The sequence below is a fragment of the Boleophthalmus pectinirostris genome, unplaced genomic scaffold (assembly GCF_026225935.1).
Source record: "Boleophthalmus pectinirostris isolate CB_2022bp ecotype Guang Dong unplaced genomic scaffold, ASM2622593v1 HiC_scaffold_21, whole genome shotgun sequence".
Lineage (NCBI taxonomy): Eukaryota > Metazoa > Chordata > Actinopteri > Gobiiformes > Gobiidae > Boleophthalmus > Boleophthalmus pectinirostris.
Window position 1 is genome coordinate 14,881,947 of NW_026571175.1, and position 72,089 is coordinate 14,954,035.

At 37.9% G+C, this 72,089-nt stretch overlaps 5 protein-coding genes across 5 annotated transcripts; 3 read left to right on the top strand and 2 right to left on the bottom strand.

Moving 5' to 3' along the window:
* Positions 1-8,389: 8,389 nt before the first annotated feature.
* On the top strand, positions 8,390-19,412 carry kpna6 (karyopherin alpha 6 (importin alpha 7)). The gene is made up of 14 exons (XM_020932545.2): positions 8,390-8,520; positions 9,864-9,997; positions 10,120-10,212; positions 10,288-10,387; positions 10,910-11,004; positions 11,084-11,215; positions 11,297-11,385; positions 11,928-12,027; positions 12,119-12,282; positions 14,293-14,371; positions 14,610-14,735; positions 14,832-14,959; positions 15,297-15,481; positions 15,579-19,412. Exons 1-14 carry the CDS (start codon positions 8,517-8,519, stop codon positions 15,764-15,766), a joined length of 1,617 nt encoding a protein of 538 aa, XP_020788204.2. The 5' UTR covers positions 8,390-8,516; the 3' UTR covers positions 15,767-19,412.
* Positions 19,413-19,799: 387 nt separating this feature from the next.
* txlna (taxilin alpha) lies at positions 19,800-24,650 on the top strand. The gene is made up of 11 exons (XM_055157466.1): positions 19,800-19,915; positions 20,523-20,703; positions 20,925-21,170; positions 21,243-21,334; positions 21,832-22,002; positions 22,313-22,507; positions 22,582-22,701; positions 22,788-22,862; positions 22,947-23,039; positions 23,123-23,218; positions 23,457-24,650. Exons 2-11 carry the CDS (start codon positions 20,523-20,525, stop codon positions 23,754-23,756), a joined length of 1,569 nt encoding a protein of 522 aa, XP_055013441.1. The 5' UTR covers positions 19,800-19,915; the 3' UTR covers positions 23,757-24,650.
* A 43-nt stretch (positions 24,651-24,693) lies between these two features.
* eif3i (eukaryotic translation initiation factor 3, subunit I) lies at positions 24,694-27,305 on the top strand. Its single transcript, XM_020932686.2, has 11 exons — positions 24,694-24,839; positions 25,106-25,198; positions 25,274-25,361; positions 25,456-25,521; positions 25,612-25,761; positions 25,942-26,069; positions 26,142-26,252; positions 26,329-26,418; positions 26,495-26,568; positions 26,650-26,742; positions 26,891-27,305. Exons 1-11 carry the CDS (start codon positions 24,711-24,713, stop codon positions 26,970-26,972), a joined length of 1,104 nt encoding a protein of 367 aa, XP_020788345.2. The 5' UTR covers positions 24,694-24,710; the 3' UTR covers positions 26,973-27,305.
* A 244-nt stretch (positions 27,306-27,549) lies between these two features.
* hdac1 (histone deacetylase 1) lies at positions 27,550-31,324 on the bottom strand. The gene is made up of 12 exons (XM_020932491.2): positions 31,167-31,324; positions 30,496-30,608; positions 30,290-30,407; positions 30,139-30,213; positions 29,898-30,036; positions 29,658-29,799; positions 29,482-29,574; positions 29,284-29,392; positions 28,689-29,069; positions 28,458-28,613; positions 28,333-28,378; positions 27,550-28,146 (listed from the first exon to the last, which is right to left on the bottom strand). Exons 1-12 carry the CDS (start codon positions 31,213-31,215, stop codon positions 28,119-28,121), a joined length of 1,449 nt encoding a protein of 482 aa, XP_020788150.1. The 5' UTR covers positions 31,216-31,324; the 3' UTR covers positions 27,550-28,118.
* A 1,545-nt stretch (positions 31,325-32,869) lies between these two features.
* marcksl1b (MARCKS-like 1b) lies at positions 32,870-35,742 on the bottom strand. Its single transcript, XM_020932741.2, has 2 exons — positions 35,147-35,742; positions 32,870-34,227 (listed from the first exon to the last, which is right to left on the bottom strand). The coding sequence occupies exons 1-2, from the start codon at positions 35,231-35,233 to the stop codon at positions 33,703-33,705; spliced, it is 612 nt and encodes a 203-aa protein (XP_020788400.1). The 5' UTR covers positions 35,234-35,742; the 3' UTR covers positions 32,870-33,702.
* Positions 35,743-72,089: the final 36,347 nt, after the last annotated feature.

Sequence of the window (72,089 nt, forward strand, 5' to 3'; positions counted from 1 at the left end):
GCCTAATAAGTAAACAAAGTAGCAACATGTTTGTAGATTCATCCTCCATTACATCATTATTATCTGATGTTGGTAGAAGAGGCCAAAGGAGCAGCTGTGGTGGTGAACCTCAACAGATGTAATCACCATTTCCTCTGAACATATCATTGTACTACATATTGGCCTTATTTGTAAACTATTTAATGATGCTTAACATTAATTGAGCAGAACCACCAAGCACACTGTTTTCTAACATAACCGTCAACCTCTTCATAATAATTGCCTAATTTTGTTTTGACTAATGGCTCAAATCTGTTGCCTCTGAATATGTAAAAGGAACATTCTCTCAGTCTGAAACCTGTTGTGGAGAGTTTAATGAGCTGTGCTATACAGGTAACAACTATTTCACACTCGAGCACACATCTGCGCACACATCCTGGGTTTGCATGCTTCTCGGGAACATTACATTTACTTACATTAAAGGTCCTATATTACCCAAAATAGATTTTTGTGAACTTTAAGCCATGTTATAATGTTGTTACCTCATCAAAAACATGCATACAAACATTAGTGTGTTTTTAATGGCTTAGTGTTGGGTGTTGGCCACACCCCACACTAAACCTAATAACCATAAACCCCAACCACGACTCTAACCCCCAGTCCCAACCCTGATGCTAGGCCTAACCCTAAGCGTAACCCTAAGCTTAAACCTATCCATTGCCCTTAGCCTAACCCTAACTCCTAACCTAACCCTGCCATTTTTCTAAATTTTTGCACATTTTATTAAAAAAACAAACAAAAAACAAAAAAAAAGATAACCAAGATAACCCTTAAACCTAACCCTAATCCTCCAACTGTAACCCTAACCCTAAGTCTATAACCTTAACCCTAACACTAACCCTAACCCTCTAAGGTTAACCCTAAGTATATAACACTTACGCTAACGCTAACCCTAACCCTCCAATGGTAACCCTAACCCTCTAACACTAACCCGAACCCCCTAGGGATAATCCTAACCCTAAATCTATAATGCTTATCCTAACTCTATAATGATAACCCTATCCCCAACACAATAACACTAACCCTAACCCTAACCCTCTAACACTAATCCTAACCCTAACTCTATAACTCTAACCCTAACCCTAAGTCTATAATGCTTACCCTAGCACTAACCATAACCCTACCCTTCTAACCCTTACCCTAATCCTAACCCTAACCATAACCCTAACCCTATCCTAACACTAACCCTTAGTCTAACTCTATAATGCTAACCCTAACCTTCTAACGCTAACCCTACCCTTACCCTAACCCTAAACCCTAAGTCTATTATGCTTACCCTAGCACTGACCATAACCCTAGCCCTCTAACCCTCACCCTAACCCTCCAACGGTAACCCCAACCCTAATCCTAACTCTATAACCATAACCTTAACCCTCTAAGGCTAACCCTAACCCTAACTCTATAACACTAGCCCTCTAACACTAACCCTCACTCTAACTCTATAACGTTAACCCTAATCTTTCTGATGCGAGAACAATGTTTTGCTTTTTTGGCTAACAAACTATACATTTTTAGAGACCTCTGGGGCATTGCTACATCATGGCAAGAGTTCCTGGGGTTAATAGGTCCTTCGTCAGCCTCTGGTGCTCCGGCCTAACTGTAGTCACTATTGCATCACCTTACCCTAAACCTTAACCTACATGAGCTTGAAACCGCCAGATGTTTGTCCTCATGAGGGAGACAGTTCCCCTTTAAGAGAGTGTATACAGATTTTATTGTCTCCACAATGTGATAAATACCTGTCTCTTCACATATTGGATTTAAATGTCAAATTACAGCATTTCAATAACTTACATTTATTTAGTTACTAACAATAGTTACTACTTGCCTAACCTTTGCCTATTTTAACTGTTTAACTTGATCATGTTGAAAATCTAGTGCGTGCCATCAGCCCCTCAGATCCCACCAACAAGTACACACAAAACTCATGCATACTAGGCAGAGAGGAGTGCCTTGCCTAAAGAAACAACAACAGTTTATACTATAGAACCACAGCTGCCTCACTGTGGTACCAGCGGTCTTCCAACATCCAACTCTGCTTTTCCTCCAAGATCCTCACAAGGGAGGCAGATCCCCATGAGTGTACACATTTTAGACCCCATTATGTGATAAACACCCGCCCACATTGTACAGTAAATAGGCTATTCTGAGTGTAATTCAATTGTAATTAGCTGCCATAGTTGCTTTTGTTCTATTCAAACTATTATGCAGCGTGTATGGAAGCATCCAATTAACATCATCTGTGGATTAAATTTTTCATTAAATTACTAACGATGCAACATGGAAAAGGTCAACAAAGGTCGGTTGCAGTTGGCTAAATAAAAAGACAACATATCTGCAAAAAACAGGGTGCTAATTTTCTACTATGATTACAGCATTTTCCTCTCAATTGTCTGAAGCGTCAATTATAATCCACTAGCAAAACAAATCAAGTGGAGCCTAGAGCAACATGGAGTACACCCAGCTAAGTGACACGTTGTCAGGAATAATTTAGCCCTTGAATTTTGAAGTTAACTTAAAAGCCATTTACCCTGCCTCGACTGGACCAAATTGTTTTTCGGGAGCATCCATTCCGTGGATCGCACACATTTGAAAACAACAATTAATATAGCAGAAAAGATGGTGGAGGGTAAAAAGAGTTTGTTGGTTTAATTTCGTGTTTTGTCACATGCTATTACGGAGCAGAGAGCAGGGGATATGGGATTGACTGGAGAGTGGGGTTTTTCGGTTAATTAGATAGATTTAGTGGTTGAAGGTGGTTGCGAGATGATCAGAGCGCTCTCGGGGTCAGTGTTGATGTTATTTACGGAGCTGCGTGTGTGTGTGTGTATGTGAGTGTGTGTCATTTCTTCACAGTTCCAATCACACAGAGATTTATGGCTACTACAAAGAGCGGACAAAAACCTCTACCAAGCCACTTAGGTCCTCCAAAGTCATCACCTGCTTGGCCACTACTGTCCTCCTCCAATATATTGCGTGAGAGGTAATGGAATTGGTTTCATTATGGTTTTCAGAACAATGGGGAAATAGGGCCGTTGCCATAGCGATTAACAATTAGAAATAAAATACTCTATCTTTTTAATGGGGGAAAAGTTCTCAAACTGTTTCCTGTAACAAGAAGCTGAAACCCATTGCATTCATATTTCTTGAACCATCCACAATAAGGATAAGTTGTACTCTTGACCATATACACATAAAACAAGACATGGAGGTCATGGGCTGCGATGATTCTTCGAGGATATGTCAAATGCAGTACAATTTCCTTACATAAAAGTATGTTAATAATATACATTTACGTGATTGGTTTTAATCTCAGTGCTCCAAAAACAACTATCCACCCATCATGATGTGCAGACAGGCTCCTATTTCTATTTCCCTATGACACTTCCCTCTTTCCCAGGGCTCTTTTTGATTTGAGGTCATTTTTGAATTATGAGGAGCATTGACTCTACTCCAAGCTCCCCCAAGAGGCAGCTCCAAGATGTGGCCCTTTGGTATCCTGTAAAAGAGGTGATCTTAAGTGCTGCCAGGACATACTACAAACAATTTTCAATTACAGTAATAGAGAGGCATTAAGACTTAGACTTAGACAAACTTTATTGATCTACAAGGGAAATTATTTCTTATTATTTAATTTAATTATTTATTATTAAGGAACACCCAGTTAAATTATTCAACATAAAATATGAGAGCTAAAGGGCAAGCATAAATAGACATAACTGTGATCAAGGATATGAAGAGTTATATTCTTGTGCTCATTATAAAGATTACAATCCTGCATGGCCCTGACCTTACTGGGGCGAAATAAAAGCACTTTGTTTTGATAGTGCTTATTGAGTCTTTTCTATTGGGCAGAAATTGGCTCCAGCTCCAGAGGAAGTCCTCTCCAGCCACATGTTCATCAATTACTCTGGGCTCCCAATAATTGTATTGATCTCATTCTCTACCTTTTTGCTGCCACACACAGCCTGACCACCAGTGTCCAGCCTGCGGGATCCCGATAGGCTACAGTCTAGACTAATGATGCACACTATAGGGAAATAACACAAAAAATAACTTTGTCCAAATTTCAACTGTAACAGACACAATAATAATGTAAAAGGAAAAGCAATGACAGATGACAAGTGCCCTTTAAAGCTACTATCCATTATTTGATTTTTGTACCTCGCTGCCAAAGCACATAATATTACATTGCACGCCCATTCACTCACTTGCCTGACCAGCCAATCCCTTCTACATTCTGTTCAAAAAGAAAGGACATGAACCGGACCCTAAAACCTGAAAAACTCCACACTTGAAACAATCCAGCCACCCCTAATTTGTAGTACGTATCCCTCAAATGTGGAAGACATCTCCTCTCCAAAATCCTCATAACATTCAGAACAAAATATATAACTTCTTTTACCTGAGATAATAGGTTGTTTCTTTGATTGTTGATTCTGTAAAAATCTGTGTTGTTTCTCAGTCCTTAATGTTTTTTTTTTTGTTTTTTTTGTTTTGTTTTTTTACATGTAAGCAGTTTTATTTGTTTTGACACAAACAGAGCATGCATCTCTCTGATTGGTTAATCTGCTTGTCAATCACATTCTATGAAATCAGGGAGATAAGATACGGCTCCCGATCCATTCTTCTTTGTAAAGTTTTGTCAAAGTGTGTGAATCTGGCTGGTCAGGTAATTCAGTAATATGGCTGGATGCAGCAAGAAGGGTGCCCAGTGTAAAACCAATTGAAAACCAGAATTCTGATCTTTGCAAACTATTTGCAGTATTGAACCATGACCATGAAACAACCGTCTGGGATAGTCCAGTTGCTTACATATAATTCTCACCAAATACTGTCTTCTTTCTTTCTTATGGTTCTCATGTTAAAATTACTTGTATTAGCAATATCATTCAGCCATTTCTTTCCCACAAATAGCTACATTTACAACACATTTTAATGGTGCTTAGTGTTTCCCTGAACTACTCTGGTACAGAGGCCCTTTAATTCTATGTTTAACTACAAAACAAAACATTAGTAGAAAACATTAGGGATGTTTCTAGTTTAATTCAATTTCCAGTTGTCAAACATATCTCCATTCTGATTTGTCTGTTCACATTTGGCTGGCTTAAACTGCCCCATAATTCAATTACATCTGATATGATAATAGAGCTAGACTAGTTGAAATGAGAGATATCTTCATGCTGCCTGGGAAAGCCAACTGCAGGAAGGCTGTTTGCTTTGTGTGGTAATCATAAAGATAGCGCCATAGGGAAGAGGAAAGAGATAGCCATTTGAATGGAGATACATGTTGGTATTTTATAGTGCTAAAATATCATTCAGTACAGGCTATTACTTACTTTTGTGTTGCGGTGTTTTCTTTTTGTTTTTTTTAACACAGCTGTGTTCTGACAGCAGGTGGTGAAACAGACAATGGTTGTTTTCAAATGGATCATTGGGTTTGGCTATTTTTTGTGCATGAGAGAATTATGAAATATGAAACATTTTACAGTTTTTGAATAAAGTTATGTTTCTAGGACCTATTGTTTCTAGGTCTTTTGCAAATTTATTTTTTTAAGTTATACCCATTAGTAGTGGCTCTTTAGTGACATCTGGTGGTAAAGGTGCATTGTTTAAAAAAAAAAAAAAAAATATATATATATATATATATATATATATATATATATATATATATATATATATATATATATATATATATATATATATATATATCTTTCAATTTTTTTTATCTATACTTATATTTAATAACTAATAGCAACATTTTCTTTTTGTTTAACCTGCAGCACCTTGATTTTGCATGTAGTATTTATTAAGCCTCAAATGTACTCAAATGTAAGAATAAAGTTTACTGAAAGGTGCATTTTGTAACTTTTCTGGTGAAGGGTCTGTCACCTGTTTGTTTCTATGTGACATTGCTTTGTCTGAAATGTTCCACAGTATGACATTATGCAGCTCTACCTTATATTTATTCAATTATAGGTGATTTTATAGCTCAAAAATACCTTAAAAAATAATAACAATTAAAAAAAATCAGGTGAGCGGGTTTGCCTCTCCACAGATCTGAGGTGTGATTTGGTCTCCTTGAAGATAGGTTTAATGACATACTGTGAAACATTCCAAACAAAGCAATGCAAAAAAGAAAAAAAGAAAGAAAGAAGAATATCGAGAGAATAACTTGCAAGAGTAACTGGATGTCCGGATGTAGTAGGCTACCCTATTTGCATTATATTTTATATTTGAGGTTAATGTAATCGGAAGGACAAAATGTTCAATAATAAATACTGTTTGATATTAAAATAACACAATAATATTGAAATATGGTCAACGTAAAGTGTTTGCCTCAGTGGGAAAATGCAAACAAAACTTGTGTCTGGTACTGGTACACTGTAAAATATGTAATGTAAAAGTTGAAGTGAAATAGTGTCATATGATAAGTAGGCCTACAATTTTATGAAGAAAAAACATTCAGTAAATATAACTGTACTACTAGCAGTAAGGTTGAATTGAAGTAAAATTGTATTTGCTCATTGTCATTACCATTCTGTATGATAATGGTGATACCTGGTGTCTTGTAGAGTGGAGTCACAAATGAATGTTCAGCCTCATATACCACTTCTAACCCTTAATTTAAAGTAACCACTTTGGATTGATAACACTATAAAGCCTAACCCCAAGTAACAACTACTTATTGAAGGTACAGTTTATCTCTGTGTGTTATTAAATAAGCTTGTTTGATTAATAATTACACTTACAGAGTACATCCTGTTTGCTCTAGCAATTTGAAATTCCACATTCTCACACTATATTTTCTCCAGCCAAGAAATCGTAATGATTGGAGCTAAAATATTTTCCACAAGTTGACATGACCCCACAAGCCTTCTAATGGTAGAAAAGGAGACAGCCTGACGGTACTGGATGGCCGTGTAAGTATCATTTGATCTGTACAATATTGCCCCCTAGAGTTCAAGTGGTGCATCTGTACACTTTGGATCCCTTGAGGCGACGTGTCAGAGGACAATGCTGCAATGCAATATAGTAGTGTAATTTACCACCGGGCCTTCCCAGCAAATTGACCACGGATGCACCCCACTGTATTACTCTGTCACTTTCAATTTGAGCAAGGCACTTGGGTGTTCAAACACACAGTTCTATAGGCCTACCTAAAGGGCCATGTAGTCAAACAGTCATGTCACTGTAAATAGACACCTGTGTATTAAAATGCATAGGATTCTTGGCCTCTTGGCATTATTTTCTGATCTTTCTCATCACAAACATATCTGAAGTTGTGTTTTTTTTTTGTTTTTGTTTTTTTTTTTTTTTTGTTTGTTTGTTTGTTTGTTTTTTTCATTCACACATGTTTAACACACAAATAATGCATCTTTGGGCCAACTTCTTCTCTTAAACGGAAAACATTTTGTTCCACATTGTGATGCCCTGTGCTACAGGAAATGCTCCACTGCTGTTTTTAAAAGTATATACCTTCACAGCGATCTCTTGGATAATATCAGCAATGGAATTTCCTGTCTTTACTGAACAAATGTTAAAAGGTAGATGTTAACTTGTAAACTACAGCTTCATTACATCACAAGATAGAACAGAGCATTTTCAGGTTTAGAGATGTAGACAATAAGGATTAACCTACTCAAACATGTGTGAATGAAACAACTCCAGGTATATTTTTGATGAGGTAACAACATTCTAACTAAAAGGGCACAAGAGTCAGTTTTGCACAATATAGGACCATTAACAGCAATAGGACGACTACACAAATGGTATTCTGTTAGTGATTATTTAGCCTTTTATTTTTTCAAGAGGGATAAATGTCATAATTAGGTCTATTACTGCACAGTTCAATTGTATTTTGTCAGCACTGTATCGCATTTGCAATACTGATAATTCCACATTTTCAGTAAGCTATTGATGAATTACAGATTGCTCTACTGTCACAATTGCAGAAGACACATAAAGGGAAATCCAAAGCCGAATTCCTATGTATAATTTGATGTTATTTAAGTTAAAGAGAAGTAGAATAGTACTAGTAGGCTATTAGCACTCTGAGCCTACTACTTCTATTCCTCTTACTCAAATTAACATTACTCCTGCTGGTCTGAGGGCTACTTTTGGCCCCCAGACTGTAGTGTGGACACCCTGGTTATATATCTATAGATTGTTGTGATGGGAAGTATGTGTCTAACCCAGTCTTGTAATAAAAAAAAAAAAAACATTATAATCCTGCAAACGCACAAATATTACAGATCATGAACATGAACATACAGTCTGGTCATGAATCAGAGTTTAAATATGTGCTATCCTCGAGCGCCCCCTTGAGTCCGGCAAGTCATAAGTCACATGTTGACGTTTCCGGCAGGAGCAGACATATTGCTTACAAGAGCAATTTCTGGAAAGCTACACTAGAGAGCGGATTTATAAGTCCTATATTTGTTCCTCTTAGAAACTCTTCAGTCACACAGAAGACCATGGGTAAGATGTCCTCTGAGTGCGTTTCAAAAGATCAGTGAATGACATCGGTGTGTTGTGGCGTCGTTAGAGGGATAATGATTACGAAATCTGGGCTGTCAGTGTTTAGCTAACGCATGCTGCTAACTTAGCTATAAAGCTAAGTTGCTTATATACGCCTTTAAGCACATTTTATTACCCACATAGGCTAAGTTTACATTGGGATAAATGTGTATGGCACCTGAGTATATAGGAAAAATATGTAAAGTTGTATGTAGCCATTCGATCTGTGATGTTAAAGCCATTTGAAGAAAACAATTTGTTAGCATGCTCAGCCTAAATATATTTAGGATTACTCAGTCAGCTGTAACCAAAATGATTCTCTGACCCCAGAGCTTAGGACTGATATGTGACCTCCTAATTTTAGCTTCTCTGTGGTTATTGCAGAATTGTCTTTAAATGTACTATCCAACGTTATGTCTCTTATTCAGATGTCTGTGTTGTAGAAATAATAATTTCTTATGAGTACACATCCTGACCATAAATGAATCTATGCCATATTATTACAATAGTGTTTGCAGTGCAGTATTTTTATGAAAATTATTTCAAGTTATGCACCACCTTGTCCTCAAGCCACGCTATCTTATGTAAGGTGGAATTTCTAATTTAAGTGAACAGTTTTGTACTGTGGGGTGACTTAAGACTCTTTAAAACATGAAATACCCCAACAATACAATTAGACAATACATTAGACAATACATACCTCACAATTATTGAGGCCATTATATTCAGTAATCCCTTAGTCATTATGTTGTTAATCGGTCGTTGAAGTCTTTTTTTTTCTATTTGTTGACAAATTATTCCATAGGATTATATAATTTGTATGAGGGAGTGAGTTAGCTGGAGTTTTGGGAGTGAGTGGATATTGTCTTAACTCCATGTTAAGAAGAGTATTTCTGTAGTATGTAACTTACCTGTGCATTTAAATCTAAAGTTGCCTTATACATTCATAATTTGGTGGCCCTTATTTTAATATTTTAACAGGAAAGCTTAATTTTGCTGAAATCTCCAATGTTTTCCTTCTTCAAATCAGAGTGGCACTCCATGTGGTCAGTATTGTGTTGCTCCAGTGCTATGATTGCACAAAATGTAAGGCATCAGATTATGCCCACACAGCACCTGTAGGTCCAGTGACTCAAAACTATACATGTGTATGGGTGCTTGATGATGACACTTGTGTTGCTTAAAAAGTGTTTACGTTTTGTCTTCATAGTTTCAGTACTCATATTAGAAGTGCTGAATTTCAGGAAATACTGGGTTTGGTCTGATTTGTATTCATCAGCATTGTTTTTTTTATCATCCCATAGAGCCGTCAGCCAGTCCGGCCAAGGATAACTGCAGGATGAACCGCTACAAAAACAAAGCACTGAACCCCGAGGAGATGAGGCGCAGGAGAGAGGAGGAGGGCATCCAGCTTAGGAAACAGAAACGGGAACAACAGGTTTGGCCACAGTTATGTAAACACACAAATAATACAAATGCGGACTGGGTGATATGGGGATATGATACGATGTGATATGATGTTTATTATTATTATTATTAATAATAATAATATCATCATAGCTTTTCAAAAGGCGAAATGTTGATATTGTCAATGAAGATGAAGCCATGTTTGAAAGTCCACTGGTGGATGCCTACCTCACCTCCCCAGTAACAGTGAGTAGTGAATACATTCCACACTGAGGATGCGTCGAGATGCTTGCTCTTGAATGATCACATATTTCTTTTCAGGAAGGAGTTATAACAAAAGAGATGGTAGAGATGCTTTTCTCTGAGGACCCAGAGCTTCAACTTGCCACAACACAAAAGTTTAGGAAACTTCTGTCCAAAGGTATTCACTTAACCTCCCTCACAAACTGTGTCTTAAAGGGCCCACCATTTTTTTATTTATGTCATAATGTTTCAGCAAAAATAATTTTCAGCAAAAACATACCTGGTGTTGTGTTTTGTTTCATTCACACATTTGTAACACAGAACTCCTACATGTCTAGACTGTTCTTCTCTCAAACAGAAAACACTCTGTTCCACCTTGTGATATCATATGGCAATATAGGAAGTGTTCCATACACCTTCACTAGAATGATTTGGATAATTTCAGTCCTCTACTGAACAAAACATAAAAGGTAGCTCTTAACTTCAAAACACCACTTCACGGGTTCTCAAGGTGGAACAGATCATTTTGAGCTTTGGAGATGAAGACAAGCTACTAATCCAGGATTGCTCAAACATGTGTGAATGAAACATAACTCTGGTTATGTTTTTGATAAAGTTTTGATGAGGTAACGGCATTCTAATATGGTTTAAAGCTCAATTTTGTCTAATATAGGACCTGTGTCTGCATTTCACATTTCAGAGCCTAATCCCCCTATTGATGAAGTTATAAATACACCTGGCGTTGTGGAGAGATTTGTGGAATTTCTAAAGAAGGGTGACAACAGCACTCTACAGGTACAGCTAGAAAACAGTTGTATTTTAATAAATTTTAAATGATGAATTAAGAATGATTTGTTTACAATATATCTTTCAGTTTGAAGCTGCGTGGGCTCTCACAAACATTGCATCGGGCACTTCAATGCAGACAAAGACCGTGATTGAGGCCGGTGCAGTGCCAGTCTTTAAAGAGCTCCTTAACTCAGACTTTGAAGACGTCCAAGAGCAGGTAAAACCCGATTCCTACTTTGAAATGCCCCTTTAATGCAAAGTTATGTTGATCTTTTTTTTGTTGTTGTTTTGTTTGTAGGCTGTATGGGCCTTGGGTAACATTGCAGGAGACAGTGCAGTATGCAGAGACTATGTGCTGAACTGCCAAATCCTTCCACCTTTATTATTGTATGTATATGTTTTTATTAACATGGTTTTGGAAAAGAGTTGTGATTAGATTTACAAGTCATGTTTTAAAATCTAGATTCAGTTCAAAGTGCACACTTTTGACTTTTGACTTACACTCTTAGAAAACATATTATCCTATTATTTTTTACCAACTTTAAAAGGTTTTTAACTATGTTAGAATTGCTTCGCTTCACATTTACCTATTCAGTTTTTTATTTGAAGTGATTCATGCATGTTTGAGTAACCTTAACTCTCCTGAAGTCATTATGCCATTGCTATGAAAATTCCCTACCCACCATACATGCCCACTGCTCTTTATTTACTCTAATTTATGATTATTATTTCAAATACACATAGGAATCATTCAGCAGTGTTGTATAGCCATTTTGGCACAAGTGAAGAAATACCATACACTGCTGTACCTTCCCATAAGTGGGGTCAGCATGGTCTGGCACCTATGTAGAAGACAAAAGCATAATAAGCATAATCTCTTATATTAAAATCAGTTGTGCTGATTGCTTTTTATTTGTATTTGTTTCCAGGCTTTTGACCAAATCCACTAGATTGACCATGACTAGAAATGCAGTTTGGGCTTTATCCAATCTCTGTAGGGGAAAGAACCCTCCACCAGCTTTTGAAAAGGTCTTAACACACAAAGACATTTACATGTTACATGTTTTACAAATTGAACCGCGCTAACCTCACTCCGCTGTGTACTCTATTCTCCCCCCAGGTTTCCCCCTGTCTGCCTGTGCTCTCCAGGCTTTTATTCAGCAGTGACCCGGACCTACTGGCCGATGCCTGCTGGGCCCTATCTTACCTCTCAGACGGCCCCAATGACAAGATCCAGGCTGTGATCGACTCCGGGGTCTGTAGGAGACTCGTGGAACTGCTCATGTAAGGCACACTCAGAAATTATGATCATATTTAGGATAATAGTTGGCCTAATTCTGTTCCGTATGTTGCATTCATGTGAGAACAACATCAGAACATTCAGGAATTACTGCAGTTTTAAAATGGATGGAGGGAAGGTCAAAATTATATGGTGGAATTTGCTATTTAACTATATCAAATTACAGATTTTTGACCTGCTTTATCAGGTAAGGTACACTATTTAGTCTCTGTAGGGATATTTGTCCTCTACATTTGACCCATCCTTCAGTGCTGATGAGGCAACATGTCAAGAGCAGGTTATGGTCAATATATGATCTACATGAACACAAACTGATACCCAGTTCAGCTACATCTTGTCTGTTGAAATAATTTCCTTGGATTAATTAACACTGTTAACATTAAACAACCCAATCTTACATTTATTAAATTAATGGTGGTTTTATACCTCAATACCTAGAAAAAAAAAACAATCATTCTGTCTGTGCGTGGGGTTGCCTCTCCACAGATGTGACTTGTAACCTGCTTTGTTCTCAGTGAAGACAGAAAGGATTAATACCATACTGTGAAACATTCCAGAAGAAGCAATAACATCTCCATGGAAAAAAGTATTTGACGGGCTTTTCACCAGAAAGGTTACACAATGCACCTTAAAGCTATCATAATAGCTTCAGGAAAAGTTGCTATCCCTAACTGCTTGTTGCTAATTGACAGGACTTACCATATTTTCTGGGCTATTAGGCGCTCTGGATTATAAGACGCACTGTCATTAAATGGTCTGTTTTCACACTTTATTCACAAATAAACCGCATCAGACTTTAAACGAAACACAGCAGTTAGATGGGTCAGTCGGACTTTGTTTGGTGCGTTAACAGTGACTCTGAGCTTTGTTCAGTTGTGGTGCATAGGGAGGGTGCTGTCTGGGACCGGATTGGAGGCGTGTTCGCAGTGACTTAGTTGTACAGTTGTGCCTCAGAGTGGCACATTGCATGCGCTTTTTCGGTCCGTTCCTTGTCCTCGTCCGCGTGGAGTGATGAGTGTGGCTGCGGGTGTGTTTTGCTGCGGTCGCTCTCTGCTCCGTGCGTGTTTGCGTGCGCTGCGGGTGGTGCGGCTTTATAGTTTATTAAAGTCATGCTGGGACACCAGAGTGCATTCATGTATAGGGCGCTCTGGATTGCAGGGTGCACAATTGTTTTTTGATGGGGTTGAAGGCTTAAGAATGTGTCTAATAGCCCGGAAAATACGGTAATAGTCAAAAACTGTGAATTTCCCATAGTGTTATATAGGCCTAACCTTGCTCATGCCTGATTAATAAGTGTTCACTGTGAATTGAGTTCTACACATTATCGATCTGTAATGGCTCTTGCTGAAAGTGTTTAAAAAAGCAGGAAAAGGAGGGTCTTGCAGCAGAATTTCTGAAATTTGTTGTACCTGGCTCAAACAAAGAAAGAAAGAAAGAAAGAAAAATAAGAATGCTTCGAGCAAACCCATCAATTTCTTTTTAGCCAATCACAGCAAACCTGTCAAAATAATGTATCCAACTTGCGCCAGTTAAAACCAAAACAAGTGTCATGTTGGGGAGGGAAGATGTTGATAAATGAATGCCATTTTGCAGTACAAATTTGTGCATTAAGGGCGTTATAAGCCACCATCAATGTCCGCCAGTGCCGACATGTTTGTTTTGGTCTGTGTAGGCCAAGTGCTTGGGGGTGTCATCATGTTACCTGAAACTCCTCCCCTGCACATAAAAGCCCTGTGACTGGGTTGACTACTGGCGAGGGTCGAATTTAAACCATACAGCGGGAGCACCTCAAGATGGATTCTCATGACTCTGTGAACTCACAAATATCATGAGAATCCATCTTGCTGTGCAAAATTAATATAGGCACCCTATCTGAAATTATGACATCAGATTCTATTATGTGAAACCTACCTCTTCTGAAGAGCTGAGGAGATAGCTTGTCAAGACAAAATCTGGATGCAACCACAATTTAAAAACTGCCATGTCTTCTCTAGGCACACTGACTATAAGGTGGCATCCCCTGCTTTGAGAGCTGTGGGCAACATTGTCACAGGAGATGACATTCAGACACAGGTATAGTTATATTTCATTACAACAAAAAGAACTAAACGTAATAAATGTTCTGTTCAATGCAGTATATATTGCAAGGAAAATATGTGTAAATTTTCTATCCTATTTTCTATATTTTTTCAGTTTTCCCAAGTCGTCCTTGCATTATTATGATGTGTTTTCTTTAAGAATGATAAATCTGGCTTGTGGTGACTTGAAAATTACAAATCTAAACAAACCAGAGCTACTTTCTTGTCCGTAGGTTGTGTTGAACTGCTCTGCCCTCCCCTGCCTCCTGCACCTCCTCAGCAGTGCCAAGGAATCCATCCGAAAAGAGGCCTGCTGGACCATTTCAAACATCACCGCTGGAAACCGGGCTCAGATACAAGTGAGCATCTCCCTGCACAGCAACACTACTATACAATATACGTGCATACTGTCTGAGGTTTTGACCTTTTTTTTTTTTTTTTCGGCAACCTTGCAGAAAGTAATAGATGCCAACATTTTCCCAGTGCTAATTGACATTCTACAGAAAGCAGAGTTCAGAACCAGGAAAGAGGCTGCCTGGGCTATCACCAATGCAACTTCGGGGGGTACACCAGAACAAATAAGGTCTGTTAACTGTTACGCTTAATGATTTTGATTACTTAAATGCAATGATTAATTGGAATTATTAATGTCAATGTACAATACATGTAATTGTTTGACTTGGTGACACACAGGAAAAAGTCTACTAATAAAATCATTAATTCCAGCCTACTAAAGGCTTTTCCATCCCCCACTGTATTTGGGATTTATGTTACGTTAGATTGATTTTGAGGTTTTGCATGGAGAGTTAAATAATTTTTGGTGAAGATGAAAAAATAGCTAGTGTATGCTGTCAAAACTGATATTTTGTGTCAAGGACTGTGGACTCTTTCTAAGCGGACTTTGCATACTTCTCCTATAGATACTTGGTGAACCTGGGCTGCATAAAGCCTCTGTGTGACCTGCTCACTGTCATGGATTCCAAGATTGTGCAGGTGGCTTTGAATGGACTGGAGAACATCCTGAGGCTGGGTGAACAAGAGGCCAAGCAGGACAACAATGGCACTGGAGTCAACCCTTACTGCGCTCACATTGAAGAAGCTTATGGTACTGATTCATCAGACTCACTGCAATGTCATCTTTATTTAGTCTACAGTGGATTTACTTCTGGTATAAACTGGTCATGTGCTTCTTTTGTTTTCAGGTCTAGACAAGATTGAGTTTCTTCAAAGCCATGACAACCAGGAGATCTACCAGAAGGCGTTTGAGTTGATCGAGCACTACTTCGGAGGAGAGGATGTGGACAGTAATCTGGCTCCACAAGTGGACCAGGCCAATCAGCAGTACCTGTTTCCCCAACAGGAGGCTCCCATGGAGGGCTTCCAGCTATAGGTTCCTAACCTCTTCAAAACCACCCCTCAAACCCCTTCTATATCCCCAACCCCCGACTCAAGGCTCCCAGTCCCTGTTACCTGTAGCGCCAGAGTCTTACTGGAGAATTCCTCTAATGTTGATTTCCTACCCCTAAATCCCCCACACCCCTGCTCTCTTCAGCCAACGGACTGTCACTTAACAGGGCAGACTAGTGTGGTACCTAGGACTAACCTGTTGCTTTAAATCAAGCCCTGGCTTTAGCGCACATACAGTACCTTCTGCCATGTGATGGCTTCTATTCCTTCTGTGGTGGTAATGATTAGCTCTTGATCTACACTTTCTTATTTCTTTTATTAATTGGACATTCCATTTAGAGAAATGCTGAGGCATCTTCCTAAAGGGATGCTGTGGGAATTATTCCCAGTTTTCTTTGTCAATCTGACATCATGCAATTGAAAGAATTGTATACCCTTATCCCCATTTTTGCTTTAGATTTATTTAACCCCAACCCTAATTTATCTTTTTAAGTGTTTTTTTCTCCTTGATTTCTGTTGATGAAATATGGTACTTGGAGACTCTTTTAGTCTTGGTGCCATGCTCAACATATCTACAAATGGAACTAGTCCACAAAAAGAGGGAAGAGGCTGCTATATGAATGAGAGTAAAGTCAGATCTTTTCCTTGTGATAAATACATCTATGGTGGGGGGTAAAAACAAAATGGTAAAAAGGGCTGAAATTATATATTTGATATAGGTTCGGGTTTTGATGACAAAAAAAAATCTTGTGGGTGGTATAGCTAGAGATCCAATGTTCGTCGTGTGCCGTGTAATTAATAATGATTTGAATTATGAAGTGATCTAACCTATGAAATAATGGCATAGCTGTGGGGATAGAACATAGGGCAGTAAAGGCTTATGTTTAGGGAAAAATATGCAGAGGCAAAAATGTTATTTGTTAAAAGATGACATTTTTAGCATTTGCTTTTCAATCTTTTTTTCTTAAGCTTGCCGCAAGTCGCCGCTCTATCCCCCAGTAGTCGCAGTAGGTGTTTTGCATGGTGTTCTAATGCCCTGCCTACTGTCACACAATATCCCTGGTCAAACGCACTGTAGGCCGAATGACAGAGAGGTCGCAGGAAGTGACGAGAAATGCTACTAATCACGTTTGGACTGAACAGTAAATTTAGCGTTTATTGTTAAGCAGTGATTGTGAAGTAACATTGGTGATGTATTGTATAGTGGTAGAGCTGATATGTAATCCATAACATGTATCACTATATTCAGTGCTTGGGAATGAAGCCGTAAAGATTTGCATGGGTCTATTGTGGTGTAGAATATGTATAGTCAATTTTGAAACTGACTAGAAAAAGTATCCTCCTTCTTTATTCGTGTACAGCTGGAAAATTTGGCCAGGGATATGCATCAAACTAGTGACAAGCCTAACTGCAGCTGAAATTCAAGTAGAGACTTGGATTTTCTATAATAATTCTATATAATTGCACACAGATCATGCACACTTACATACAACACCAGCCTACACTGTATACGCACGACACCTCACACAGATTAGTGGACAGCAGACAGCTATGAGTTTCCGGATGACAGGTAAAGAGTTCTGTTTAGTTTAAAGAAGCTGAAAGGGCGTTTGGTGTGCGCTTTTTTTTTTTTTTTTTTTTTTTTTTAATGAAGAATTTTTGTTTTATCCTTTTTGAAAAAGATGTAAATTAGACTGTCTCTGAAAACTCCTGGTTGACTGTTGGACACGTGACGTATGATTTGGTCGAAGTCTTGTGGCGCCTGATGATTCAGAGGTTAGTATAGCATCTTACGGAGCTGTCCCTGGATCAGTGTTGGGCTTTGTGGAAGGAGCTGAGCTGTGATTGTGTGATGTTTGACTGACGGGCACTGTGTGAGGAAGAGCTGTGACTCCGACTGTCCCCATCTGAGCATAGGAGCTCCTGTTCTGTGGATTTCACCACTAAATTATTGCATTACATGCAATTGAAGCTATTGTGTTGAGAACTGAGTTTGAGTATAAGCAAGAGCTTTCAAGCACATACTTGTAAAGGATCTGTATTCATATTTCTAAATGATATCCACTGAGCTGAGCTCTTCTGGCTGGCATAAAAGGTCAAACAATGTAATAGTCAATAATAATTTGTCTCTACATAAGGTTTCTGTAGAGTCTTCGATCATGACCACCTCTGTGTGGACACCACTATTGCCAGAAGAGATGCTAAAATCTTAGTTTCTAGTGAAAATGCACGCCTATTCACTAAAGTGCCAATCCGACCAACAAAGACTGGAGGTTCTTGTGTATCTGTCTTTAGATTCTTTTCTTTTGATCTTTATTTACTTGAATGTGCACACATTTTGTGCAAAATATTGCTGCTCTATTTTCTTCTATAAAGTTACATTATTTGCCACTGTTTTATTGTAAGTGGCACATTTTACTGTGGGCACCTATAAAAGGAGTACAAGACATAAGAAATATTGGCTAAAAATAGTCCCCTCATTTTCGTAATGGCTTTCACTGTGTTCAGCTAAGCTGTAGTCATATCTGATTATTTGACTCTTCTCTTATCTCATGCAGGTACTTGCCTTGTTTTCAGAGGTGGTTTACCAAAGTTGATCACCTTAAATGCTGATCGTAAAATACTTGATTTCCCATATGAGTAGTACACAAGTAATCTGCATGTGCTGACCCAGTTGGTTCAACTGTGATTTTGAATCAGGTCATTTGAAGTGGCTTCTTTTGATTAGAAGCCGTAATGGATCAGTCATTTTCTTAGCACATTTATTTTTGTGAATCTTACAAAGTCTTGCAATAACTACAACTCTAAATCTGACTCAAACCCTCCATGAACTGCTGTCACGGGTGACACTCCTTACACTGGGTGCAGCTAGCAGAAATTACTTGACATTTTCTAATATAATCTGGGATTCAGAAATTGTGCAGTGATTTACATTAAAAGTATTTAAGTTAAATTATATGTATGTTCTGATACATTGACAGGGATTCAAATGCAATTCTGATCACTTCTGAGAAGTGGAAAAGCCTCACTAGAACATGGTTTCACAGGAAAGTTCAAGTAAAAGCCTTTTTTCCTGATCCAGTTATCCTGGACTATTTTTGTGCATCATTTTCTTTAGACTAAGTTTGTCCTAGTCTCTGCATGATCAGGAACATTTAAGGTATTGAAAAGGCAATTCAAATATCTCCAATCTGTCTTCCGTCCTAGAAGCTGTTTGTCTTTACTGAAACCTACAGTCATACTTGGCTCTGTCAAGTAATGTCTACACTACAAATGTTTACAATCCCACATGTTTGTAAAAAATACTTTTCATATGCCATTACTGACTATTGTCCTAATGTAAATTCTCCTCTGGTCCTTGCATTTCTTTTACATGTATTTATTTTCTCTTTTTCTGTTTTTGACTTTTGCTTTGCTCAAAAATGACCTATTATACTGTGACTTGACTGGACCGACGGTATGAATGAGTGACGAGAAACAAATACACTTCCACTGAACATGACACACAAACATGAACATGGAAAAGTACATTCTGCTACAATATGAAAACTGTAAAAAAAAAAAAAAAAGTATATTGAAATTGTCCAGTGCAAATACTGTACAAATAAAGTTATGTTGCAAATTTAAAATGCTTTGTGTGGATTTGTTTTTAATATTGCAAACTTTTATCTGAGTAAATCAGTTTTCAATAAAACAAAACTTACATATATATATTATATATATATATATATATATATATATATATATATATATATATATATATATATATATATATATATATATATATATATATATATATATATATATATATAATACTATATTTATAATATATATATATACATATATATATATATATATACTATATATATATATATATATATACTATATATATATATATATATATACTATATATATATATATTTTAAATGTCAAAGTTGAAAAAAAAAAAAAAGTTAAAAGATAATACATGTTAAGTATGTTGCCTAAAGTCCAGTAGATGGCGCCTATCCTCAGCATTACAGTGCAGGACTCCGGAGAGAGGAAGAATCAAGTTATTTCCGGAAGTGTTTTTCTCACGCTGTCGAAAACCCTGCTGCTGTCGTACTAAGCTCTATTTCCATTGATTTTAACGGTAAAGACTTTATTTTAATCTAGAAATTGTGTATATGTGTATATGTGAATAGCTTTGTTCATATGTATTCGTAGTTATGACGAAACACATATAAACATTGTGGCTGATTTAGCTAAAACAGCACTGGCTTACGTTAGCCTGTGTAGCTAAGGTAAATCCACTAACAATATATGATCGATACATAGTTTTATATAATATATGAGGTTTTAGTGTGTGTGTGTGTTTAATCAGATCACGCTAATCGTTTAGCTGAGATTTTTATTGGTTAAGTGATTTAATTCTTTGTGGCTATAAGGGTCTTTCATATACTTTAGAGCATCCCAGATTAGAGACAGAACTAACACTTTATTGCATTACCTTTCCCTTAATGGCTACTTAGACCCCTGTTATTTTTGTCTAACAGTAACATGCAAACTGTAGTGAAAGACCACACATAATGATTTTTTATGTTTGATGGTTGACTTTTTTGGCCAAATGATATCTTATCTTGCTCACCAAACTCGAAATGGCACAGAATGTACAATGTAGTACTGTATCTGATAAAAACACTATGCGGAAAGGCATAACATTAACATATTTTTAACGTGTTTTCAATCCCCTCCCCTAGATGAAGAAGCAGGACACAGAGGAGGCGCTGGCTACACAGGAAACTGAGGACTCTCCAGTGTCAGCAGCAGAGATTGAGACACCTGTAAAAGACAGTGTGGACAGCACCAGCCCCAAAGAATCTGAAGCACCAACCCCACAGACAGACAGCCCTCCACAGGCCGAGGATGCTCCTGCAGAAGGTAACTACAGACAAGTCAAACTGATGCTTACTGCCATATATTTTATTTTTTTATCTGTATTATACAGAATTAACTCTTGTGAGCTTAGGCCATGTTATGAAAGCAAAGTGCTAAAATGCCATTAAGGTGCTTTACAGCTACACTTTGTTAGTGTTAAAAAAGCCTGTCAATTAGTGTTAGATATCAGACTTCCATTTTTTAACTTGTGTTTGTAACTCTAGTGTCAAATGCAGCCTTGTCCCAGTGTGACATGGCGGAGGAGCTTAGTCGGCAGCTGGAGGACATCCTCAGCACGTACTGCAGAGAGAGTGTTTCTGACGACAGCGCAGTGGCCAATGGACAGTCACACAGCCCTGAATTCAACGGGCTCAGCAATGACAAGGACGACAAGCAAGGTGGTAAAGTCAACCGGGAAGGGGACAAAGAGCAGAAGAAGTCCCAGGATAAGAAGAAAGTCAAGGGCCTGGGTAAGAGACTACTACTTCTGCTATGCCATGGTTTTTATTCATCTGTAAAGCATCTTTATTTCATTATTCAAGGCAAAGAAATCACACTTTTAATGCAGACCTTAAACACACTGAGTACACCCGAGGAGAAGCTTGCAGGACTCTGTAAGAAGTATGCTGAACTAGTAAGTTGTGTTTTTTTATTATCAGAGGGTTATAAGATTGAAATGCTCTATTAAGAGCTGTAACATCTGGTCATTTGCTCTAAAATCTTATACTACTGAAACACCTGATTATAGTGAGAGCCATTTTAGGTTAAAGGAAATTGGTTTTAGTTCTATTATTTGGCTGCCTAAGGTGACATAATTCTTCTTTCTGATTGGAGAAATGTCTTGAGAACTAAAAGACAAATGTACATCATGTGCATTGTGAATAAATCACCTTAAAAATTGCCATTTGTAAAGCCAAGATTAATTTAGAACGTGTTTACTTTATATCTTGAGGTAATCGTGGGTCACGTCACTTTTGTGAAATATTAAAAAAAAAATCCCACATATACCAACCACCTTTTAATTATAGGTGATTCATTTATACAATTTCTAGCAAATTTGTATTTATTTTTTTCTAAACTGTATTCAGACCCTAATGCATATGTGCATATGTGTAAATGTGTGTCCCCCAGTTGGAGGAGCATCGTAACACGGAGAAACAAATGAAGGTGCTGCAGAAGAAGCAGACTCAGCTGGTGCAGGAAAAGGACAACCTGAGGAACGAGCACAGCAAGGCTATCTTAGCCCGCAGTAAACTGGAGAGTCTGTGCCGAGAACTGCAGAGGCACAACCGCACTCTTAAGGTACATGTGTTTTGTGTAGCAAGGATTTGAAATGGCTGCAAATTATCAAGGTAGACTACTGATCAAAAGATTGGACCAACATTTAAATGTATTTTTATTTTTTATTTCCATGATTATTTGCATTGTAAATTCTGACTGAAGGCATCAAAGTCACATGAATATACCAAACAAAAAATAACAAAAAATTACTAAATAATTATTTAGATGAAATTGCCCACAGCCCTGCAAATTGAAACACTTTTTAGAGATTTTGGGAATACAGTAGATCCAAGTGTCAGTTTTTAAATGCTTGGTTGTGCTGTGTTTGCAGGAGGAGGGCATAAAGAGAACACGTTTGGAAGAGGAGAAAAGGAAAGAAGTGACATCGCACTTCCAGGTGACTCTGTACGATATCCAGGCCCAGATGGAACAGCACGATGAACGCAACGCCAGCTTGCGACAGGAGAACAGTGAACTGGCAGAGAAGCTCAAGAAACTCTATGAGCAGTACAAACTAAGAGAGGAGGTATGTGGGATTACTTAAGAATAAATCAGACCAGTCACAATGTAAAATACTTACAAACTGTTATCTTTCCCTAGCACATAGACAAGGTGGTGAAGCACAAGGACCTTCAACAGCAGCTGGTGGATGCCAAACTTCACCAGGCTCAGCAGCTCCTCACAGAATCAGAGGAAAGACACGAAAGAGAGAAAGAGTTTGTAAGGACAGAAATACAAAACATGAATGAATAGCAACATTTGAAATAGGGCATATTTTAACATTGTAACTGACTTTACTTCTCTAGCTATTGAAAGAAGCAATGGAGTCTCAAAGAATGTGTGAACTTATGAAGCAACAAGAAGTGCATCTCAAACAACAGGTTTGCAGTATATTTACTTATAAATTATTGAAATGATTTGTTATGTTATTATTTTACAAACTATTTATATTATTTCTTCTGTAGCTGTCACTGTACACTGAGAAATTTGAGGAGTTTCAAACAACATTGTCCAAAAGCAATGAGGTTTTTACCACTTTTAAACAGGAGATGGAGAAGGTGAAATGTTTTTTGCCATGTGTATACTAAAAACTATATCAGGGAAGATCTGTTGCTAAATATGTTGCTTTGATATTGTATAGATGACTAAAAAGATCAAGAAGCTGGAGAAGGAGACCGCCATGTATAGGTCCAGATGGGAGAGCAGCAATAAGGCACTACTAGAAATGGCTGAGGAGGTAATATTTTTGTTTACAATTCACAGGTCATTTTTACTACATTTTTATAATTTGATCAAAGTAGAATTTAATCTTGATTTTGCATGAAATAAGAAGAGGCTAAGGTAAGAACAGTAAACTTAATTGTCCCAAAGGAAAATTAATAATGGACAATATAATTGTCTTCACAGATTCATGCAAAATAATAATGTTGTCTTTCCACTGTCAATAAAATCATTTTTGTTTTAAACCCCTTCAGAAATCAGTCAGAGATCGTGACTTCGAGGCACTTCAGGGCAAAGTGCAGAGACTGGAGAAGTTAAGAAAGGCCCTGAAAGTTGAGCGCAACGAGCTTAACAAGAAGGTCCAAACTTTGAGTGGAGAGCCGTGCGGAGACCCAGAGGCCGATTCCCCCTCCCCTCCACCCACAGACTGTCTGCTCGAGTCAGGCCTGGAAGACCCTGGCTCCTGCTCACACTCTTGCCACTGTGAACACCCCTCCAGCACAGACGCCCCGCTGCCAGACACAAGCACTGAACCACTTACTACACAAGAATAAGAACAAGCGCTCTCACATACCATTTAATAAGCCCACCAGCCTGCAATGTGCACTCCTAAATAGTGTATAGTGAGGCAGAGGCATGCCTAAATACATACTGTTCAGTACATGTTTTCTCTCTGCTGTTAAATAAGTTGCCTCTGAAATGTTTTCTAATTGTTTTGTCAGTACGCTAAGAATATCTTTATGTGATACTGATGTTTAGGTAACTTGAAATTCTCCAGCACAATTTCTTTTTTATTATTTTATATACATATAGACATTGCTTCCTTTAAATATTGTATGGCTTATTGTGCATTGTTTAATTTGCACATTTGTTATCTTCAAACCAAATTATCAAATATGGTTCCTGACATTCCTGGTATTTTTACACAATGCTTAATGCTATGTGTAGACCACTCAGAAGATTGTCTCCCACACTTAATACTTACTAAGTTGTAATTTCACTGCAAAAGAATGTTACCAGATCTCTATGCAAAAAATGCCTTTTGATTTTATTTGGCAGTACTCTAAACAGACAAGCACTTAACTTGTGAATGTATATTCATATCTTGCATGGATGTTCTGTATCATCACATATCCCACCACAAATTGAGCTTCTCTTGGAATTTAATGGTCATTTGAATGTGTGATTAAGATGTACCGTAGAATGGCTTATTTCCATAACAATTACTAGAACACCAATTTTTTTGTCTTTAATGAGCAGATCGTGTCCATTATGACCACCTGGGCCATGAATGGAAAAAACAAAACTCTCTTTCCTCCATACTCAGTAGGATTGTGGAAGTTTGCTGGTCGTGAAAAGGAACCAAAGATGTGTCCTCTTTTTGATATCAGTTTTACTTTTATCTGACTATCTGTATATTTTGTTGATAAATAAAGAAGTCAACTGTGTGGCGTGTCTAATGACAAATAACTGTTACCGGCCGCTTGAGGGCGTGTTTGCTGTTCTGCATGCCGGAAGTCTGCACTTTCCTTTTCCGCTCTAACCCGGCGCCTGAAACACGAGTGTGCATCTTTTCTCGTATTACGGGGGATTTTTACGTTTTACTGAGCCTATTGGTGGAATTTAACAGAAGAATGGTTGGTATTCTCTGTTCGGAAAGACAATCGTGTGTTTTAACCAGCCAGACTCTAGGACAGAAGAACCAAACTCTGATATGGCTAAACCCATAAGCTAATTTAGCTGAAGATAATAAAGTGCACTGTAAAGATGTTAGGACAGGTTTAATTGACACCATTAATTAAGCTGTATGAGCACAATTGGCAGCCTGAATAGTGACTAAATTCTTTAAAATACTTTATTTCTATACAACAGTAGACTATGAGCTAATTTCTATTGTCCACAGAAACCCATCCTGCTTCAGGGCCACGAGAGGTCCATCACTCAAATCAAGTACAACCGAGAAGGAGACCTCCTGTTCTCTGTAGCTAAAGATACAGTAAGTGTCACCCTCCCATGTGCACATGAAGGTGTGCGCATCATCTGTAACATGGTTGTGTAACTGTGTTTGTAGGTAGCTAATGTGTGGTACTCTGTCAATGGTGAACGGCTTGGGACATATAATGGACACACTGGAGCCGTGTGGTGTGTGGACTGCGACTGTATCCTTTCATACTGAAGTTCATTTATGCTCGCTGTGCATTGATGGTCACTTGTTATCTTCTCGGAAATGTTCCTTAACATGGCTTTTCAAAGGGGACACTAAAAGTGTGTTGACAGGATCAGCAGACAACAGCTGCAGACTGTGGGACTGTGAAACTGGTAGGTTCAATCATCATTTTCATCCAGCCACAACAAATCGGTTATTTTGTGTTTATGGGTAAGTTCACCTGCGTCCACCTGCGCTTTCAGGTAAACAGATGGCTTTGCTCCACACCAACTCTGCTGTCAGGACCTGTGGCTTTGACTTCAGCGGAAACATAATCATGTTCTCCACAGACAAGCAGATGGGTTACCAGTGCTTCCTCAATTTCTATGACCTGAGGGATCCCCAACAAATTGGTACATAAAGGACATTTATATATGCCTTTTGTTTAGAATTTTGACTTATTAAAACTGAATTCTGTATAGTTTATTTTCAGTGACTAAAGAAGTTTATTTTGTTGTATTTTCAATGACCAAAGAAGTTTCTTTATACGTTAAAGGTAGTTTGGTTTATGAAATCTATGTTGCTTTGTTTAGATGACAACCAGCCATACCTTAGCCTTCCCTGCAATGACACAAAAGTCACCAGTGCAGCATGGGGCCCGCTGGGAGAGTTTGTAATTGCCGGCCATGAGAATGGAGAGATCAACCAGTACAGTGCAAAAGTAAGATTCATAACAAAGATTAAAAAAGTGTAGCTTTATACATTATAACTAAACTTATTCTTTTGTGAACAGTCTGGGGAGGTCCTGAAGAAGGCTAAGGAACACAGCAGACAAATCAATGACCTGCAGCTTTCTGTCGACCTCACAATGTTCATCAGTGCCTCCAAAGACTGCACTGCAAAGGTGAGGTGCATCAGTGTGCTTATATTTGAACTTTACAAAATGAAAATTTTACATAAAATGAAATACTTGATTTCAGCTGTTTGACTCTATGTCACTGGATCACATAAAAACCTTCAAGACAGAGAGACCTGTCAACTCCGCTGCAATTTCCCCCATCATGGATCACGTAAGGCAGATTCTGTTCTGCATGTACTTGGATTTTCACAGATTTTACCTTCTCACTTATTTGTTTGCTAATGCAGGTGGTGATGGGTGGTGGTCAAGAAGCCATGGATGTCACAACAACATCTACTAGGATTGGAAAGTTCGAGGCCAGGTAATTTTCTAATAAAATGTTTAAGTTTGTAGCCAACACTTGCCCAGGTTGAGCGTGTACTGAGAATATTTTCTACTCTAGGTTTTTCCATGCAGCCTATGAAGAGGAGTTTGGCAGGGTGAAGGGTCATTTTGGTCCCATTAACTGTGTGGCATTCCATCCAGATGGAAAGAGGTAATTAAACTTTGCAATGCTCACTTAATCTATTGCTGTAACTACCTTATTATTTACAGTTTCATATTGCTACAAATTCATGTTGGGAATAAGTGGCAAATTAAAAAGTGATCAAGTGCTTATTTATTTGTCTGTCTTTTGTCAACAGTTACAGCAGTGGTGGAGAGGATGGTTATGTCAGAATTCATTACTTCGACCCACAGTACTTTGACTTTGAGCTGGAAGCGTAAAACCAGGCCAATCCCACACAACCTTACAGCTTCAGCTAATACTGGACTGAACTCTGAATAAGAAACATCCCCAGACAAGAATACATTTAAAGTCGACTTGTGGACATTTGGAGCAGTGGAGCTACTCTTATCTTGTGGTGGTTTGCATTAAATTTCACATTGAATTTTTTGTCCTTTGAGTCACCAGGATTAATTGATTTGACAGGATTTTAAACCCTCTATCCATTTCATATAATTTAATACTAAAACATGGAAAAAATGCTATTTTGTGATGTCATTCCACCTCTACACAACATAAATAATAATAAAAAGTATAATTGCTTATACAAATAATTGCTTTTCTGTCATTTGATAAAGGACCGGTAAATTTGAAGGGATATCCCGTTTTAAAATGTGCATGGTTAGGGGCTGTTAAGTCAATATTGTGTGTAGTAATTGCCATACCTCACTTTTTTTGTTTTTTTAAACAAAGAAATGGCCAGAATGGTAAGGTTAGTGTTCTCACCAACATAGATGTCATTGCTAAATGGTGTTCACAAGCCAATGTGGTTTAATCTATTGAAAATAACACATGACAATGATTTTAATTTTTTATTAAAAATTTAGAATCCACATTTCACAAAGACAACCCTGAACAACACGTGGAGGCTTAGCAGCTCTCATTAGGTTTAATGGTACAAAATATCTAAAATATCTCACCTGGTGCCCAACAGAAGGCTTTCATTCACCCATACATCAGGAGTAAACAAGAGGAACACTGACCGCATACAGGAAGACTCAATAGTCACACTTTGATTCTAAAATAAGTTAGAAGAAAAGGAAACTCAGGTCTGCCTCTGCAAAGCAAATAGAATATGTACATGCTAGAGGCGACATTATTTTCAACATGCATTCACTTTTGAAAACTTGAGAGCTGCAGGTTGAAGGGCTGAATGACTGTACATACAGGTTTATCCATAACAGGAACAATATTGGTTTGGGCAATACTGTCTGCAAGAGCATTCCAGGTTTATTTTTGAAACATTTAGGTTATTTACCCACACGTCCATATATAAGCAAATAAAACTGAGTGAAAGTTTACCATTAAGAACACATGATGTAACAAAAGCAATAGAGAATGAATGGGACAGGACACTGCAGCTGGCTTCAAGTAGTCTTCACCTCCTCTTTTGGTCTGAAAGACAATTCATGAATCTTGAGTGAGGTGTGAAATACAGTGTAACAACAAAACAGAAAATATGAATTTATTATAGTATATCAAAATATAAATCTGTTGATTTCTTAACCCTTTCCATGTGTTTATTTAAGCCATCTGATGTATGATACCCATTGCTTAATCCTCATCATCATCATAACTTACCCAGATGTATCCATCTTTTCTTCCTCCTTCTCTTCCTCTTTTACTTCTATAAGATATAGATAAGAACAAATGTGAACCACAACTCTATCACAAGGATACAAAAAAGTATTTAGATGATGCCTAACCTTTCTTTTCCTCTCCTTCCTTCTCTTCCTCCTTCTTTACCCGTTTGGCCTTCTTGTGGTTGGCTGCATTTCTACGACCACCTCCCTGTCCCTCTGCTTCATCTTCAGAGTCAGAGAACTCCTCTTCACAAGCTATCCTCTTGTCGTGGGCACGGACTGAAATACAAATATTCATCTGTAAGTTTTGAGAAAACTGTATTGATGTTTTAAAGTACACTATAGACCGCTTACTGGAAACCCGTTTGTCAGGGTCATCTTCCTCCTCATCCCCGCTGTCTGGGTGCGGGGCGTCCTCTGGGATGGCTTGCATCTGGACACCTGGGGCGTGGGGAAGCATGCGCAGGTTTTCAAAGAGACGCTGCTTGATCTTCTCCAGGTATTCGTTGGTGTTCTGGTTGGTCATGTTGGACGGGCTGATGTGCAGTTTGAAGTCAGGCCCAAAGTATTCAAAGTAGTCGTTGTAGGGCAACTCATTAGGAATGGAGGAGTCCAGGGCAACTGCCGTTTCATAAGTCCAACAGCGCGCCACATTACGGATGGTATAGCCACCTCCACCCAGCATCAACAGAGGGAGGTTGAAACTTTTGATGTATTCCACACATTTGGCATGACCTACAAAGACAAATTATGACAGACTTCACATTTAAAGATCATGATTTCAATTCTATTATGATTTCAATTATTTAATAATTTATTATTTTTTTACTTCTTTATATTTTATTTAAGTGGTAAATGGAGATATCTGTATGTGTTTCATCACAGAGCTGTATTAAATAAAGAAACATTAATCTGACAATAGATATAGGTCATAGAATAATAATCCCACCTTTGATAGTCAAATTGAAACAACCCAGTCTGTCTCCAGAGAGGGAATCTGCTCCACACTGAAGAACTACAGCGCTTGGCTGGTACATCTCCATCACTTTGGCCATGATCTAGTGACATAATATAGTTAATGCATGAAGAAAAAAAAAGTATGTGATACAATAGATCACTATAAATATGGTCTTTTTTTTTAACTTACTGGTTTGAAGATGGCTTCATAGGACTCATCATCAATGCCATCCCTGAGAGGATAATTTACTGCATAATACTTCCCTTTTCCAGCTCCAATATCCTTGATAAAAATTTAAAAGGGGTATTTTAATTAGTATAGATATTAGAACAAAAACACATTAAGACATTAAAATAGCAACTAACCCTCAAGTCACCAGTCCCAGGGAAGTACTCCCCGTATTTGTGGAAAGACACAGTCATGACCCGGTCTGTAGTGTAGAAGGCCTCCTCCACTCCATCACCGTGATGAATATCGATGTCTATGTACAACACTCTCTGATGGTACCTACAGATACCATACATTTATCAGGAACCATGTTCTGATCTGAGGCTAATTCATTTATTAGTAAAACATTTTTAAAAGATTTAAAGAGCACATCTTACTTTAATAGCTCCAGAATGGCCAGGACGATATCATTGACATAGCAAAAGCCAGAGGCTTCAGATTTCTTGGCGTGATGAAGTCCACCAGCCCAGTTAATGGCAATGTCTGTCTGTTGCTTGTTCAATTTCACGGCCCCAGCTTTTAATTAGAATAACCACAATCAATACACTGGATGTATAAGGAAAGCTCCTCGTGTAGGTTATGTCTAATGAGATTATTGTGCCATGAATGTTAACATACCAACAGAGCCACCCGTTGAGAGCTGGCAGAACTCAAAAAGTCCATCAAACACTGGACAATCCTCTCCAACATTAACTTAAGAGGGTAAAAACACATAATTCACTGGCTTCATTGTGTTAAGAAATGTTGATATTAAACCTGAAGTGCTCACATCTCTGCATCTGTTTGCTGTATTCAGACATGTTGTCCGGTCGGATGGACCTGAGGAACTTTATGTAGTCATCACTGTGGTATTTGGTCATCTCCTCCCCACTGGCTTTGTGTGGTCTCTGCAAACATATCAGTTTTCATTTTAAACTAGTTGAAGTTTATAATGTAAAAAACAATATTAGTCCAAAATTGAGAATGGTGACTCACATAGATCTCCATTTTCCTGTACAGTCCATAGTTTAGCAGAAGGTTGTGTGTCATGCGGATTCTGTGTGGCTTCATAGGATGGCCTTGGCCGTAATAATAGTTTCCCACATCACCTAAATATACAGATTCATTTAATACTGAACACAAATAGACCATACATACAAATATATATATATTTATTTTTAATCTCATATATTGTCTTCTCGTGATGATCTGCTAATGATAACAAATGTTACAGTATAATAACCACATGCCGAATGTTGTCATTATAGTTTACAGTGGAGGATACACACTGGACATGTGGCTCGAGACGGTCGCATTTGGGATTGGTGACCCCTGCATCAGCTTCACTTTCTCGGAAGTTGTTAGCAAGTTCGGAGGATTCCCAGAGACGAAACTGGATTTTCAGCTTACTGTAACGCTGATTTGACGACCAAACAACAGCTGCACATGTATGTGTTAATTTACAAAAAGAATATATTTAAATCTGTCACGCATTTTCAAAGCTAACAGCCTTGCGGCTACATAAGTCAGTCAAGCAAGCTAAGATTAGCCTGCTATACCGGTTAGCTTGGTCCCACAACTCAAGCCGTGTATTTGAGACCCGCCTCATTAGGCCTTTTTATCAGTCACACACAGCTCATTACCACGTATACAAAAGCCATGCTTACCGTCATAGTAATAGCAAACTTTTTTCTTTGTTCCTTGAGACAGCGCCATTTTACACTATTCCCACTGTTTCGTGCCCAGTGCCCCCGGTTTGTCTCCGCTGCAGCCGCACTCAGCGCACTCTGCCGCCTCCGCCAATCACACAATTCGCACCGCCCGGCTGGGAGGAGCCGGGACACAAACCGAGGACCACTGAGGCGCATCCAGAGACTGGACCGTAGACGGACTGGACCCTCATCAGACGTCTAGACTGAAGCGCACAAGCCAGAGGTTTTATTCTTTTAACAACCCCCCCAATTGTCAACATCCATCTTATCAGTTAGGCTGGAACAGTAACTCAGGTGGTAGAGTGGACTGACATTCAGTTGTGGTTAATGGCTAGCTCAGACTGCTGTTGTGTCCTTGCGCAAGACTTTTTCCTACCTTGCTTACACGATGCAGCGTTTATGTGAAAAGAGATTATTAAGGGATTAAGTACAGAAAAATAAATGCTGGTGGGTATAAAAACAGATGTTGTGACACTCCAATCTCCAAAGAAAATAAGTCACAATAAGTTGTATATTAATGCTGATACAATAAATTACACAAATTAATTTAATTCACACTCATATTCTTCATCGCAGACTAATCGTGCAACTTTATCTTTAGTAGCAGTATCTTGAATGGACACCAGATGTCAGTCTGCACTCATATTTTCATCCCTCTAACGTCCAAATCTGAGTGTGCTTGTCAAATTATTGAATGAGCAATGCTGCAACACCGAAATGATTAATGCCAGACTTGGAGCAAAGTACTGTGTTCACTTGAATATAACAGCTTTCTATTTTACTATCTCTGTGTCATTAGTTCAAGTGGACCAAGTGCTGACATTTCTATCCCCACTGTGTATGCCATAGGGGATCTGGCCTGCCAACAGTCTCTTAATGCAAGGATAATGTAGTGTTTAAGGTTACCAAATGCATAGGCCTGCAGAGTCAATGAGCCATTCCAATATGTAGCTGCAGCTCCCCTTTAATAATTGATATTAGAATGAAGGCTGGTTCCAAAAGTAGCTCAGATCTCTGCTCATCATATCAGCATGTGAACTAGGTCAGTCCGCTCATGGCATTGCTTCTGTGTTAGTTGTAAGGGGCCTTAAGATACAGAAAATATTGTAGTAAGGGAATTGTGGGTTAACAGAATTGGTGCTGATCCCAGTGTTAGGACACTTAATATAGGGTTAGGGGTCAGTGGGGCTGGAAGTGTACTATTAGGGCCTGCAGTTATCACACAGTTTGTCAGCAATATACATGGATAACTGAAGGATTACACAGACAGTAGTAGCCTAATACTGCAACTCTCCAATGTGTCTGCATGAATAACAATGTCTTAGAAGCTATTGGGTTCAATACTTTTGCTGCTATTGACTTAAGTAAGATAGTGGTACAAGCTAAGCTACAGTTAATACTCTGGCAGTAGTAAAAATACTAGAGGTAACAGCAAACCTATTTTGGCAATCCAAATTATAGAGCTTGCACATAAAATTTCACAGTACATTCACAGTACATTTACTCAGATATTTTGCCTTTTTCTTTTACTTACTCAGTTCTATCTAAACAATTAAGCTATTACCTAGTGGCTCTAACGTAATTATTTGACCTAATTGTCTGTTTGTTTTTTAGGTCCTGACTACAATTTGATAATACCAATAACCAGAGACGTAAAGTGGCAGGTAACCAACATTTATTTACCATTATCAACTTTACAATAAAACCAGTAACATCTGTCAACATTAGCAAAATAAAGAACAGAAATCAATCCAATGTATTTACAGAGACAAAGCAGATTCAGGCTCACACACGACAGATAAACAACTCTGCTTCATATCAAACCGCAACAGTGAACATAGCAAGCTTAAGTGTTCTTCTTTTATAGTAAGGTAAAAATCAAATATTTTTTTTTACTTTAAACAAACAAGACATAGCTTCTCTGAATCTTTAAGATGGTCCTCTATAATACACCACAAAATACTTCAAATTTGGGTTAAAATATAGGAATGTAAAAAGTTGGCAAGTCTCTTAATTTCTGATTTCATTTTTCGTTATTTAACAGTCATTCAAGTGGTGGTGTCCTACTATCATGGTAAGCTTCATTCCTTCAGCACGGAGCATCTTAGTCACAGATTTTAAGAAAAAGATGCTCTGATTTGTGTCAACATCCTTCAGCCTCTTTCAAACTTCATGGTGTCAGTATCTCGCATTCCAGCCTTTAAAATCCATTCTCCAGAGCGACCATCCCACAGCCTAAACTCAGCCAGGTCCAGATGTCGGCAGTAACCAGGGAAGTGATCTAGTGAATCTAGTCTGTCGTCTTGTTATCATGACGAAAAGTGGCACGTCGAAGGAGTCTCTCACATACATGTGTATATATTTACATATACATATATCCATATACATATGTATACATATACACATATATATAAATATATATATACTCTTAAATTTTCTCTCTCTCTCTTGAAAAACAGTTCACTCAGTTCATAGTGAGCTGAAGGTACAATCACTCTTTCTTTTCAGAGGGAGCAGGGGTCGAGCTGCTCTCCTCTGTGGGTTTTGTGGGCTCGGCGGCAGGAGCAGCTACCTCTTTGGGCTCCTCTTTAGGAGCCTCCTCGGCCTTGGGGGCTTCCTCAGCCTTAGGAGCCTCAGCAGCTGCAGCAGCAGGAGCTTCTGCAGCCTCCTCCTTCACCTCCTCCTTCTTCTCCTCTGCAGCTGCCTCCTCTTTCTTCTCCTCCGGAGCAGCGGCCGCTTCTTCTTTCACGGCATCGCTCTTCTTCTTCTTCAGATTGATCTTGAAGTTGAAGGACTTCTTGAGGGAGAACTTCTTCTTCTTCTTCTTGGGGGTTTCTTTAGTAGCTCCTTCACCCTCAGCTTTGGCAGCCTCTCCGTCTGCAGCAGGTGCAGGCTCGATGGCATCACCCCCTGCACCAGCCTCGGGCTCCTTGGCTGCATCAGCAGAGCCGTTGGTGGCAGCAGCTTCTCCATCAGCCTTGGAGACATCTCCGTTTGATTTCACATGCCCATTTTCCTGAAAAAAGTGAAGAATAAAGCTGTCACCAAAATGCATTTTGCACTTAATTAATTTCTCATCATAATTTTTCCCAACAAAATTTTAGCTACATGCTAAGAGAGATAAAGACTTTTTTTCCCCATTTACTACGTCTTGAGCGTCGTCGTGCTCATCAATTAACAACCGTGTCGCCTGCGAGGAGGCGACGCCTTGCAGTGTCATCATTGAGCGATAGGCGGCGGTAGCTCCCTACAAAACGCGCTGTGTACCAGACAGACGGTGCAACAAAGACTTGAGCTAATCGATGGAAGAATGACAATTTCAAAGATAATTCTACAAAATCAAACCAGCTACAGGTCTTTACATGGAATGCACTCACGTAAGTACAAGCTCTAGATTGGCACAGTCCATTTCTTTTTAACGTGCTACCACAAATGTAGATAAAAATTGGCAATGCAACCAGCATTTTTTTATGTATGACTTACATTTTTGTAGCCCTACATTTGCATATTTATGATGAGATAAAGCCAATTAAAAATGGGGCAGACGACGATAAAAAAGAAATTTTTTTGCAGGGAGGAGTAGCAGACTGCCTACGTGCGCCCGAAGTGCCCCCCTCCCCCTTTTATTCATGCCACTATCAAACACGCTGTGCACACTTCTAAACCTCGCTCATAAATGACAGACTCGGGTGGAGCTTACATTTGCCTAGTGCATAAAATCGCCAAGCAGCCCACAAGTGTTTCTTAAGGCTATTTCTTCTGAGCGTCGCGCACAAGCACAAAGTGATGCTCAAGCCCACCTGTCTCTCAAACTCACATTCAACAGTGAACATGCTGTTAAATCAAGTCAAATGCCACAAACAAAAAATAAATATCAGTCTTGGGTTGAATGGCGCGCCTTTTCTGCCTTCGTAATGAAGTAAGTGCGTAATTACCTGTCCATTGGTTTTGACAGCTGCAGCATCAGCGGCAGCAGCGTTTGCCTCCGTAGCTACTTCTCCCTTGGATGACTGGGACCCCATTGTCTTCGGTGAGTTTTAGCGTGTCTTCTAAAGCAAATGAAAAATAAAAACTAAAAAAGAGTGGTGCAAATTAATCCAACTCCAGTGCAAGTTATGTATCCGGCGATGAAAAGCCCAAAGTAGCCCGTGTGTTTGGTTCAAAAGACAGTTCCTTCCCTCGGCGGCTCCCCGGCTCAGACTTGTCACCCTGGTAGAGAGAGACCCTCTAAACTCGACACTGGTTGAGCGCAACGCTTCAACATAGAGCAGGTTCAAGGCACCACCCGTAGGCGGGCTCTGCGAGACGCGGACCAATCAGTGTCCACACAGAAAGAAAGTTTACCCCGTTTCAGCCAATTATAGTATTGTTCCGAAATTGCATTGCTTATTCACTAGACCCCCGGCAAAGAAATTAATTCTACACAGTTTCAACGTTTTACATGTATAAAGGCAACATTTTCACCTTTATAGGCTACATGAAGATAGTTAAACTATTTCCTACTATGAAGTTTAACCGCAGATTATATTTTCAGAATGATTCACCTATCAGTGGCCTTTATAGTACTAGTACTTCTCTTTGAATTTCTTTTATGATGTCATACATGCAGACTCACCATAGTATTGTGAAATTTACTATATGAAAGTAGAATTCCAGTTTCCAAGTTGCTTGTTTCTCAATGAGGGAGATTTGTAGTACAGCACTTTTGGTTTTGTTTTCAGCATGAGTAAGACTTACTCTTTTGGTTTGTTTAGTAGTTGTAGGCCTGCTACATCTTGGCATCTGTTAGCAGTTGTTGCACATTTCTCTGTGAAAAGTATATAACAGGTGGCACATGTATACCTAATATTGCACAAGTAACTTTTTGTCATCTGCTTGTCTCCATGACAGTGTTATTACTTTATCTAGAATCTTCCACATACCATTTGACATTAACCATATCTATCATTTATAGCATTTATCCATATTAGCATTTATCCAATAACAGCTACGATAAATGTAAACATATGCATTCTTAACAGTGGGCAGTCTTGTTTCTTCACTGATCTGACCTGTAACTTCCAATAACTTGACCTGGAAAATACTACAACCTTTTTTAACCTTTAAGTTGAATTTGTATCTTGGTTTGGTTCTGGTTTGGACTCAGTTTAGTCGTGTTTTAGTTATGTTGGGTTGATCCTATACTAGTCCTAGTTTTTTCCTGATCTTTTCCAGATTTAATCCCTAGTTCCCAGTTTTGTTCCTTAGACTCTCTTGGACATTGTAGGATCATGGGTCGTACAATCAGGCCTGTCATAATAACACATTTTAAAGTGCAATACATTACTGAAGAAAATATAGACTGACACAGACACATAAAACCTAAAGCAGAATTATTCCAAAAAGTATTATAAGTGAGCAATATCATTAATAAACATGAGGTGCAATAAATAAAAAGAAACACAAAATGAAAAGTTATTTTTTCAACTCTAGAGCTCAAATAGTACAGAAGAATAAACATCTGACCTAACATTTCCCCACTAGCACAAAGAATAAGTGTTTGTCTACTGACCCACAGTTTGGTGGTGCAATTCCACCTTCCACAACTGTTAATGGCTGAGTGGAGTGTCATGTTGGTGGAAACGTACCATGACCATTGACACCCAGAAAATATGATTCCATTTATCATTTATTGAACAATAATTTGAAATAGCAATTATCCTGACAGCCCTAAGCACAATTGGGTATTAAAGTTTCATGTGCTTGCTAGCATTGAACTGGCGTGAATCTGGGACCTGCTGATTTACTGGAGACCTGGGATGAACATCTTGGCTAACTGCGTGTCACGCTGTCTCTGTGCAGCCCTCTGACTGGATTTGTTGTTCACTTCCGCTTGTCAACAACATACCAGCAGCAGCAAAATATGTCAATGTGATGATCATGCACATTCCACCTGATCGCTGGCTCCCACACACATTCTTTGTAACAGCTGTTAAGACGACAAATCTGGAGTTATGGACGGCAAAGGACTCTCAGTGTTCCTTGCTGCAAATTGATCTTCACTGCGACCAATCAGCGTAATTGATTTTGCGAGACTTGGGAACATTGGAATGCATGTCAGCAGCCTGTCTTGATGCTAAACTAGCAGAGCAGATTAGTTCACATTTAAGTAAATGTACACTTGGCCTTGTAAAGGGATTGTGGAGAAGACAAGCACAGAGTAAATTATCTAATATTTAAATGCAGTAAAATGTATTTGGTGTAATGTGTAAGTTTCATGTAAGTGCTTTGCTCAGAGTGTTAGAAAATAAGGCATTATGACAACTTACCTTTTTTGCATTTTCCAGTTACAGGTGTTCATAAACTATTACTAAATTTCAGAAGGCCAACTTCTCCTCATATGTAACCCATAACTTTGCCTGGTGGTGTCTCTTTCTTGTGTCCATGTGGAGACAGATGAATAAATGATAGATGTTTAATGCCATACTGTGGAACATTCTAGGCAAAGCAATAAGATCTCATAGTAGAACATGAGAAAATAGATAATGAAATTGAAAATACATGGAGTTGGACAATCTAAAGTTTATTGTGAAGTATAGTGGAGAGGGTTTTCAATTCTCTAAAATATATTTGTTATTTTGTACCAATTTTGCCACAGAATTATACAATTATTAGCTCAGCATACACTACACATAATTTCAAATATTTCAGGTTATATGCTCTATAACTTTTTAGTTCACTTCTACTTAATCATTTGGTTGTTATTTTAACCAATTCTCTCACTATCTCTGTGCAGCCTGCCCTTTGTGCTCGTCCCTCTACAGTCACACTGAGCGGATAACCTTTTCTCACACACGTATCACACTGTATCTATCCAGCCTGGCCTTGTAAATGTCATAATAATGTGTCCACTGTGTACTGTGGAATGCCTGGCACGCCGGCCCTCTCCACTCCTCTAGCCATCTTCTCCTATGTGAATGGGCTTCTTCAGCAGCCATGCCCAAAGTATAAAACACATCCAACCATAAGGGACAGACCACCAGAACCAAACAACATCATGTCTTAACTTTTACTCATGTTCGCATGTCAAGTAACCCATTCTTTCATGTTCGCGAAATCCTTGTGTGACAGTGATGACGAGATGCTAGCTAGCGATTGTTGCACTTGACACGTCTTCTGTGCGTAGCAACTTAGCACATGTGGGTCTTTGTGTTATGTGTGTATAAGGGAAGCATTGTCGTGGGGTCCAGGGGGTGAATGGCACAGAAAAGCAATCCTTCAGAGATTATGCACACATAGACATTCAGTGCATCAGCTGGGACAGGGTTCATGTATGTACGGTGGAATGCGAAGAGGAAGATGGAGTCAAAAGCCTTAGATGGGAAAGAGGTAGAGTCGGATGCTATGTTGTTTAGATATGACATTCCTAGTATTCGAAAACAAATGGATTGAGGCACTGATAGACCAAAGATAGCAGCGATGGGCCAACGCTTTATCAAACTAGAGTTGCGTGGATTCTGGGTAAAAGGGAGAAGGAAGAAGAGAGATGTAATGGATGGAGATGAAGACAGAATATCAATTTCCAAGTATTGTTATGAAACATTATATTGTGTTTCATTTTGGATAAATTTTACAAAGCTTTGTTGGGATTGTTACAAAAAAAAAGTGAAATGATAATACACTGACTAATTATCTGAGAAATTTGGTGAAGGATTTTCTGTTGAAATGTGCTTCAGAACACCAAGGATACTTACTTTGTTAAAAATGCATTTAAAGATGTACTATGTAACTTTTCTGGTGAAGGGCCCACCATCCTCTTGTCTCCATGGTTTGCATTTCTGGACTGTATGCCGGGATGGCATTGAAGGTAAATAGTATACTATATGCACCTTTAACATTATAAGATGATTCGAGCAGAATCATTCTTTAACTGGAGGTGGCTGAGATGAGAGAAGTGTTGCCCTCCTGGTAAGAGCTTAACCTTCCACTCCGAAGACCTGTTTACTTTTAATTACTGAAATGTAACTACTGCACACAATTTATTAGTAGTGATTAGTTGGCATTTATAAGATGCCTTGTTGCACCAATTATATTAGAATTAAATGACTCAAGGGCTAACAAGCTACTGTCCTCCGTAGATGCAAGGTTAATGGCCAAGGTAGCGACGCATTACAGCAGGTGACAGTGAAGGCTGGCTATGGAAGTGAAATTAAAAGGACATCATCAGGTTCAGTGTGAGCTGAGGTGAAGAGAGCACTGTATCACCTATGAGTCCAGGGGCTTTCCAGGGACAGCACAAGAGAGACGCTGCATAAATCATGCGGTATGTAAACAACTTGGAAGTCACCTACTCTCCCAGATGGAGTCAATGGATGGGCCAGTGGAAGCCTCAAGTATTTATTCAGCAAATACAGCCGACACCTCCTGTTTGTTTTATTACCACTGTACTACACTAAACAACTCTCCTAGCAACATGGCCAGGCAGCATTAGTAGTAGAAATAGAGTAATTATAGTAAAGCATAGGCAAAAACATGAACTTTAACCATTTGTTCTGCAGTGCAAATAATACCATGATAAGGACCTGTACCTGATTTCTTCCCATGTACGGTATTTGAGCAAAAATGACTTGTCCCAGTACAGATATATTGTATTAGCAGCTCTTGAGGTCAAAGTCTGCTGTGTACTGTCTGCATCTAATCATGAAGCGTGTTATTGTGCAATAATCTGTGTCAGACAGACTAATGCATTATGTTTTAGAAGAAAAATGACTTCCTCCTCTGCTAAACAAGTTTGCATTTCTGAAAGTCTTTCACAAAAGTGCTGCCCCACCAGATAATTAGCATATTTTTAGAAGGCTACATTACAGTCATAAATCACCTATTTAAAGCAACAATGTGTAATTCTGTGACATTGTATATATAAGTATCCCAGCTTACCTACATGTCAGGGATATGTTTGGAATTTGTCTTTCCACTTAGTACCTAATTTAACCCCTCTCTCCTGTTAACTTTCACCGCATCTTACTGTCACCCCTTAAACATCTGAAATGCTCTCCCTGGGGGAATGCTCCGAGGGGTCCGTAACCTTTAACCCCACCTTCAGACACACTTTGAACACATTACCCATTGTCGCCGCCCTAGGTTGCACATTTGGTCTCCCTAGGAATGTTGACTTCACCTGGCCTTTGTCATTTGTCCTTTAGAGAAATGTACAGGCTACTGCTGGTCTCTATTGTAGAAAAGTTGTGAAACTGTGAAATGGTTTAGTCACATCTAGAGCTTGGCAAAATAAAAAATAAAAAATTCAAACAGTCAATAATTGACAATTTCTTAAACATAAACAATCCAGAATTTTAATTTCGGCTATGGCCCTCTAGATTTATAAAAAGACTCAAGCTTGGTCAATTAGAAATGACTAGAAATGTGTTTAATTGCAGATCTAGCGTATAAAACCATTGTTATATACAGCAGTGCTTTTGATGAACCCCACTGTTACACAAACAGAAACAGTAACAAACCTATCTTCCTTCGTTAGCCAACAAACATCAAACAATGCCTCTGTTTATATTACAGCTTAACTAATAGGCTTATGGCTTACCTAATGGGTTTGTATGTTATTGTTTCTAATGTGGAGACAAAGACCTGTTTGCCAAGTCCTCACTTCTGATTAGATACAGTTGGTAATAGTTAACAGGTAAATAAATTGGATAAAAGAGCATGCAGTGTCAAATTTACGATGTAAATACTAATCTATCTAAACAAAATTATAAAATACACACACAATTCAATTGAAACAATAATCTAGTTTGTAGACTTTGACATGAGGCTACACAAGACAGATATACTCCGTCATATTATGGATACAGCACCGTTATTGCTATAAACAAATCAAATTGCTCACCAAGAAGGGTAGATTCAAACATTGCTATATACACTACATTACAAGTCAAATGTTTGGACACACTTTTTTAGTGTTTTTAAGTATTTTTCTTCTTTATTTCCATGATTTTAGATACTCACTCAAAGCCTCAAAACTATAAATGGACACATGAAATCTAAAAATAATCTCAACATTTTAAAAGGTTAAAAATATTCACCCTTTGCTTTGAACCCTGGTTTGCACTTTTGGTATTTCTCCACCCTGACATGGCAGAACTGTGAAGTGAAAACCATTTCAAGAGACTTCATCACGAAGCTCACTGAGAGAAGGCCAAGGGTTATCAGCGCTGTCAACAAACCAAAGGGTAGATATTTTGAGAATTTGAATAGAAAATATATTTTTTTAAATAGATTTTTTTTAGTCTAGTTTAGTTATTTAACTTTATTTGACTTTTGATTCATCACCATCTTCTAGTTCCATCCTTGGTAGTCCTGCAACCAGAACATTCCTGAGACTTGATAAAACTGAATGATGAAACACTTAAAAACAGCATAGTATCTGGTTGAATAACACAATTCTCAGCTTCTTATGAATGCCATAACACTGACACTGTAGCCATCACCTTGTTTTAAAGCTTCTTTTCCGGGAAGAGGTGATGCATGTGGGTGTCTCCCAAAGGCTCTATTGTTTAGACGGCTCATCACCCTCTGGATCACAAGTCTGGCTGCAGGGGCTGAGGAGGTGCAAAGTGGGGCTTTTTCACTCTGTGATGGAAGCAGTCATAGGGATAGACGGGATGAAGTAGGGAAAGGGATTACAGGCTTTAAAGTCAGCAGAAACTGAGCTGATGACTGGAAAGCCGGACGGATTGTTGGTAGACATGGACAGAACGTCAAGTTTAGATGATAGAGTAAATATTTGTAGCAAAAAAAATCTGTAGTTCATCCCAGATTAGGTGAGGCCATTTTAATCAAAGCATGCCTAGTTGTTGTAGTTCAATATCTCATAAGTGCTTACTCAATTGTGTAAAGCGCTCATTGGCAGACCTCATGTCGGGACAATAGGAAGCATATGGCTTAGTGTTTGAGCCGACAGATGTCCAACAAAGCAGAAAGGAAGAAAAAAATAATCATGACTTTAGCTTAGAGCAGTCTCAGCGGTCAGGGGGTCAAATGGGGTCATGATTAGGCCAGCGCAACAATGGTAAGAAGGATAGAAGGCGGAGAAGTGTTGTCGTTTGCCAGTTGTTTTAAATACAAGCTATGTAGGTCACACTAAAAATGGTGACAAAGAAGCAGTTTGGCTTCACAATACAGCCTTGTTTCAGGAAATTATGAAAATGCATGCAGTTTTCAAATGGTCAAACTGGAAACATTAAGCATCTTTTTAAAGCAAGGTCAATAAAACAGTCTTCCGTGTTTGGGACTTTCCACTTACTATTATTGACCAAGCATTCAGGAATGACAAACATAGTTCAGATATTTAACTTTCACTTTCAATCTACTTCTTGACTTCTGGTAGCAGGTAGTGACTTATGGTCAGTGAGGGGGTAATTCCAATGGGCACTTCCCCTAAGATATGTGTTTATTAGAGAGACATGCACAAATGAAAGCATAGAAGGATCTTAGGGATTTTCCAGGTGCAACATAGGGCGGTGCAGGTATTTTCCTATGTGTCAGTATGTATTGCTATATTGCTGCCTACATTCTGACTACATACTCACTAATTCATGTTGCAAGACTATGGAATTTCAGCCATGTAACCTGAAATGACTAGTAGTACATGTGTATTTCCTGATTCCACTACACACTATTATGCCATTTACTAGTCATAGTTATAGAATATTGACTTTTTGATAAAATGTAATAGGTAACATGTAAAGTAAAAATGTTGGAAAAAATTTACTCTTCTTGCTTCCACTAAAAGACAATATATATATTTTATATACAGTGTAAGATTTCATTTTATCCAATCTACTAATAATGAAGAATCTGTCATTGCTACTATATGGTATAGGCAGTTGTCATCATGCTTTATAAAATCACTGATATTCTGCAAATTGTATGGGCCAATAGTCCTCCTTGAGGTTGCCCAGATTATGGAGTTCTCAAATGTTAGTATCTCACTGTTGTAATACTGGGAACAGCACAATTTGTAATTTTCATACTATAATTAAGTTCTTCATTTCTTGTCACTACTTCTACTACACCTATAGCAGCAACCCTTATAAAACACGCTTAAATCCAAAACAGATCCAAAACAGGCTTTCCATCAGAGACACCGGTCTTTGGATCCCACAGGGGAGCCATGTCCTCTCTAGTGACTATGGAAATTGAATTATAAATACATGACCACACACACGCGCCTGGCACATGCAGCACTGGGAATGGTGTCAGCCCAGTATAAATCCCTTTTGACATCTGAGCATGCCAGTGACCTTATTACCATGACAACGCTTTCTACGGGATAATCGTAGAAGTGCGGCAATGCTGACACAATATGACACAACAGTGCTTATAGAACAGTGTGAGAAGTGAAGTTATTTTTTTTGCATTGTATGTTTTTATTTGTTCAGATGTTGTTCCGCCATTTTGGTTTGCATTTGGGAGACAACCTGCAAGACTTATCACAATCAAAATCACAATCTGAATGGTCGCAAAGAGCAAAAAGAATTATTTAGATTATAGAATAGACTAAACTCAGTGGGGTTGCATTAAAACCCGCTAATCTAATAGTTAAATACTAAAATGAGCAAACATAATATAGAAAAGTTTAAAATCAAGATAAGCAATATTTCTTGGGATAAACTGTATTTAGAGACAAGTGTGGATGATGCATACAAGTTTTTCATGCAGCAAATCAAAATAATTTTTTGTGATTCCTTTCCTGTAAAAAAAAATTAGAGAAAATCAAAGTCAGAGACTTAATAATCCTTGGTTTACATCAGATTTGTTGAAAATGTTTATAAAAAGTATGTATCTAATCCAACTCCTCTTACTTTTCATACTTATAAAAAATACAGAAACATCTATGTCCATTCATTAAGGTCTGCAAGAAAAAAGTATTACTTTGGCCAAATAAACAAGGCCTCAAATAATATTAAAGGTACTTGAAAGGTTATCAACCAACTACTACAAAAGAATGTTACATCCACAAACAACAGTATACCTTCAGTCTTTGTGGATGGTGCAACTACATATGAAACTCCTGCCGAGATAGCACAGACATTTAACACATTTTTTGTTAATTCTGGTTTAGAATTAGTAAAGAATATTTCAACCTCTAATGAAGATCCTTTGGAATACATTCAATCCAGCTATCCTGAAATTATTTCCTTTCAGCCTCCCAATATCAATGAAATAAGTTAAATCATTGATGAATTAAAACCATCCTCTGCTGGACATGATGGCATTTCTGCCTTTCTTGTAAAGCAAATTAAACATTACATTTTGAAGCCAATGACTTACATTATTTCACTGTCTTTAAACATAGGTGCTGTACCAGAGGACCTCAAGGTAGCCAAGGTCATTCCCTTATATAAGGCAGAGGATAGAACCTGTTTCAATAACTATAGACCCATACCTTGCTTTTCAAAAGTATTAGAAAAAGTTGTTTATAAAAGGTTATTTTCTCATGTAAATAATAATTCAATTCTCTTTAAGTATCAATATGGCTTCCGTAAAAATCACAGTACTTATATGGCTTTACTTCAGTTATTTGATCATGTAACGTTGGCATTAGAAAACAATCAATTTATTTGTAGTATTTTTTTGGACTTGTCAAAAGCTTTTGATACAGTAAATCACACAATTTTACTTGCAAAGTTATATAAATATGGTTTTCATAAAACTGTTTTTAAGTGGCTACAGAATTATATTTGTAATAGATCTCAGTTTGTTTATATTAATGGTTGCAATTCTGATAAAGCTGATTTACAGTGTGGAGTTCCTCGGGGCTCCATATTAGGTCTTTTATTATTTTTTATTGTACATAAATGACTTATGTTATATATCTCAAGATCTTACCCCAATAATGTTTGCTGATGATACAACTTTTTTTATATCCAATTCAAACTTTAATGTTCTAATAAACCAAACTAATGTTGCTTTATCTGCTTATAATAAATGGTTCAAAATTAACAAATTATCTCTGAATGTCAAAAAAATGAATTATATGATTTTTTGTGGTAAAAAATCATTTCCAACTAACCCTAAAATCAAAACTGATTCAAATGAAATAACACGTGTCTCATCCACCAATTTTCTGGGCATCATTGTCGATGATAATCTAAACTGGAAAGAGCATGTTGACTGGGTGACTAGAAAAATTAACAAATCTCTTGGTATTATAAGAAAAGTTTGTACATTTCTGGACTCAAAGTCTATACTTACATTATACTATAGTTTAATTTATCCCTATCTGTCATATTGTAATATAGTCTGGGCAAGCACTTTCTCTACTACTCTGAACAAAATATTATTGGTGCAAAAATGTTTTGTTCGAATTGCAACTCATTCTATGCCACTAACATCGTCTGTTCATTTATTCACCAAATTTAGTATTCTTAATATTTATGGGATTAATATTTATCAAATTTGTATTTTTATGTATAAAATTCTTTACAATTCAATAACGATCCCTAAACATTTCACATTTTATTTTAAAACCAATGCAGAGATTCATAGATACAAAACTCGTCAAATTCATAATTTTCATGTTCCAAAATTTGTCACATCAAGAGCTCAGTTGTGCTACGATACAGAGGCTGTAAATTCTGAGAGCAGTTGTGCTACTGGTTACAGAGGCTGTAAATTCTGGAGCCAGTTTTCACATCTGGTTAGTGACGGCATATCAGAGGCGTTGTTTAAAAAGAGTTTGAGGAAATGTTTGATATTTCATGGTGATGTTTGATCATCTTTCAATTGTGGATGTTTAATTGTTTTTAATCCATGTTTGAATCAAAAGAATTTAATCCATGGTGTATATATATATATATATATATATATATATATATATATATATATATATATATATATATATATATATATATATATATATATATATATAGATATATAGATATATAGATATATATAGATATATAGATATATAGATATATAGATATAGATAGATAGATAGATATAGATAGATAGATAGATAGATAGATAGATATAGATATAGATATAGATAGATAGATAGATAGATAGATAGATAGATAGATAGATAGATAGATAGATAGATAGATAGATATAGATAGATAGATAGATAGATAGATAGATATATACATAAATACATATATATACACACACACAATGTAAATTAAAGAGTCATGCATTTGTTGTGCAAACAGCATTTCTTTCACAGGGGAATCCTCAGAGCCTTCAAGGTATTCAGGGAAGGCTCAAGAAAAAATATTGAATGGACGTTTGTACTACTAATATATTTATTGAATATTTTTTATGCTGTGAGTAATGAACACTACACTAGTAATAATTTCTAGATCAGTGTTATAAACTTGGACTGATATTTCTTAGGAAACAAAGGGTTAGCTTTCAAAACAAGGTTTATTTTTAGTTACTGATATACAAGTTTGACATTGTTTATACTATTTGCCCAGATTTCGCTCTGCCATTGTCTACCATCAGACAGAGAATCTAGGATATGGAAGGCAGAAAAGCTTCCCGTGTGTAGCTTTCAAAACAAGATTGATATTAAGCTAGGTCAGGACTATATCTCGAGGCTTTTGTGATGCCACTTCCATCGCAGGCAAGTGAGCGAGCGCGTGTGTGTAAATCTGAGCATGCCCACGCGCTAGTCCTAAAATAAATGCTGCTTCTTCTTTCATACATGTGCATTCAGCAGATCCGCCCCCTCTCCTGCCTGTGCTGCCTCCTCTATCATCCATCCTAAACAAGGAGACAAGGGAAACAGAGGAAATACAGAATCTGGGAAAACTATATAGGAACATGTTGAAATTTTGACGCAATCTTCAGGAAAAGGAAATGCCAGATAAACATTTTGGAACACCTCATAGAAGTTTGCAATGTTGTTTTTGGTTTTTAAGTCCTTAGTAGTAGGGCTATGCAAATAATCACATGGAAATTCTCTTTTCTGGTGATGTGGTTTAGAAGAGGAAGTTGGGCTATTTAAAAGTAAAATGATCAAAAGTCAGTTTTGTTTATGCTTAGGAAATCTATATATAAAGACCTTTTACCAGGCTATAGGCCTGTAAAAAAAATAAAATAAAAAAATCACTTTTGCATGTATCTTGAATTTCCACAACAAATATTCAGCTTTCTTTCCTGGCATGCCTTTGATGGAGCGATGGAGCACATTATGAACCAACACCTACACAACAGCACACATTTACAATTAAAGTTATATTGTACTGTAAAAAAAAGAAGCAAACTGAAAGTACATTATCAAGGTTAGGTTAGCAAATGGACTCCAAATACAATAACTTTATTCCAAATTGCTTTTCTAATCACCTTGGAATTTTAAGTGTCTTCTGCCTCCTGAGACAAGAGAAGCATGAAACACTGAAGGAGAAATAGTTTTTTTTTTTTTTACTTTATCCTGACTTATTTTCAACAAATAATCATATCTCAGCGGGCAGCCAGTTTGCAAACTTGAGATAATGAATGCAAATGGACAATGAACTTGGAATTTGGTGGAGATTGGAGCGGCACAGCTGGGTAAACAGAAAAACCAAAGCCCTCAACCAACATGGCCCTGTTTTATTCACAATGGTTATATGGAATTAGTATGTGTCTTTGTCCATGAAGAATTGACCTTTTGGGGAAGGTAAAATCCATCCAGAGTCAGGTGTAACAAAAATATCACATTTTTTAATTCCTTGTGTGTTTGGAAATGGATTTGCTGATAATCTGTTTGGTGACAAAAATTTCTGGACAAGTATTGCAATGGTTTTGTGTTATAGTAGAAAATTTGTCCTCTGTATTTGACCCAGAGGCTTCCAAATACAACATTCATAGGCAAGGTGGGTGAAATGTCTTGCCAAGGACACAATGGCAGCACAGTTGGAGCTGGGATCAGACCTCCAACATTCGGGTTGGCAGAGGATCTTATTTCACTTTCATTCACATATGTAATGGATTATTTAAATCTTATATGCATATCTACTACAGCTATATGAAATAAGATTGAAAAGGTTTTTTTTTTACTCTACTCTAAAGTCATATGATTTATTGACCTCTCTTAACTTTCTCTTATTTTAACTGTATATAACTTTTTCTTGAAATCCACTATTCGGAGGTGTGGGCATCTCACTGCAGCTCCTGGGGACCATTCTCCAGATCTTGAGCCAGAATCTTGGTGAAGTGTTCTGAGATGGAGGATTAGACAATGGTATAACCAGTACACACCCAGAAAGCCAGAAACAGAGCACCCAAACTCCACCAAATGAACTACCATTTTACATTTATATGTCCTTTACACTCTGATCCTTTAAACAGAATCCTCTTTTCAGGATGGTGCCACTCCATTATCATTCTTATTACATTATTTTGCATAAAGCTGCTGATCTCTACAGCAACTAAGTTATACACAGGCAAAACCCCCAGAGAAGGCATTGTTAACGTTTTGGTGCATATGAACATTGAGCACTTTACACAAATCAGCAGCAGTTCAGAGTGAAAGTGGACAGTATATGGTAGTAGTGTCAACACAAATTTATATTTTTATTTTTTTCACTACCAATAGCTCAGTGACTTTGTAATCACCTTGGAATAACACAACGCTATGACAAGTGGTGTGATGTTTGTGAATGAGTTGCACAGTTTTTTAAAGTGCACAGTTGGAACAAGATGTCTGTTTTATCTTTTGAATTTGTATGCATTTTTATACAGAAGTATGCACTTTTAATTACTATAATTGTGGTTCAACATTTTATTTAGAATTTCATAATTCCAAATGGTAAATACACTCTCTCTGAATTAAAATTTTTTTAATCAAATCAAAGCTTTGGTCATGTCTCCCTGTGATTAGTTTGTCGTCAAAATTAGTTCTTTCATCGGCTGCTGTCATGTTAAAAGATAGTGGACGAGCCAGTCTTCGAACAGCTCTTTGAAATTAATGGATCCAAAAGATTCGGATCCCACAAAAGAGCCGAAAATCCCATCACTAGCTATGACAAATCTCCAAATGTGTGAAATTAGCAAAAGTCATACGATTAATTGAGCTCTCTTAACCCCACATCATGAGCACAATCTACCTACTAAACTGCTTGACATCGTCATATCTTGTTACCTCCCTATTAGCCGAGTCTTCATATGTCAAAAGATTAATGTAGGTCTGTATTATGGCGTACAACGGAGGCAGACCTGTTAGTCTCCCGGGATTGGGCACCCGGCTGGTGAGTCAGACAGAGGAGACAAGTACTGATGAATGGCTGGGTGGCATAGTGACCTACTAATGCTGCAACTGCATTCTCTTACTCTGGCCAAACACACGGAGCTCTCCAGTAAAGGTCTATGTAAATGAGGGCTCTGACAGCAGCTATTGTTCATAGGTTTATTCTGTGAAGTGGAAGTTGGATTTGAGTTTTTATGTGTTGTGGTGACAATGCTGGGCGTGCAAAATCAAAAGTAGAAATAATAGTTATTCAGGAGGTATAATTAAGTGGAAGTCCAGTGACAAATACTGATGGCTTATTATGTGATTTAATTTCAGTTGAAGTAACAAAATATTATATTGCTCAGGTTGAGTACATGTGTTATGACAGGAATGCTAGTGGTCCGATCCCAACTCCAATCAGTACAGAGGCTGTGTCCTTGGGCAAGACACTTTGCATGATTGTTTGTCAGTCAATAACCACTGCCATTGGGAAGTGAACGATTTGAGTGTATCTTGTTAGTACTAAAGAATAACATTTTTGACAACTACATTCAGCTTTTGAAAACAGCTACCATGACTATAACTATTTCCCTTATGTCACTTCTCCCAATTCTGAATGTCTCAGCATATAGGAAGTATTTCTCAACATTGAGGTTCTAATTCTGCCAATTTATTTTTAGGTCAAAGTACAAAAGCATATTCTTGTATGACTATATTTAGTCATCCTCTTGTGATGCCAATGGGGGAGAGGGACCTCAGCTCAAAAGATGTATCAACCCGGCAGCATATGATCATCATATGATGAGTTAATGACCTTTTTTAGTCGTCAACCCATAACCCAGATACAAAGCTGTCATAATGTTATACTAAGGCATTATGGTTTTTATTACTGTGGATTTAAAAATCATGAAATATTATTACGTTCAAATTGAGAAGGCCATTTGTCAAAAGAATTATGGCTAAGTGAGTGAGTGAAGTGTGAGTGATTTGAGACACTGTAACTGATTTTCACTTATTTTTCAAAATGTGAAAAACGTAACTAGGTCATTTTAAACAGTTTGCGATGGTCCAAAATTATTCCTCACCAGCCTTATGAATTACCTTATGATTCTTGGAAAATGAAACACTTTCTAATTAGATGCTTTCAGTACACATCAGACTTATTTTGACCTCGAGAGCATCTTATACAATATATTTGTACCAATACAGCGCAAATACATGGAAAAAAAAAATTTGAGTATAGGCCCTTTCAGTTCAGTTCATTGATATATTTGTCTAACTATTTCCTTGTAGATTTAGAAGGATATTAAACAAACCATTCAGTTGTTTTATGAGTCTATATTCAAAGTGGCTTTCTTTACCAAACAACCCAGAAGACATTTGCATTAAAAATATCACTGTTGTTGTAATGGGAACACAAATAATAGTCCCTATCGCTGGCTATGTTATTGGATAGTGTTTCATTTGACATTTATGGGTTTTGTGAGCAGAATAATCGTTTGTTTAGACCTGTCACTGCTGCAGTTTAGAGGTGTAGCTGTGGAAAAATAGTCTGATGCACAACTTTGGACACCAAACAACTGATTTAGGGATTTCTGATTTATTTAAACCTCTTGTTCTATCTAGTGAGACCCATAGTCAAACTGCTTTGGTTATTGAAAGTAAAATATATTAACAGTCTGTTTAAGCCTTGTTTACCTTTAAGGCTCTTTTACATGGAAAGTCAGGCATAACGTAACATTAAGACCACTGGAGGAAGAGCTTTTAAGACCACATTATTCCTAAATAGATAATGGATTGAGTGTCAGGTGATAGGGTCAGTGCTTCAATCGCAGTTCTGACATGGATATTGTTGTTGTGTCCTTGGAAAAGATACTTTAAATTTGCCTTCTGGCGTTTGAGCGGTGGTTAAAAACATGGCGGGTTGTGCATCAAAATATGAAGAGACTTTGTTTACATTGCTAACATAAAATAGTTACTCCCCATATGCTTTGCTTTGGTATATAGTGTCTAATTAAATCTGACCCAAATTGTCACACACACCCTTTTTACTCCCTGCTCAGAATTTGTTCATTTAATGTGTTATAAATTTATTTTTGAAAATACCCTCAGGTGTGTTTGCTGGTGACATTATAAACTCCAAAGACAGTCACTAGACGACTAATGCACATAGATCCAACGCATCACCAGCTTTACACTTGCTGTTAAATAGACAGCAGTAATGCACTAATTAGTCTGATGTATGAGGCTACATTGACGAGATATAGATCTAATTAAAAGTTCCAGTCCACACCTTCCAAGGGCATCAAGCTCTTTGTGTTAACACGGTCTTAACACACACACTCCTGTTGGGTGCATGCTTTGCGGGGACATTAGACTGACTTGCATACATTTCCTTGAGGTGATTCTAACCTTGACAATTACTACGACTTGCCTAAACTGTAACCTTAACCACAATTTGCCCATATTTGAACTTTATACATTTCACACTAAGTACCAACTAGGAAAAAAGTACACCCAGATCTAAACCAGGTCTAAACTAGGTCTAAACTAGGACTAAACCATGTTTTTGATGACTGCATTATTATGTAAAGCTGCATGTATTGCTTCCAACGAGATTATTATTGCTCTATCTGAATGTTCCACAGTATGACACTGAACTTATCTTTTCAATTTGTTTACAAAATATGTGTTTATACTGTGAGCTGGGGTGCCTCTCCACTCGTCTGCCTTATAATTTGGCCTGGTGGCTTCTCCAGCTTGTCTCCTTGGAGATAGTAGATTAATGCCATGCACTGAAACATTTTCAGCAAAACCATAAGTGGTAAACCTTCTCCCAGAAAAATTACACAGTGCACCTTTAAGTCATGCTAGTCAACAAATTACCTAAAGGAGGACAAAAAAAAAGTATTAAACTGAATGGTGGAGTGGTTATCCCCAGAGAGAGCAGTGCAGAGGTGGACGTGATGTGACTGTGGGATAAAGTGACAGGTCCATGTGAGGACATTAGTGGCCTGACACTTCACTTTTAACCACTGGAGGCTGTGCACAATGAAAACAGAGCAGTGGGCAGACACATCCCAGCCACATGCAGAGGTTTATTGGCCCCAGAGGAGAGATTGCATGTCAGAGGGTGGATACTGGAAGCACATGTCAATCTGAAATAAGACTTAACAGAAAAAGATGGTAAAATTGTGAATGAATGTAATTCCACTTCTGAGTAATATACCTGCTTTACAAATAAGAATGTTTCATGTGTTATTTGTTATATGTGTAAAATAAAATCAGCCACAATATAATTAAGTTAGATTTTATTCAAACATAACATTTGTTAATATTATTGTTGTGTTATCTGTGTGCTATTTTGTAAATTCTATAACATGACTGTTTTTCATCTATAGTTAATTATTCATAAAAAGCTAGCTATAAAAGCTTCAAAAACATTAATGGATCAGTTTTGTGAACCCAAAAATACATTTTACACATTGTATCTTCGGAATCTGCAGGCATTATTATCTGCTAGGAAAATTGTGTTAATGGCATAGCCTTTCTTAGCAGAATGTGTAAATGCCCACCAGGTTTGCAACAGGTTTTTCTGAGTTCTTCTGTTCCACCTTGTGATGTCGTGTGGTAATACAGGAAGTACTCCACTGTGTTTTTAAATGATTTCAGCCCTGGAATTCCTAACCTCTACTAAACAAAAGGTAAAAAATAGCTGTTGAAAATGACCACTACATGGAGATATAGATGTGTGTGACGTGTGTGAATGAAACAAAACACAACTCACAACACAAGTCAGTTTTGTGCATTGTAGAACTCTTAACACATTAACAACAGTAATTTGTCATTCTTTATTTATGTTTTTATTTATTGGATATAACCCCACTGATGTTGTATATTAAATAGATTGTGGCATATAAACCTACATGTAATTTCTGAAATTGGACAAATTTGGGAATAAAATCCAAGGTCCCCAAAGCTATAATGGTCCTCTCAAACACACACAGCTGGCTACAGTAAACTTACCTGGATCATTGAACGCTATGTGTAACTGCTACAACCTGCGGCGTGGCTTATCCATACTACACTAAAGTGTTAATTACTGTGAGTGCTTCTTTGCAGCTGCCATAAAAGCACACCATAAAACAGTGAGAAAAGGTGAAACGGGTGCACCGGGCCATCACTGGTTACATAAGATAAGGAGTCAGTCAGCTGGTGCAGGGGAATAAAAGGTTTCCTATGTTAACACAAGACATTATAACACCTCTATCCCCTCTAGGTACTCTCCCTCAGGATACACTTACTACTAACCAAAGGGTCACACTTCTTTCATGGAATGTAGAGAATGTGCATGTATCCCAGAAGGAGATGCTTTGACTCTGCATGTGGTCTACATGACGTCCGGGCTGCAGGGTTGGACATGTGTGGAATGTGTTTTAGGCAAAAGGACAGCGGTAATCACTGTGCAATTAAGGCTGGGCTAATGGATTCTGTAGTGGGGGGATTCTATGTATAGGAATTTAAATGAATGGTTAGGTGTTAAAAATGAAATGTATAGATGTGGTTAGTGTGTTCAGTCAACTTAAAGTGTCTTGATTATTGTACTATTAGCAATAATTAAGTTCATATCAATTCAATTTATTTTTGGGTAGAACAACATCTGAACAGCAGTCACCTCACAAAGCTTGACAAAATTGTTGTTTAACGAGCAGAAAGTTGAAAATAAGTAAGAAAAGAAAATAAGCTGAGTGTTGTTACCTCATTGAAAAGATACCTGGACTTGTGTTTTTTTTTTTTTTTTCTTTCACACGTGTTTGAATAATCTTTCATTATTTCTCTTTCTGCATCTCCAAAACTCAAAATACTTCCACCTTGTGATGTCATGTAGTGGTAGATAACGGCTACCTTTTTCCATTTGTTTCGTAGAAATGGGCAAATCCAGGGCTGAAATCACCCAAATGATTCTTGTGAAAGTGTATGGAGTTTAAAAACACAGTGGAGCACTGTATGACTGTATTACCAAAAAACATCAAAAGGTGAGTGTTTTCAGTCTGAAAGAGGAACACAGCCTAAATATGCAGGGTTTAGAACATAGAAAACAGAAAATAATATGAGGCGTTTAAATTACACAGATCATATAGGTAATAGTATAGCAAAATTAGAACAACTGCAACCCTGTTTAATGATTTTTTTAAAACAAATATAACCATACAGGACCAAAATTTAGATATCTCGACCTGTATAGACCACAGTGACTTACATACTGGAAGCACAGCCCGCAGCGCTACAGTAGAGAGGCAGTCCTTGGCATCATCATCGGTAACACTCATGCCCTCCCAGCACCCCCTCCAGGCTGGCACATGGACCAGCGAATGGGGGAAGGGGGGACAGATAGAGAGAGTGAGAGAGGGAAGGAGCCGTCGCTATGCTCAGAACTGCAAAGTGAACTACAATATTACTCCAACATGGCTACTTTCTATCCCTTTCTTTCCTTATATTCGACCACTTCTAGCTTGGCCAACTAGACGCACCATGTGGAATAATTAATTTGCTTGAGATCAGAACATCTGCCTCCCCCCTAGCAATCACAAGCTGCACTTTTTTGCAAACATTATCTGTTAGGATTACATTGAGCATACCCTTCCAAATGATTCAACTACATGGTTATTTTTTTCTCCATTGTTGCTTTATTTATTTATTTTTATTTTTTTCCAGTGGGGGATGGCAGTAAAATGGCGGCTGCTGATTAAAAATAAAAAGGAGCAATAACACTGAAGGTAGCTAGACAGTGGCAAATGAGTTGCTAATCAGTGAAGACAGAGAGGGGGGAGGGAGGGGGGTGCCGCTAAGGAGTGTTGACCTAATTCTGTGAAAATGGCGGCTGGGCTGAGCACGAGACAGGAGGGTTTGTACAGTATAGACTACTGCGGTACCCAGTGCTCATGGGTGTGTGCCAGGCTTGTACGCATTTGGGAGGGAGATTTCAGAGTGAATGTAATCTGCTGTATGGATGTATCTAAATATGGCTGTGTGTTGGCACAAACTAAAAGCTGAGAAATGGGCTGGAAAGATTAGAGATGGTAGTAAAACATTAGAATGATTGCTTATTGAAATGAATTTGATTTCCAGTTGTTGTTTTGTTCCAGTTGTTCTTTCCCATATTTTGTTTTTCACTTATGTCAAATGATGTCACAATGTCAGATGTTGGTGCTAATAAATTATAGCAATAAAATATGGACATCGTGAATTCAATATATTTTACACATTTGCTATTAATCAAGAACAAATATAGATTAGCAATTAGTCATTATTGATGTACATGAAAGGCAGTTATCTTATTGTAACGTCCTGTGAGTAATTTTGAAAACGTTTAACCTGACATATTGTTTGTGGATTAGTTTATTGAGAATAAAAATTGCTATAAGAAATGTGCTAATTGTTACTATAGCACATATACTCTCCTGTTTACAGGTTGGTGAGACTATCCAATGGAACATGGAGACTGGGAGAGCTACTGTGCTCATGAGATAGGTAACGCACTGGAAAATTGACGACTAATTTAAGAGTTAACAGTTGGAGCCAGACAATTAGTTTAACATTCCTGTGGAGTTTTTCAATTAATTTATTGTCTTCTGTAGGCCATGTCATCGCAGTCATCTCATCATTCATAGAGTTAAGAACACAGGACTCAGGTTTTGTGTCAGTTTCACATGTATCTCACAGGAATTTATATTAAAAAATAATAATAAGTAAATACATATTTTAAAAACCCAGTAGGCAGTAACCTAATTGGACCCTTTTTCTTTTTTTCTTTTTTTGTTACAATTTAATTGCTTTAGAATTTTTGTATGGTCATTATCAATACTTTTTCAGTTCAATTTGTTCCATTAGGCAAAAGTAACTTCATCAGTAATAAGGTTCTAGAAACTCATTTCATTTCATTTGAAATAAATAAAAAAGACACCACAATAAAACTCAAAAGTTAATTTGGACATTATTGTTATAACCTGATTACAGAAATACTCCAGCTCCAACAATAAAATGAGACAATAGAAGATTTTATAGCTTAGACATTGCATTCTAAACTATACATCTTGTTGTACGGAAAACTGTTGTTTTGATACCTGAATGACCATTAAAAATTATACTCAACATTATCATTTTATACTATTTATAACCTTAACCCTATTTCTTAATTAGATCCAGATTTGTAAAAATTTAATGATGTAATAGTTTCCTCCCTTTATTGATACTTGATCAATTAAGTATCTAGTTTCAATACTAGCTTTAGTATCAGTTACAATCGGGATAACATTTTTGTCAACCCTAGAACTTGCTAACAGTACCTATAACCATTCAAACTACTAAGTTCTTATATTTCTCCTTTTAGACAGTACCAGCTTTCCACCACAGAAATATATGATAGATATATATGTTGCCCAGTGTAGTCTGTCACTTCTGCTCACATGTTCCCTCCACCTGATACTTTTATCGACTGTGTTATGTAAGGCCATAAACACAAGACATAATGGAGATAATGGGGCCCTCATTAAATATTAGCTTATCACACTCACGCCACACTCATTGCCACTGCTATGTGCGTCTCAACTGTCTTCTTCCCTTTGTCTGGAGGTACCTGTGCTGTGAGCTGACAGATTCATGTGTGGCTCCAATTATACCCTGGTCCTGAGCTGTGTACCGGAGCCCGTCTGAGCCACCGGAAGTCCACCTGACAGCCCACAGTCTCCTCAGCCTGCAAGAGGGGTTAGTGAGTCCCAAAGCAACAGACACACACACACAATACACAATGATGGCAAGTCTGTGTGCTTGGAAAGTGTTGTAGCCTGCGAGAGGGGTTAGTGAGTCCCAAAGCAATGCACGCACACAATGACAGCAAGTCTGTGTGCTTGGAAAGTGTGGTGTAATTTGGTTTTATTATAAAATTGTTCATATTATATCAAGAAGTTTCATACAGTTTATGATATTTGACGCTGTATGAAAGGACTAGAATGCCCTTCAAAGCACTGTTAATTATCAAAGTAATTTTTGCCTCACATAACCTCTAAATACCATCGTAAAGTGAGAATCTAGTTAGATAACAATTATATTGACATTGTTTACCATACAAATGAGCATAATAGCCTAGAACAAATGTGGGTGCCCAAGCATACCTCAAGATCTAGAGATGGCTAAGTTTATTAGATCACATTGCTGCAGATTTGTTGACTTAATTCGAAAGCAATTAGATGGTTAGTTGATTGAATCACCACAAATGTATACTTAACTGATTAATTTTAGACTGAGGATTCAAACTAACAGTGGATTTGTGGTCAGTACTCTGTGCAATACTCTGTTTTTTAGAATTTAGCTTGGTCATTTTCTTGTAAGGTACAAATCATTATAATAAATGTACAGTAATTTCCATCTCTGATAGCTTTGCTTACTGCAAGGAGGATAGAGAAAATGAAATAGAGAACAGTGGAAGATTTTGATTGGATTCTACAAAAGCAACCATAAACGTATTTTATGACCTCGGCTTAGCTGGGCTTTAGAGCGCAATTATCTAAAAGCTGTTACGGGAGCGTGTCCACCTTGCCAAGAAACAGACCTGATGTGTTGTAAATGGGCTGCATTAAACTTGTCGCCTTTAATAGCACTAAAACATCAGCCTTGTACATCTACAATAGGCACCATACCAACTAATCAGTCATCACAAACACCTTCTTCAGCATGACACGACAAGATCTGGGCTCTCTAAAGTCTTTATTTCAATGGTTGTAAAATTGAATCAAGGTAAATGATGGCAGCCCCTTTACACTGAGGTGCTCTGGTGCTTGTTCACAGTTGGTGCCTAATTTGGTTCCAGTGTGCCGCACCTTTGATGAAGTGTGATGAGGGAAGTTTTTTTTCTCCTTGCTAAATGCTTTGGAAACAACTTCTGAGACTGCTTAATCTGCACCACAAATTGCTTTAATGTTTTAAACTTTAAATGATACAGCCAAATGAATACCTGCTGAGCAAACAGTCCAGACCCTATGTTTTCAAACTTGTGGACTTGTTACTTACGGTTTGAATGGTTCAGGTGGTATAACTGGAGATTTGGCATCTTTTCACATATCATGCAATACTGGATGTGTGTTCTAGGGCACTTCAACCATACTATTAAATCCAGTCACAATTTTGTGGTTAACTGGGCACAAAGTATATCCAACTTTTATGACTTGTTTGGGGCTGATTCACTGAAACAACTGAATTGTCCCTGAAGGGAAATGTATCCTTCTCATTTGACCCATCTTTGAATTGTACATTGATACAACTTTTCTGGTGTATTGCCTGTAGAAACATCTCCAGACCTTGCCCCATAATCATTCTCCAGAGTATCTAGCTGAAAAAAACCCACAATGTGCATGTTTGGGTTGATGAGCAAAACAAGAGCATCCAGAACAATACACGCACATACTCACAAATAGAATCCATGTGCTCCAGGAATCAAATCTAAGATTTTCATGCCATGGGGCATCAGGGCTATCCCACTTATGAATATGAAAATGTAGCTTTTCCAATCCACATATGTAGATTGGCAATGAATAAAAAATGTTGCAGGAACATGCATAGTTTTGATGTAAAGTGCAATACAAAGGGTACAAAGCCCATCCCATAAATACCCCTAAATAACCACATCTAGATATGTGAATATCTGTAATGTTTAACATTCTCTGTATTGCCATTGAAAAATCCTTGACAGATTTGAAAGTCAACTCCACATTTGGTCTGGTCCCATTATCTCCGAAAGTGCATAGCCATCCAAAGTCATGAATCTGGTTTGATCTGCTGCCTGGGATCAACAGATGGCTCATTAGCATTTCCCAAATCACTATTCCAACTCCGACGTGACTGGGGAATGCTCGGAATTCAACTCAAATCTTCTGTCTATATAGTCTTGTCTTTCTTGCCTCCTTTTGATTAGCAAGTATAACATTATTGTAATGGCTCATTGATTGCGCTGTGGAGTTTTTACACTGTTAGAATGCTTCTATGGCAGCGTGCCCATGGTCTAAACACTGCACTATTTACTCCTCCTTTCACACTTTTTTTTTTCCTTTTTTGGCTGGCAGCTAGAAGTCCCCCTCAGCTTGTCTCATAACCATCATCAGAATCTCTATTTTCTTGTTTCATATCACTTTTCAACAATCACCAATCTAAATTCCACATCCTCTCTCACTATTGCAAGCACACACACACGCCTCTGTACACAAACCCGGCAGCTTCACTCCTGTAATGTCATTATATGGCAGCCTCAGAGTCGAATTACACCGAATCAATAGGTCTTGTTTATCTGTTGGGGGGGTCCTTGTGCTCAATTACCGCTCAGGGCGATGTCTAGGAGGAGGTGCGTGGCCATGGTGGTACATTGGCGTGCACGATAGAGCTGAATGAATTTGGAAGAATATCTCATCACGTGCCTGACATTTTAAATTTAAGATTCTATTTATAGTGCACATTTTAAACACATAGAAGGATTGACGTCTGAGTGAAAAGTGAAATATGAACTGCTAAAATAATGCCTTTCCCATGTTTGTATATGGGAAAGGCATAAGCGATAATAATAAATGGGATGGAAAGTGCGTCTTTAAGTGAAAGTAGCACTTTGTCCAAACTGAATGTCTCCCTGGAGATGTTATTATTTGCCTAGAATGTTCCACAGTATATAGGTCCATACTGCAGTATTATCAGTTTTTATATATCACTCTATAGATATGTGATATTTAGACATTTGCACAAAAAAATTGGGTAGTGGGATTTGTTAATAGATTTGTAATTTAGCAAATTTTGATTCTTAAGTCCTCATAGTGGATGTGTCGGCAGTAATTGAGTTTGCATTTGTCAATATAGACAGATCATAAACTAACAATTTAGAAGTATAAACATCCATCCACTATATAAACAAAAATTATGTTGGAAAAAAAAGATTAATTATGTTATTTTATTTGATGTTGGATGAATGAAGTGAATAATAAAGCAGAGGAAAGAGTGATGTTAAGTTTAAAATAATACTCAAATATTACTAAAAAGTAGTGACCCAAAACTTTTACAGTACAATTTGGATGTAAATGTATTGAAAATAGTGATTTGTGAGTTAGCATGAATGGACAGTTAAACATAAAATAATGTCACCTCTGACTATCCATTGTGCCTTTTGTTGATGCAGACAATTATAAAACTGTCCCCCATTTCTGCTTCCCATCTCTATACAATAATAACTGAACTTTGACATTGCGATATAGTAGACCCTGCAAGTCCCTTAAACTATGTCTGGACCTTATCTGCCTCCAACAAGCTTTATCCCTCCTCCTGCTTCTCCTCTTTGACTGTTTTCCCTGTAAGTGCACTGGCCTGCCTCGGTGCAACAACAACAACATCAAGGCAGATATTGCCAATAGCAAGATAAGCTAATTGACTCTGCGACTGTCTCAATGAAAAGCCCATTGAGATTCAGGGCTTGTGTCTGGGAAGCGCCACACAACAATGAGGGGAATGATAATGACTTGCTTTTTAGGCTGCAAGGTAAACAGCAGTAGCAGCACTGAGCTCCACTGGCTGTGATGCATTCTCATACATTATCACCCAGCGCACAATGGGGCTGCTATAGGATTTAGAGCTCTCTGAATCCTGCTCTTAATAATATAGTATAAAAAGACACAGTAGTGAATGGAATAGAAAGTGTGTCTTCATCCATAGCATTAAGTCAAAGTAGCACTAGTGGGTTCTGCTCGATGGAGATGCTATAATTTGCCTAGAATGTTCCACAGTAGCCACAGTAGTACAAGTTATTACCTGAATGAAAATTGTTATGTAACCTTGCATTCACCACTACAATAACATATAAAACCAACTGGAGCTGCAAAACATGCAACACATTTATCTAATTTATTCTTAAGTTTAGTTTAGTATTTTTTTATTTTTTTCCTATAGCTGATTTATGGATTCAAGTACATTTTAAAGGTCTTCTAAAACCTGTCTTAGTACTGGAAAGCGTTGCAGTGGTGGGGCATGGAGCGAGAACAAAATTATTCACTTTGGGAAAGGTCCATGGGGGACAGTGATATTCTGCGTGGCATTTGCAAAACTTGCCAGTAGAATTAAATTAAAGGTACCCTCAGTGTCATCATAAATCTTAAGAGTTGGAACTTTTTATGGATCTGCTCCAAAAAGTAATGGGTTTGTCCTTGGCCCAGGTTTGATTAGGACCACAGTTTTGCATAATTCTGCTTATTAAGAAAAAGAGCAAGATAACACTGCACACAACCACTAGACTTGTCTTAGTGGGGTGGAATGTTCAGGTTTTCATGGCCATTTTTGGGGACTGTTCACCATTCAAAAGATCGAATATTTTGTTTTTGAACTGCAAATTGCCATGGCAACAGTCCCAGTAGTTTTTCACTTTGAAACCCATGGATACAGTCAGAGCTAGAAGTTAAAGGTCTTAAAAACATGAAAATAGAACTACAGTATTTTATATTTTAAACCGTTTGCAGTCAAAAGTTACTTCTCACTTTACTAATGGATCCTAGCAACCTTATTATTCGCTGATGTGTTAAAGTTGTTGTTTTTTTTCTCACAAATTCAGAGAACAGAGCTTAGTTTTGCTGTTTCAGTAAATCTTAAAGCAACTAGTATGTTAACAGAACACTCCCTGATTCTTAGACAATAAAACACCTTCTAATTATATGCAGACCACCTACAGTGCTACCATTTTGACAATTTTTCCTGGTCCATTTTGCTAATCCTTTTGAAAATGTACTTAACAATTTGTGTTTTCACTAATCAAAATGCAATTATATCTATTTGAATGTCTTGTGCTTATATTCATCTGATATTTATTAATTAGTCATGGTGTCACAACCTCAATGAAGCATGCATGTAATTCTAAATGCCCATCGCAAATTTTCAGTTTTAAGTGATTGGCTTGCTACCTTATATGTTGCATTAGGTACGGCATCTGACATAAAACCTATTCCCAATGATTATGGAAATGACTGTTCATTAGGAGCCAGTGTGTACTTTCAAACATGCTGCCTGATTGACATGAATTCCATATTTTCTTTATCGAACATTGACATCTACTCTTTAAATGTTGACATGACATGTTTTGAAGAAATATGCAAATACCTCCTTCCCCATATGCACAGATGCCACACGTTAGACACCTTGAAGACCAGGAAATGTTTCAAATAAATAATTTGACTCAAAAATGCGTTTTATTTTTTTAATACCGGAAAACGTCTGCAGATATTTCTTATTCTGGTTAGGCTACATTGAGTGACAACAGTAGGCTAGATAACCCCTCCCATGGGTTTTGTTAAATCTTGTATGGACACTTTCGTAGACCAGCTATTAACACATAGAATACAAACCAGACAGCCAATTAGGGCAGTGCTGCCTAAACCTTCCTTTATGTAAATTAGGTCCAAGAATTTGTGAGAAATGCACTCGAAAGCTGGGCCAAAGCACTGGCACCCGGGCTGGAAAATAAATGCACATCGAAGTAATCACGAAAGCAGCAGAGAGTGGAATAAAATTTGGGTTTTTAAAAGGTTATTCTTGACGGGGGAAGGTACAAGCAGCAAGTGGCAAGGGAGGTGGTTTCAAAGAGTATTTTCGATTTTCTTAACAGCGAAGAAAGCCATTGTCTTCAACAACAAAAACAAATCTAACTTGAGGATGATGCTACAGCTTTATAGCTTAGAGCACCGTTGTTAAATGTCAGTTTAAACATTTGTGGCTTCTTGTTTGTCACTTTTTGGTAATCTGTTATAGCAAAAGTAAATCTTCAAACTAATGAAGGTATTAGAAAGAAAGAAAGAAAGAAAGAAAGAAAAAAAAAAAGAAAAGCAGCACAAAACTGCTCCCTGTGACAAAAAAAAAATGGTGAAAGAAGCTCTTCTACCATGGGTGAATTTTAATAAATTGTGTTCAAATGCCATCACAACATTGTACAATTCCTGTGGTTTAAAACCAAGCTGGAGGGCAGATGAGTATCTGTGGTCAACAAAGACTGCAGTTTTGTTGACTTGGTTTACACTTAATGTCTCTGTAATTACTGGGCTTATCCACATGAAACAAAAACTTAAAACTGGCTCAAGTGCATCAAGATATTTTTTCCTCAGAAATTATTCAACCTCAAATACATGACAGGACTTTAATCCATAAAATGTGCATGTCAAATATGTGGACCCAATCCCTAACAAATAATGATAAGGTTCAACATTTGTGAATCTCATTAGTTTTGATGTTTCAAAAACAGTGAATCTTCTGTAGAGGTTTACAGACCCCTGGCATCCATCTGAACTTATGACGATCAAATTCTACAATGTAACCTATTGTATTATTATATGTTATAGGCTATGATATATATATATATATATATATATATATATATATATATATATATATATATATATATATATATATGTACGCAGGCCGGAAGGAAGGGGGCCGAGGACTAGTGAGTGTGGGAACCACTGTCCAGGATGAAACATCCAAGCTCCTTGAGTACATCAAGGACAAGGCCCCAGCAGATGAGGTGCTCAGAGAATGTCTCAGACAGTGGGGTCCAGAGGAAGAGGTGCTGGAGGGACCATCATGGCAGGACAAACCCCTACATGGGGCGTACCACCGGAACATAACTGAAGTGGCTGATATCAAGAAATCCTACCAATGGCTTGAGAGGGCTGGTCTGAAAGACAGCACAGAGGCACTGATCCTGGCTGCTCAGGAGCAGGCCCTGGGCACTCGAGCAATAGAGGCCCAGATCTACCACACCAGACAAGACCCACGGTGTAGACTGTGCAAAGAGGCTCCTGAGACAGTCCAGCACATAACTGCGGGGTGTAAGATGCTGGCAGGGAAAGCATACATGGAGCGACATAACCAAGTGGCGGGCATAGTGTACAGAAACATCTGTGCAGAGTACGGGCTGGAGACCCCAGGATCAAGGTGGGAAACACCTCCAAAGGTTGTGGAGAATGACCGAGCCAAGATCCTGTGGGACTTCCAGATACAGACTGACAGAATGGTGATGGCGAACCAACCAGACATAGTGGTGGTGGATAAGAAACAGAGCAGAGCCGTGGTGGTTGACATCGCAATACCAAGCGATGGTAATATCAGGAAAAAGGAACACGAGAAGCTAGAGAAATACCAGGGGCTCAAGGAAGAGCTGGAGAGAGCCTGGAAAGTAAAGGCATCAGTGGTGCCTGTGGTGATCGGAGCACTCGGGGCTGTAACCCCCAAACTGGAAGAGTGGCTACAACAGATACCGGGAAAAACAACGGACATCTCAGTCCAGAAAAGTGCAGTACTGGGAACAGCAAAGATACTGCGCAGAACTCTCAAGCTCCCAGGCCTCTGGTAGAGGACCCGAGCTCAATGAGGGTGAGAGAGACCTACCACCGTGGAAGGTGAGAAACACATTTTTTTTATATATATATACATATATATACATATATATATATAGTGGAAGGTGAGAAACACATTTTTTTTTTTTTTATATAATAATTAAAAAAAAATATAATATATATATATATATATTGATATATTTTTTATTATTATTACATTATATTATTAGGATATGCAGTATGAAATGTAAAGCAAATCATTAGTTTAGCTATCAAGAGTTTGATATCTAAAAATCAAGAAACAAAATTCCATTATAAAAATGTATATTTATTCTATACTTCCAGGCGTTCACGTTTGGCAGACATAGGCAGGACTTCCACTGCATACTAAGCTCTGAGTGTATTTTGTGGGGCAGGAGCAGAGGCCTGTATGCAGGTGCACATCCCAGGCTGACTGCTTTTGATCACTTACACCAGGCAGGGGTGGAGAGAGGCGTGGGAGGAGAGAGTTCCGCGCCTCAGTCTTGATGAATATATCCAGCTCCTTGGTGAATTTAGTATGCACTCTGCACTAGATCACTTGAAAGGAGGCATAAATATATATACCATCTGTCTTACTCCTCTCTGTTACAGCCAATGCTCAGATACTCAACACAATACAAGAATACAATGGCTGATAACAACTAGATGATATCTGCTTATTGCTTTGCTTGTTAACTTTTCGCAAAAATTTGAAAGAAAGATAGATATGAGGGTAACGACCGAAAGGATAAGATCGCAGATACAAGTGGTCAAAATGAGTCTCCTCCGCAGGGTGGCTGAGTGCTCCCTTAGGAAGCATTAGGAGCTCAGTCACATGGGGGGAGCTCGGAGTAGAGCCACTGCTCCTTCATGAGGAGAGGAGCCAGCTGTAGCTTAGGCATTTGTTCTGGATCGGAGCTTAGACTTTTTCCCTTGTGACCCAGCCCCAGATAAGCAGAAGAAATTTAATGGATGGATGATATTAGGGAAACAAAATATGTGATTCTTGTTTTTGTCATATCACCCAGCCTTAACGTTGACTCCAGTTATTGAAATATTATTGTCTAGAAGTTGTACTCTGCCTTTGGTTATTCGCCTGGACCAAGCTACCATCAGAGGGAGGCAGCATTGCAGCACCTGGGGACCTTTCTCCAGATCTTAACTAGAGGTCTTTAGGTAGACCTTATTGTCCCTGTAGGGAAACTTGTTTTGTATATTTAAATCATTTTCTTGGCCATATACCTAACAGTTTGGTCTAATGTGCATGTTTTGTTTTTGTTTTAGGCTGATGCATAAGTCTGGCTTAGATTTAACAGTAGCATCTGACTCTGGGTCTTAGGTCAAATTTGGTTAGTGATTTATGGATGTTTTGAGTAGTGAGTTAAGCAGTTAAACATTTTACTATAATTCCTAAATAGAAAAGAGCTATTATGAGTAAATATTTGTGGCATTCACTTATGACTTTATGATTGTGTTGTCAGGTGAAGAGGTGCTGAGGTGTGAAGCACAAAGCTCTGTCTTTATTGGATCAGTCCCACTGTACCTATGAGCCCCACACGGAGGATGGGAGAGACTCAAATGACTTTTCTCTGCAGGGACGACGCACATTGTGGAACGTACCAGAATGAGCTTTCAGGTTCCAGCTGAGGCTTTCTCTGCAGCTGTGAGGGATGACTTCTGGATGGAGCCATTTAAAACTGGAGGGAGGGCAGAGGGACTGTGTCTGTCCACGGATTCCAGAACAGTTTAGTTTTCACCTGAAAGAACGCTGTGCCAAGAAGGAGATTTCAGTCCTGGTAAACAGCATAAAAGCTGGCCAAGAAATGTAAACCAAAAGTAAAAAATAGATTGTACCTTAATGCAAAGTGGATTTTTGGAGCTTTCTATAACATTATAATGTTCTCTCATCAAAAACATGCCTTATTTTGTATGTCATTCATCGATGTTTAAGTAAAAAACAGTAAAAGGTAACAGAGTAATCTAAATATCTTATGTGTTAACAATTAAAACCTCACAGAAATGTAATCCCCCCTCTTTAAAATTCAACTTCAACATTTTATCGGTATAGCACATAATAAAAGAAACAATAATGCATTTTATTTATAGCTCAAGTCAATGTCAAACTTCCTAATCTGTCTAAATTGACTGAAAGTGTTCTTTTGGATGATGGCTCATTAGTTTATTTACTCACTCATCGAGTGGACTTGTGGAGTAATCCAGACATTTCACTCTTCTAATGGGATTGAAGTCATTATTGTAAATCCACCACCTCATTGTGTTTTGCTGTTTAATTTTGAAGTCACTGTCCCTTTAAAAACATGACCCTCGACTTCTATAATGTAATTAGTAACATATTCTAGTTCATTACTAGTGATTGTAGAGGAGCGTGTCTGAAATACTCCAGATTCCGTCAGCATTGACATCCATTCTAATTGCATTAGTCAGTGAATGTGGCTTTGTCTCTCTAAGTTTCAACTGCATTCGATGTGGACATGGAAAAATCGATGGATTGTTGTGATAGCAGATTCTTGAGCTGTCTTGCAGGACTCGCCTTTAAGCACTTTACTGCAAACCCACATGGATGGATAAGCTTAATTTCAGAACATGTCTAATGTCTTAAATTAGGACCACAGGAGATATGGTGGTAAAAATCAATCCTGTTACAAGATGCTATTTTGATAAAAATGTCATATTGTGTATAATTTTCTCTTGAATGCTGCTCTATGCTCAAACAGATACTTTTGCCACCCACACCTCCTATTGGTCAGCCTCAGTAATGTTAATGAGTGAAATTTCACAAGAAGCAGATTACCTTAATTACATTTTAAAAGCAATATTAAGATACTAAGTTTAACCATATAATATAGCTGGTAACAAATAATGGAAATCTCTTTGTACTATACAAAAAGTGGAAAATATTTTCTTTTTTTTATCAGAGAAAAGCAATAGGCGTGGAGTTTCCAGTATCACAACAAATTTTATCTGTAATATGTGTAATCTGTGATCTGTAACCTGAGATAATCTTAATTTGCAACCCACATGCTAAAGTTTAACTTATATCTTTAAAGGCTTGTTCACTGTTGCAGCTCTTGAGGTAAAAATATATCCACTGCATTCTAATTATCAGAGCCTTTATATATATATATATATATATATATATATATATATTAGCGTGCTGGTTGTTGTGAGCTTTACCATAATTGGCAAAAACTCTACTCTGGTTTCTGAAAGTTGTGACAAGCATATATAAACTCAGGGCTGTGAATAACTAGGGTGCTCAGAATGCATAAGGTAAGTGAGAAATTACTTTAGACCACTGCAAATAGTTTGAAATGAACTTGTTTTTTACGTTGTTAAGACAGTAAAACTCAGGTATTTTGTTAAGATAGTAAAATTCGGGTAAATCTCTTTTCACAAAGTAAGGAGTCATGCAATTCTTAAAATGTTGTGTTCAGTCATTTTGGCTTCTCATAGACTCCTGAATATTTATGAATCAGTGTTATTTTGTATTTACTTCCAATGTTTACAGAAGCCAACACAATTTCGTTACACTGTCTGCTTTCCCAATTCTTAGACTTTTCTTCCTTCAGGACCATTTCACACAATTTATGACGGACTCAAGAAGACACATTTTGCCGTGGATTGCCTTTCTCCACCTAATCCCCGAGTTTACGCCTGGTCTCTGTCATATCTCGCCACCACATCCCGGTTGCATTCTGCGTATTGACTTTAGTACTTGAAGTCGGCCTGTTTATGCATGGTGTAAACAGTAGAATGAGTGTGCGCAGGTCACTGCCAGGGTCACACTATGCACATCCTCCCTCTCTCTCCCCTCTCTCTTCCCCTCCCCTGATTATGGAACTGTAATAAGAGGTCTAGACATGCTTGATCAGGATTAAGGCCCAGGGAAGGCAGCGCAGAGTAGAGCAGAGAGAGCAGGGTCAAACCGGGGAAGAAGGCTTTGGCGTGGACACACACCCCCACAGGGCTGGGATGGGGAACAGAAAAGAGAGGTTTTTCAGGAAAATATAAGATGTTATGAAATGCTTTGACAAGTTGTTTTTTACTGTATTTAAACACAGAACTAGTGCATTTTGGTTTGCAGTGGTTCAAAGTTATTGCTTATCGCATTCAGAGCATCCCAATTATTTACCACAATGTGTTTATAAGTGCTTTTAACAACTCTCAGAGGCCAGAGTGGAATTTCAGCATCACAGTATAGCCAACAACTAGCATGGTAACTCACACTTCTTGGTTATCAGACAATAAAATGCTTGCTAATTAGATGCAGACAACAAGCAGCAGATTTATTTTGACCTCAAGAGCTGCTTATACAATATGTCTGTACAAGGGCAAGAAACATTTTGCTCAAATACAAAAATTGGGTACTGCGCCTATAAGACAATAAGAATATGAAGTCTGATATTCTGATGCTGCACTGGACCTGAATTCAAAAGCTTTTTTTATGGGTCATTTTGTGATGTTGTTTGTAGCTAAGAAAAAAAGTTCTACCATGTAACTTTTCTGGTAGATTTTGCGCCATCTGCTTGTTTCTGTGTTTTACCTATAATGTTCCAAGGTTATCTTACATTAATCCAGTTACAGTTGTGTTTATTTCTGAAAATTCCTTGAAAAACATAGATTCTAACTTTATAGATCTGACTCATGTCTTGGGTTAAACATTTATTTATGAGTAGTTTATTTTTTTAGTTCATGTTTAGTTGTAAAACTTTATTATAGGTATTATCTATTTTTATCTGTTTTAGTTCATGAATAAAACTATTGAGTAGGTGATTTTTATTACAGTGTAAGTTAATGATTTACTAAGCAGCTAGTTTATAATCTCACCTTTTCACAATAACAAGAAAAGTTAAAGCAACATTTGATTATTAGAATGACCATAGCCTGAGGTAGACCCCATAGCCTGAGGTTGATAATTTTGCAAACACTTAAGAAAAGCAGAATGCAAATATCTGGTAAAATATCACAGAAAATTAATGAGCTGTTATTTGTTTACATTTCGGGGATGTCAAAGCTTCTACCATCTGTTCTACATTTGCATTCTATTTCATTACAGGTCCAGCCTTGACTCCTGAACCCGTGTGGTTATTGACTCTTCTGGTGCCAGGTGATACAGATGCTCCACCAGGACTCCAGCTGTTGACATAGGTGTGTTCAAGTACACAGGGAATTCTGACGCACAAAACCCACAATCCATCGGCAACTTCCCCAGATGGAGCTGGTTAATAAATTTCCCCAACATTGTCAAGGAGCATACATGTCCTGAAACAATTGTGTGAAAAAATAGGAAAAATGGCTCCAAGATTGGAAGCAATTTTATTTTTTAACCTTGTTTCTGGCAACAGAGAGGTCCTCGGAGACTAGCCTTGGAGTGGCTACACAGTGACCTTGGGCACTGCAGCCATTTTGGGGAATGCTAACATCTGCTTGCTTCAGAATGAGGTACTTTATTTGCATATTTTTCCGCTTTGTTAGACTGGATTCCCAAACACACATATTTGTAACAATCTCACTTTCCATTACTTTGTCAGTTGCCCATGGCTGGTTAACAAATGAATAATGCATAGTTGTTTTCATTTGCCCTCCAAGCTACACATCCTCAATTATGTAAGTAAGACAATATTAGAGCTATGCTGTGAAAAAGCTGAAATACAACCAACTGAATACAGCTTATTCTTTGAGGTTAAGGAAGTTTATTGAAAATGTTCCAAGCCGTAAGACATTTCACTAAAAGCAAACTCCAAACCAAATCAGCATCAGAAAAAATTGCCATTAAAGGCCTTAAAATTTGAAAAAGTTGTGGGCAAGACATTAGCTATTAATACATAAGTAAGAGTGAAACATCCAATAATATTTCTGAACTGTGAGCAAACTGCATCTTAACCAAAATGTACAGAGACGTTAAGAAAATACTAGTTTTGAACTTTTCTGACATAAGCATTTTCTTTTTTGATGCTGTTAAATGTTGTTTACAAGTCAAAAGGCACTGACAGCTCCCAGCAAAAACATCCAACTTTCCTCCATCTACAGGCTGATACTCCAGCTAGGTACTCCTGGCCTGTATGTATGAGCTGATAGTGTGACTCAAATTTCCTATTTGAAAGTAAAGCATGCCATGAAAACTGTAATTCAATGTAATGCTTCCACTGGTTGTAATTTAATTGATTAGATCATAATGAGCAAAAAGAATTTCTCAGTTTAATGTATAATTCTTCAGACAAAATTATTAAATTTATGTAAATGTGCACACAACTTTACTAGAATGGAATATACTTTCCAATTTCTACATTAAGAGCACTACAAAAGGGTATTTACCTCTGCCAATGACAACAGATGTTATTCAAAGTCAAATAGTCACACAAATTAGCAAAACTACCAATCTTTTTCTGTTTTATTTTTTTCTGGTTAATGTGTGAATGGATGTGCGGTGGTAGGCTCAGATGGTTGAAAAAGTCCCATTCACACTCTCTTTTTTCTCTCTTCTCTCTCTCCTTCGCTCTTCTCTCTCTCACACACACTCACACACACACGTATTGTATATAGGAGGGCCCTGGGACACTAGGAGAACGCTAACACAGTCATGTTAATGTGTGCTAATGATGTCGTTATCTCCCGACGAGTGCAAATGGAGCGAGAGATTAACAGCCACCAATGAGGTGTGTGGAGTGTGGAAGTTCTTTATGGAAATGTCTACTGTACAGAAGGCTAGGTGGAGCAGAGAGGGCAAATGAATAACCTCCATGCTTGAGTGTGTTGTATGATAGTCCCGCCCGCACTTCCCCTTGACCTTTGACCCTTCGCCTCGCTTCTCACAGTCCCACAGGAAGATGCGCAGACCCCTTGGAGATGAGTGCGTGGGCGTGAGTGTCCTCATTGTGAACTTTTATGAGAACCGGGGCTAATAATCTGGATTAACTGAAAAGTAGGATTGAACTAGTCAGTCTAACAATGATTCTGAGGGTTGTTATGCCGGATAACCATCTTGTTACAACTGCGCTGTCAGTGAAGTAAACATGTGGGTGAAGTGTTTTGTCCAGTGACACAATGGCAGTATAAGCCACTCAGAACTGAGGGAAGATATAAAGGTAATTGATATTAAATTTGATTAATCTATGTCAGAATGGTGTGATGAAAATAACTGGTTGTAATAAGTGAAAGGGATGATATTGCTATAAAGAGCCAATATGCTTTAAAGAGGGTCGCCTCTCCACAGATCTGACCTGTAAC

Bases quoted from the DNA above. Each gene is read 5' to 3' on its own strand.
- kpna6 (XM_020932545.2), top strand. The intron at 11,005-11,083 runs GTACAGCTAGAA...TATATCTTTCAG, and splicing joins GTGACAACAGCACTCTACAG to TTTGAAGCTGCGTGGGCTCT. The intron at 12,283-14,292 runs GTAAGGCACACT...TGTCTTCTCTAG, and splicing joins AGACTCGTGGAACTGCTCAT to GCACACTGACTATAAGGTGG.
- txlna (XM_055157466.1), top strand. From the start codon at position 20,523: ATGAAGAAGCAGGACACAGAGGAGGCGCTGGCTACACAGGAAACTGAG. The intron at 21,335-21,831 runs GTAAGTTGTGTT...TGTGTCCCCCAG, and splicing joins GTAAGAAGTATGCTGAACTA to TTGGAGGAGCATCGTAACAC. The intron at 22,508-22,581 runs GTATGTGGGATT...ATCTTTCCCTAG, and splicing joins AGTACAAACTAAGAGAGGAG to CACATAGACAAGGTGGTGAA.
- eif3i (XM_020932686.2), top strand. From the start codon at position 24,711: ATGCCGGAAGTCTGCACTTTCCTTTTCCGCTCTAACCCGGCGCCTGAA. The intron at 24,840-25,105 runs GTTGGTATTCTC...TATTGTCCACAG, and splicing joins TGGAATTTAACAGAAGAATG to AAACCCATCCTGCTTCAGGG. The intron at 25,362-25,455 runs GTATCCTTTCAT...GGCTTTTCAAAG, and splicing joins GTGGTGTGTGGACTGCGACT to GGGACACTAAAAGTGTGTTG.
- hdac1 (XM_020932491.2), bottom strand. From the start codon at position 31,215: ATGGCGCTGTCTCAAGGAACAAAGAAAAAAGTTTGCTATTACTATGAC. The intron at 30,037-30,138 runs GTATGTTAACAT...TCTAATTAAAAG, and splicing joins CTCAACGGGTGGCTCTGTTG to CTGGGGCCGTGAAATTGAAC. The intron at 29,393-29,481 runs GTAAGTTAAAAA...TTATGTCACTAG, and splicing joins ATGAAGCCATCTTCAAACCA to ATCATGGCCAAAGTGATGGA.
- marcksl1b (XM_020932741.2), bottom strand. From the start codon at position 35,233: ATGGGGTCCCAGTCATCCAAGGGAGAAGTAGCTACGGAGGCAAACGCT. The intron at 34,228-35,146 runs GTAATTACGCAC...CACTTTTTTCAG, and splicing joins CTGTCAAAACCAATGGACAG to GAAAATGGGCATGTGAAATC.